The following is a 72,089-nucleotide window of genomic DNA, read 5'->3' as shown; positions in this document are numbered from 1 at the left end:
AATGAAAGATCTAGGGGATGTTGCATACATACTCGGTATTAGGATCTATAGAGATAGTTCCAAAAGGCTCATTGGTTTGAGTCAAAGTACATACATTGACAAAATCTTAAAAAGTTTTTCAATGGATAACTCAAAACGAGGAATTATTCCCATGCTGCCTAGTACCGTTCTTCCTAAGGCTGACAACCCTAGTACTGAATATGGGATCAAAAGAATGAAACGCATACCGTATGCTGCAACAATAGGTTCAATTATGTATGCTTTGACATGTACAAGACCAGATGTAGCTTATGTTATTAGTATAACTAGTAGGTATCAAGCTAATCCTGGCAAAAAACATTGGTTGGCTATTAAGAACATACTTAAGTACTTAAGAAGAACTAAAGATATGTTTTTGGTCTATGGAGGAGTTGAAGAAGAACTCACTGTAAGATGTTACACTGACGTTGTTTTCAACATTGATCGAGATAACTCATGATCATAGTTGGAATATGTGTTCAGACTTAATGGAGGAGAAACTTCCTGGAAGAGTTCAAAGCAAGAAGTGGTTGCACTCTCTACAACAGAATCAGAGTACATAGTTGCATGTGAAGCGGCTCAAGAAGTTGATTGGATGAAGAACTTCATCGGTGGTCTAGATGTTGTTCCAAGCATCAAAAATTTCATTGAGATGATTTGTGACAACACTGGTGTCATCGCTATCATAAGAGACCTGATGGTTGCCAACAAGACTAGACACATTCAACGAAAATTCAATTTCATTCGTCAGGAATTAGAATTCGGAAATGTACGAATTGAAAAGATTCATACAGATGATAATCTAGCAGATCCATTCATAAAGGTTCTACCTCAAAGCAAGTTTGAGAGTCATGCAAAAGGAATCGGTCTACGATTAGCTAATGATTTGATTTAAATCTATACTTGACTAATATTTGGAATTCAGAACTATGTAGCAATGATATGTAGTCTCCTCTGAATATGAGGCATCACTTTTGTGTTGAATATTATTGTGTTCTGTATTAGCATGTTATTCAATTATTGAATAATGTAATTATTCAAAAATTATCCATAGTTAGTTACTGTTGCGGGAGCAACTCTGAATTAAGACTAATATGAATTGACTTGGTTGATTTCAAGAGGTGAAATAATAAGGTGTTGCATCCAAATTCATATGTACTTGTTTGAGAACAACTATTGCAAATAACCCGTATCAAGAGTCACTTCATGGATTGATATCATAAGTGAATCTTGATTACAGGTAAATATCTTTATGTCTTTCGACCTGAGATTCATATTGGAGAATTCAAGTATGGGGATTGTTATACTTTGACATGATTAAACGTTGTTCATAACCGTGCAGTTATAAAAGCCTTCATTGGGTAGAGCATGAACTATATGAGAGTATGTATGTAGTCAAGATGGCATTTGTTCCTCTTACGTGTTGTGTGACAACCCGATATTTCAACTCTTTGTAATGGCCGAATAGGTCAAGTATTGTAACCATTTTTGAGTTAATCAAAATAAACGTTGATAATAAAATGTCCAAAAAGTTTCTATTTAACTACCTACTATGTTTTATATCATTAAACCGGGATCGTACGTAAAAAGAATGCCCAAACCCGACTTCGTATATTGAAATTAAGATTTTTCCAATTTTTGGCTTAGCATCAGACAACTAAAAACTCGAATCGGAGATCGAGCGACTTTTGGCCAGAATAAACGAGAATCGAAGGTCTCGACAATGGTAATTCAGCGGTAAAAAGTCTGGCAAAAACCGACGTCAGATAAAGAAGTTATGAAATTTTAAAGAAATTCCTTAATCACGTCATTTTAATAAATAAATAATAAAAATAATTTTGGAATTTGCCGACGGAATCTAAACGAAAGTTGTAGAGCGTAGTCTCACCTTCGCGGGGATATAAAGAACGTCGAAAACAGAGTTCGTATGAAGAAGATATGAATTTTTGAAGTTTATTAAACAAATTATATATTTATTTAATTATAAATTCTTGGTATTATCCGAAGGAGTCAGCACCTAGGGCCGAAGTACGCGCCGTGTAACCTCGTACGCCTCGCGTACTCAAGGCCAAGGCCTCGGATCGTCCACGTCCCGGTCTATTTGAAGCTAGCCTGTCCCATCCGAAGTCCGACGCAGTCGAGGACTCGGTCATGCGTGATGTACGCGTACGCCCCGCGTACAGAGGCGGTTCCAGCCTCCTATAAATAGGATGCGAGGGTTCCCGGAAAATTTGCTCATTCTCTCTCACTTTTCTTGCGTTTTACATCGTTTTCCATGCCCGCACTACCCCGAAGCCCTGGTCATTTTGTGCAAGTCCCGAAGGTCGATTTTACTCCCGAGATTCCCGAGAAAAATCCGTTTCCCGAGACGAAACTCTGCCCGGTTTTCCATCTCGCTATCTTCAAACTTTCAAGTGAGTTCATACCCCTTAATTAACCCTTTTAATATTCTAAACGCTTTTATATGCTTTCTAGGGGGGAAATACAAGTAAAACACACGACTACTATCGGGTGTTATATATAAAGATTATTATACACTTTTATTAAGTGGAATCATGTGTGATTTATAAACTTTATAGGGAACTCCCGTATACAAAAATATATTACAATAGCATTCTATCTTTAAAAACTATAAATGGTTGTAATGCATGTATAAACTAAACATTTTCTTAGATTTAAAGTATGTTGTGTTTATCTTAGACGCTACAAAAATCTATGCTTTCATAACAAGTGATTCTTTTCTAGATATTCTAAAAACAAACGAGGCACACTTTTAGAAAACTATAATAGGTATAGTTTTATGAAGATATTGCTAACTTTTACATACTAGAAACACGATTTTCGAGAAATCACTTTCATGTACAATAACAAACAAACATTTCAACACGTAAATCTGTTTTTATACTATGGTTCTGTGAGACATTTACTCCGCGTACGTTCGAGTACACATTTCAAGTCCTGTATTATATACCAGAATCCCTTGGAGGGGGAGCATGGTGTTTGTGTATAGATCTATACGGGCTTGACAACCCATGCCCTGACTGTTAGCTACAATCCATCGTTTGGGGTGACAAACGTCATAACATTCCAACGCCTGAAGAACGTTGTGTATAGGCAATCCGAGTCAATAGTATGGTTATAAAGCTCACAGGTGGTATTAAAAATACATTGATTTACGAGGTTTTCAAACATATTGGTTATGTTTACACTTACAAACATTTTGGAAACAAACTTTGGTCTGGAAGGAAGACTACTTTTATACTAGTAGAAAATATAGGATTTTCTAAACACAAACAAACAAGGACAAGATGTTTTGTTTCATACAAACATTGTCATTAAATACTTATGAAACTCACCAGCTTAAATGCTGATCTACTCTTTCAAAATTACTTGTATGTCCCAGGGATTCAGTAACTACAGGTATCATTATGCTTTTGATGAAGAGATGCTGCGGCGCCAGTTTAATCTCATATTTTGACATCATATTTGTAAATGATTTTGAACATGTAACGTTTGACAAATGTAAACTTTCAATTATATATATGATGGTTGTATTGCTTTCTTTACTATGTATTCACTTGTTACGCTACCACATGAAGTCATCCGCCCCCGAACGTTTCCGCCGTTCAGGTTTGGGGGTGTGACATGTTGAGAGTTCGACATCTAAGGTGCCTTGCTTATATGTTGGATGGTAAATGATGATAACGACTTCCGTGTCTCATATCCATCATGATGTCTATAACAAAGAGAATATTGATACATTTACCTTATACTTCAATTGTAGCTAGTGAGCTCCTGGAATTGGATGTTGATTGATGGCACCCTTTCGTGTGTTATTAAGGGCAGTAACCCGTTGCTAGACGTCAACTACTATCATTGTCAGTCTTTAATGAATCTTGTGCAATTGGAGATTGTTGGATCAATATACCCAAGAATCATTATTGGGTGACATTGCTAATGAGTAATTACATATGATCCTAAAGGGTCACACCTTAATCAAGTTGGTACTAATTGAATATTTATTATATGTTTGATATTAATAAATAAATCCAACTCTTGTATTTAATTAAAAAAAAATTTGTTCTATGAAAACAATATTTTAAGAATTAGAAAAATAGTCTTTATATGATAAGGTATCATAAAATAAATCATGTACAAAGTTTTGGATACTTTGGTTAACCATGATTAAATCATAGGCTTACTCTACCATGGTTAAAAGGGTTAGTGAACAATTTTGTCCTCTTTAAGGCTTATGCCCGAAAGTTGTAGAGGAATGAAGGTTGCTTGTCAACCTCCATCATATTGTTCCCCATGCATGACCTTTATAGCCCGTACTTTTTGAATTTTATATTCAAAAGGCCATGCTTGGGTGGGGTTATATATAGAGGGTCTTATACATGAAGAAGTCACAAGCTTTTTGGTCTAAAAACTTCTCCTTTCTTTCTCTCAAAACCGTGAGCATCTAAGAGCTTGGAGCTCTTTCCTCTTTTGAACACATTACTTGCGTTTGGTGTTTACTTTGTGTCTTCTTTTTAGTGCTTAATTATTTAATCACTTAAGGCTTAAAGAACAAAGTTGTACAATAAGAAATTTAGTAATTTTGGTACCTTATTCTTGTTGGTAGGTTACTTGTAGAGAAGATCAAGCTCTTTCTTATTGCCATCTATTTTAACACCCCAAATCCACGAGGGTCCAAAGGCTACAAATGTTGTATTTTCTAAACACCATATGGTTGTTATAACATTATTCTAACCTCTTTAAAAGGATCATTGATGGTTTGTTTTGTTGTCACACTCAGAATTTATAATAAATTTTTTTAAAGCTTTCGTTTCCGGTTTTTGTGAAAAACTATCTTTTTATGCAACAAAATCTCTTCATTAATGTGAAACAAACAATGCCCATATTGATACGTTACATAATTTCTTAGAATACGATTCTTAAAATATGGAAATCAATTACGCTATCATATATAACAAATTTACAATTTTTTAAAAATGATTTATACTTTTATCATAACTATAAAAATATATTGAAATGCTTTTCAAGCTCATTTTTACATAATGTCAAAGAGTATAATAATAATAGCTAAATTTTGGTATTTTTCAACTAGTTATTATGTAATTGTTCAAACTTCGTTTTTCAACAATTTAAGGTAATGTACATTCCTTTTATACCTAAATATGTTGAATATCATTTTTGATTATATATAAATATATTTTTATACATTTCTAATATGCTCAAACTTATATATGACAAATACCACAACCTTTATAAATCATCAAATATATTTGTATCATTATAACAATCTACTTATAATCTCTTGATTTTTCTTAATATTTATATTCATATTTCACACAAGGTATAAGTATAACATCTTTTAGCAATTTAATTTAACTTAATAGATTTATTGGTGTTTATCACATTTTAGATTGCTATTTAACAACTTTTATATAATGCCTTTTTATGTATAAATTTTTTAAAACATCAACACTTCGATAAATATGCATTTAACCTCCCCCAAATATGAAAACTGTAAAAGAGGAGCCATAGAAACTCACCCTAGAAGCGTGAGTTCAATACGTTCGTAGTTGGTTTAATTTTGTGAAACTTCATGTGACAAACAACAAAATAACCATTCTTGAACTTTGAAACACTTCTAGATCTGTTTTGTAATATTTTAAACTAAAGGGACTATTCTTGTAATGATTTAAATCAATAGGAACATTTCTGATCTTTTATAATTTATGGAAGGACTAATTTGGTAATAACTTAAACAAATAGGGTCTGATTTGTTATAGGTTGAACCAATGGGTGCCGATATGGTTAAGCAGAAAAATGAGGGGTTGTCTTCGTCTTCAAAAGATCGGGAAAGGAAACCACAAACGCTAGATTAATTAGTATTACATGTCTCAAGTTTTATTCAAATCTTATAACCCTATTCTCGTATAGTCAAATGGCTGGATTTCACCCGCATGGAGACCCCTACGACCCACAACAAGGCAACAGAGGATGGATTTAAGAGGATCCGGAGGAGGACGAAGAGCCCATTGAGTTGGATGGCGGGGACGACTCTGGGACAGACTCAGAACCAGAAATAGTCAACCCTCCACCGATTAGGAGGAACTTTCAAGGACCAACTCCCGTCTGGCGAAGTCACCTCGTCCAGTGGAGCCAACAACAAAGTATACGCTCTCCCTACGGCATGTGCCGAGATTTCTACGATGTCCGAGGTGGAGGTTCAGCCGATCGGGCACTCCCGGTTATGGTGGGCAAACTCGCCAATCAGTCCTACCAATCGGGGGTTCAAGCAAACCGAATCCGAGAGGTTAACGTGGAAGTACAAATCCACACGGCCGATATCAACCGCTTAGAGATGTTGCAGAACGACATCCATATCCGCGCCGAAGCATTCCAAGCACAAGCGAATGCAGCCTTCGCAGAATTGAGGGAACAACAAGCCGCCCTTGATAGGCGTCTTATAGAGTCGAAGCAATCAGATGTAGAATCAAGCTCCAAGCGCAACACACGTCGCAAGTAGTACTTGTGAAAACCTCAAATTTTGTTATAACTTAGGACCTCGGCTAAAAGTCTTTAAATTTCTCGAACGTTGTATTTGGAGACCCTTATAAGGGTCAAATTTTCATGATCGTTGTATCAACTTTTATATTAATATAAGTGACACTATTATAACTACGTTAAGTATTTCGTTCAAACCTTGAAAAGTCATCAAGAAACCAAATAATTGTTTCATACTTTCAGTCTTACAAATAACTTTCATTTTTTTATGCTATCATTTGTTGTTGAACCATGGCGATTTGGTTCATGAGACATATTCATTTGTCACTTATTCTTATACATATCATCATCTTTTAAACGTATAGTTAATGATGCCGCCACGCAGGAATACAAGACGTAACCCTATCAATGAAACACCGATACCACCACCACCTTCACCTTAACCTCCTTAATTTGATGCTGTCATGTTCCAAGCAGCAGTCACCGCAGCGGTAGCAGCTGCCATGTCACAGCTAAATAACTCGAGTACTAATGACTCGAGAACTGGCACACACCTTTCCAACCATGGCGAGAGTCATGGGCAACCCCGGGAATGCACTTATAAGGACTTTACTAATGCCAAACCGCGTATGTTTTATGGAACTGGTGGTGTGATGGCTCTAAGACAGTGGATTGAAAGGACAGAAGCAGTCTTTGAAATCTGCTCCTGCCCCGAGCACAGCAAGGTCAAATTTGCAACCTTTACACTCATTGATAGAGCTTTGACTTGGTGGAACGACCACGTTAAAGTACTTACTCTAATTATGGCAAACTCCATCAGCTGGGAGAGCCTCAAAGCCATGATGATGAGAGAATACTGCCCACAGGGAGAGATTCAAAGACTCGAACATGAACTCTGGACTCTCGGAATGGTTGGTACCGACATCGCAACATATACCAACAGATTCTGCGAGCTGGCAATCCTTTGCCCAAATATGATTGCTCCTGAGAGCAAGAAAATAGAGAGGTACATATGGGGATTGACGACCCAAATACGATCAAGCGTGTTAGCTTCCAAACCTAACACCTTTGAAAGTGCTAAGGAACTGGCACAATCTCTGATTGACTACGGAGGTCATCAGAACTCAACCGTTTCTGCACCATAACCACAGAGAGGAACCAACAACAACAACAACAACAACAACAACAACAACAACAGGAATAGAGTATGGAATAGAGGGAAGGGTGGGCCTTCCCAAGAATCCGCAAAGAAACAACTGGTTTCGGTGAATGCTGCCACGGTACCTACTACAACTCCTACAAATACCAACCCAATAAAGCCTTATGAAGGTAACCGTCCAAAGTGTACCAAATGCACTTACTACCACCATGGACCTTGTTGGGAAATGCAGTGCGCCAATTGCAACAGAAAGGGACACACAACCCGTTTATGCAAGGAGCCCGCAAGGCCGATCACTCAAGTCCCTAGTGCGGGTATAGGCCAGACTTGCTACGGTTGTGGCGAGGTGGGCCACTACAGGAGGAACTGCCCTAAGGCAGCAGGCACCGGCGGTGTGGGACGAGTTTTGACTATAGGCCACGACGAAGCTATAGCAGACCCAACTGTAGTTGCTGGTACATTCCTCCTCGATAATTCATATGCATGCATATTATTCGATAGTGGAGCGGAGAGAAGCTTCGTGAGTCAAAACTTTATTCACTTACTTAAACCTAAACCTAGCAAACTAGAAAAATCATTCACTGTAGAGATGGCCAACGGAAAAACCGAAAACACTAACTACATATAAAAGGACTGTACGTTAACTTTAGACGGTCATTCTTTCCCAATCAATCTCATGCCGGTTCCTATTAAAAGTTTTGACATCATAGTCGGTATGGATTGGTTAAGTCTTCTTCGCGCCGACATTATGTGTTTTGAAAAAGCAGTTCGCCTTAATCTTCCTAACAACGAAACATTAGTGATTTACAGCGACAAATCAAGTACGAACCTTCGTATCATTTCGTGCATCCATGCTCGAAAGTGTTTACGGAAGGATTGTCGAGCATTCCTAGCGCACATCGTCGATACAAGCCAGGAACTGAAGGACATCAAGAACATTCTAGAAGTACGCGATTTTCCCGATATCTTTCCAGAAGAACTACCAGGATTACCACCACAACGCCAAGTCGAATTCAGAATCGACTTAGTTCCAGGGGCTACCCCAGTAGAGAAATCACCTTATCGTCTAGCACCAGCAGAGATGCAAGAACTTTCCAGTCAACTTAATGAACTCCTGCAAAAAGGATTCATAAGACCAAGTTTCTCACCTTGGGGAGCACCAGTCTTGTTCGTAAAGAAGAAGGATGGATCGTTCCATATGTGCATTGACTACAGAGAGCTGAACAAACTTACTGTCAAGAACCGTTATCCTCTACCCCGCATTGACGATTTGTTTGATCAACTTCAAGGAGCAAACTACTTCTCGAAGATAGATCTACAATCCGGATATCACCAATTACGGGTACTTGAGGGGGATATTCCTAAGACAACTTTTCGAACTCGTTATGGGCACTACGAATTTGTAGTAATGCCATTTGGATTAACCAACGCACCAGCAGTATTTATGGACCTAATGAATAGGGTATGCCGTCCCTACTTAGATCAGTTCGTCATCGTCTTTATCGATGATATACTTATCTACTCCCGAAGTAAGGAAGAGCATAGTCAACACCTACGAAAAGTCTTAGAAACACTGCGATCGGAGAAACTCTATGCGAAGTTCTCTAAATGCGAATTTTGGATTCGAAGGGTCGAATTTTTGGGCCACGTGGTTAGCGAGAAAGGGATACACGTGGACCCCTCCAAAATCAAGGCCATCGAGAACTGGTCGGCACCAAAGACACCTACAGAAATTCATCAATTTCTAGGTCTCGCTGGCTACTATCGCAGATTCATAAAGAACTTCTCTAGCATTGCAAAACCTCTTACTACATTAACCCAGAAAGGTGTGGCCTTTGACTGGGAAGCAAAACAAGAGAAGGCGTTCCAAACACTGAAACAGGCCTTGTGCACCGCACCGATACTATCCCTCCCCGAAGGGATAGAAGACTTCATAGTGTATTGCGATGCGTCAAATCAAGGACTTGGTTGTGTTCTTATGCAGAGAGGGAAAGTTATTGCTTATGCCTCCCGACAGCTTAAGACACACGAAGTGAACTATACGACACACGATCTTGAGTTAGGAGCAGTGGTATTTGCCTTGAAGATCTGGAGGCACTACTTATACGGAACAAAGAGTACTATTTTCACTGATCACAAGAGCCTTCAACACATTTTCGATCAGAAGGAACTCAACATGCGACAACGACGATGGGTTGAGTTACTAAATGACTACGAATGCGAAATTCGTTATCATCCTGGCAAGGCCAACGTCGTAGCTGACGCCCTCAGTCGAAAGGAATACACTAGTCGGAGGGTCAGATCTCTGACTATGACTATCCATTCCCACTTATCCACACAAATTAAAGAGGCACAAATGGAAGCTTTGCGACCTGAAAATGTGGCGGGTGAATCCCTGCGGGGAATGGAAAAGAATCTAGAAGTCAAGGGTGGCGGAGCATATTATCTTATGGACCGAATCTGGACGCCAAGACATGGCGAGTTCAGAGACGTAGTAATGACTGAAGCACACAACACGAGGTATTCTGTTCAGCCGGGTTTAGATAAGATGTATCTGGATCTTAAGAACTTGTACTGGTGGCCTAACATGAAAGCAGAAATTGCTACCTTCGTAAGTAAATGCCTTACTTGCGCTAAGGTTAGGGTCGAGTATCAGAAAACTTCAGGATTACTACAACAACCGGAGATACTAGAATGGAAATGGGAACGGATTACTATGGACTTCATAACCAAGTTTCCTAAGACGACGGGTGGACTCGATACCATATGGGTCATCGTCGATAGGTTGACCAAATCCGTGCATTTCCTACCCATCAAGGAGACTGACAAAATGGAAAAGCTTACAAGAACTTACTTAAGGGAAGTAGTGCGACTGCATGGTGTTTCGATATCCATTATCTCCGACCGAGATAGTAGATTCAATTCAAGATTCTGGCAGTCACTACAAGGTTCCCTGGGGACTAAGCTAGACATGAGTACAGCCTACCACCCACAAACAGACGGGCAGAGTGAGAGAACGATACAGACTTTAGAAGATATGCTGAGAGCCTGTGTGATTGAATTTGGAAAGGCATGGGATATACATTTACCCCTTGTCGAATTTTCATACAACAATAGTTATCATACAAGCATAAAGGCTACTCCGTTCGAAGCCCACTATGGTCGAAAGTGTAGATCCCCTCTGTGTTGGACTGAAGTTGGCGATACCCAGTTAGCTAAAGGAAGAGTTCCTGAAAGCACTCTCACCGGTCCGGAAATCATACGAGAAAAAACAGAGAAGATCGTTCAGATTCGTGAACGATTGAAAGCCTCTAGAGACCGACAGAAAAGCTACGCTGACCAAAGGAGGAAACCTTTGGAATTCCAGGTAGGAGACCACGTTTTATTAAAGGTCTCACCGTGGAAGGGTTTAATATGCTTTGGAAAGCGGGGGAAACTAAATCCAAGATACATAGGGCCTTTCGAGATTCTTGCCAGAATCGGCCCTGTGGCTTACAAGCTTAACCTACCGCGTGAACTTAGTAACATACATCCAACCTTCCACGTCTCAAACTTGAAAAAGTATCTGTCCGATGAGACTCTTGTTATTCCACTCGACGAAATCGAGATCAACGAGAGTCTCAACTTTGTGGAAGAACCAGTAGAAATCATGGACCGAGAGGTCAAACAAACAAAACAAAGTCGCATACCCATCGTGAAGGTTTGCTGGAACGCCAAGTGGGGACCTGAATTCACATGGGAACGCGAAGATCAGATGAAACAAAAGTACCCTCATCTCTTTCATGTTCACTAGTGTCCTTACTACTTAAAATTTCGGGACGAAATTCCCTCTAACGGGGGGATGATGTGACAACCCGATATTTCAACTCTTTGTAATGGCCTAATAGGTCAAGTATTGTAACCATTTTTGAGTTAATCAAAATAAACGTTGATAATAAAATGTCCAAAAAGTTTCTATTTAACTACCTACTATGTTTTATATCATTAAACCGGGATCGTACGTAAAAAGAATGCTTAAACCCGACTTCGTATATTGAAATTAAGATTTTTCCAATTTTTGGCTTAGCATCAGACAACTAAAAACTCGAATCGGAGATCGAGCGACTTTTGGCCGAAATAAACGAGAATCGAAGGTCTCGACAATGGTAATTCAGCGGTAAAAAGTCTGGCAAAAACCGACGTCAGATAAAGAAGTTATGAATTTTTAAAGAAATTCCTTAATCACGTCATTTTAATAAATAAATAATAAAAATAATTTCGGAATTTGCTGACGGAATCTAAACGAAAGTTGTAGAGCGTAGTCTCACCTTCACGGGGATATAAAGAACGTCGAAAACGGAGTTCGTATGAAGAAGATATGAATTTTTGAAGTTTATTAAACAAATTATATATTTATTTAATTATAAATTCTTGGTATTATCCGAAGGAGTCAGCACCTAGGGCCGAAGTACGCGCCGCGTAACCTCGTACGCCTCGCGTACTCAAGGCCAAGGCCTCGGATCGTCCACGAACCGGTCTATGCGAAGCTAGCCTGTCCCATCCGAAGTCCAAGGCAGTCGAGGACTCGGTCATGCGTGATGTACGCGTACGCCCCGCGTACGGAGGCGGTTCCAGCCTCCTATAAATAGGATGCGAGGGTTCCCGGAAAATTTGCTCATTCTCTCTCACTTTTCTTGCGTTTTACCTCATTTTCCATGCCCGCACTACCCCGAAGCCCTGGTCATTTTGTGCAAGTCCCGAAGGTCGATTTTACTCCCGAGATTCCCGAGAAAAATCCGTTTCCTGAGATGAAACTCTGCCCGATTTTCCATCTCGCTATCTTCAAACTTTCAAGTGAGTTCATACCCCTTAATTAACCCTTTTAATATTCTAAACGCTTTTATATGCTTTCTAGGGGGGGAAATACAAGTAAAACACACGACTACTATCGGGTGTTATATATAAAGATTATTATACACTTTTATTAAGTGGAATCATGTGTGATTTATAAACTTTATAGGGAACTCCCGTATACAAAAATATATTACAATAGCATTCTATCTTTAAAAACTATAAATGGTTGTAATGCATGTATAAACTAAACATTTTCTTAGATTTAAAGTATGTTGTGTTTATCTTAGACGCTACAAAAATCTATGCTTTCATAACAAGTGATTCTTTTCTAGATATTCTAAAAACAAACGAGGCACACTTTTAGAAAACTATAATAGGTATAGTTTTATGAAGATATTGCTAACTTTTACATACTAGAAACACGATTTTCGAGAAATCACTTTCATGTACAATAACAAACAAACATTTCAACACGTAAATCTGTTTTTATACTACGGTTCTGTGAGACATTTACTCCGCGTACGTTCGAGTACACATTTCAAGTCATGTATTATATACCAGAATCCCTTGGAGGGGGAGCATGGTGTTTGTGTATAGATCTATACGGGCTTGACAACCCGCGCCCTGACTGTTAGCTACAGTCCACCGTTTGGGGTGACAAATAGGGGTGTGCAAAAAAACCGCCAAACCGAAAAACCAAGTCGATCCGGTCAATCCGAAACCGAAAAAAACCGAAACCGGGAAAAACCGAAACCGAAAAAACCGGGTACCTACGGGTCGGTTTCGGTTTGGATATTTCAATATCCGCGGATACCCGAACTGAACCGTCATATATATATATATATATATATATATATATATATATATATATATATTAAGATCCTTTAAGAACATTATTTATTTTACATGAGAATTTAGGAACGATTATACACCCTTCAATCACTAAACAATATGCACAAACCGAGAAATTAGAATTGGTTAAACCGAGAAATTATAATATACTACATTTTTCATGCATAAATTGAAAATTTACAATTGGTTATATTTATATATTTGATTGAAATTTGAACATTCAATAACTTAGAATTGGTTATACTATATTTTTCATGCGACAACGGAGAATTTAGAATTTGTTATATTTTGATTGTAATTTGAACATCCAAGAACTGACATAAATGTTTTGAGGCCACATGTAAAAAAGCAACAAATAATAAATATTGAATATCATTATATCAAAGAATTTATATTAGTTTGCACCATTGTGTCTATGTAAATTCAAAACTTATGATTGGTTTTATAATTTTAAACGTATTTATTATTTATAATTAAAGAATTGATTTTATTTTCAAAAAAAGAATTGTTGAAATGGAGTTTGTAGTTTTGATTGATTCTTATTTTTTATATTTAACGGATACCCGTGAACCGAACCGTGGTTACCCGCCTTTATACGGTTTGGTTCGGTTCGGTTTTTTTAGCAATTCGGTTCGGTTACGGTTAGTGCTAGCAAGGTACCCGCCCCGTTCCCACGGTTCACAATTTTATTATTATCCGATCCGAACCGCCCTGTAAACACCCCTAGTGATAAACGTCATAACATTCCAACGCCTGAAGAACGTTGTGTATAGGCAATCCGAGTCAATAGTATGGTTATAAAGCTCACAGGTGGTATTAAAAATACATTGATTTACGAGGTTTTCAAACATATTGGTTACGTTTACACTTACAAACATTTTGGAAACAAACTTTGGTCTGGAAGGAAGACTACTTTTATACTAATAGAAAATACAGGATTTTCTAAACACAAACAAACAAAGACAAGATATTTTGTTTCATACAAACATTTTCATTAAATACTTATGAAACTCACCAGCTTAAATGCTGATCTACTCTTTCAAAATTACTTGTATGTCCCAGGGATTCAGTAACTACAGGTATCATTATGCTTTTGATGAAGAGATGCTGCGGCGCCAGTTTAATCTCATATTTTGACATCATATTTGTAAATGATTTTGAACATGTAACGTTTGACAAATGTAAACTTTCAATTATATATATGATGGTTGTATTGCTTTCTTTACTATGTATTCACTTGTTACGCTACCACATGAAGTCATCCGCCCCCGAACGTTTCCGCCGTTCAGGTTTAGGGGTGTGACATGTTGAGAGTTCGACATCTAAGGTGCCTTGCTTATAAGTTGGATGGTAAATGATGATGATGACGTTCCGTGTCTCATATCCAACATGATGTCCATAACAAAGAGAATATTGATACATTTACCTTATACTTCAATTGTAGCTAGTGAGCTCCTGGAATTGGATGTTGATTGATGGCACCCCTTCGTGTGTTACTAAGGGCAGTAACCCGTTGCTAGACGTCAACTACTATCATTGTCAGTCTTTAATGAATATTGTGCAATTGGAGATTGTTGGATCAATATACCCAAGAATCATTATTGGGTGACATTGCTAATGAGTAATTACATATGATCCTAAAGGGTCACACCTTAATCAAATTGGTACTAATTGAATATTTATTATATGTTTGATATTAATAAATAAATCCAACTCTTGTATTTAATTAAAAAAAATTTGTTCTATGAAAACAATATTTTAAGAATTAGAAAAATAGTCTTTATATGATAAGGTATCATAAAATAAATCATGTACAAAGTTTTGGATACTTTGGTTAACCATGATTAAATCATAGGCTTACTCTACCATGGTTAAAAGGGTTAGTGAACAATTTTGTCCTCTTTAAGGCTTATGCCCGAAAGTTGTAGAGGAATGAAGGTTGCTTGTCAACCTCCATCATATTGTTCCCCATGCATGACCTTTATAGCCCGTACTTTTGAATTTTATATTCAAAAGGTCATGCTTGGGTGGGGTTATAAATAGAGGGTCTTATACATGAAGAAGTCACAAGCTTTTTGGTCTAAAAACTTCTCCTTTCTTTCTCTCAAAACCGTGAGCATCTAAGAGCTTGGAGCTCTTTCCTCTTTTGAACACATTACTTGCGTTTGGTGTTTACTTTGTGTCTTCTTTTTAGTGCTTAATTATTTAATCACTTAAGGCTTAAAGAACAAAGTTGTACAATAAGAAATTTAGTAATTTTGGTACCTTATTCTTGTTGGTAGGTTACTTGTAGAGAAGATCATGCTCTTTCTTATTGGCATCTATTTTAACACCCCAAATCCAAGAGGGTCCAAAGGCTACAAATGTTGTATTTTCTAAACACTATATGATTGTTATATCATTATTCTAACCTCTTTAAAAGGATTATTGATGGTTTGTTTTGTTGTCACACTCAAAATTTATAAGAAATTTTTTTAAAGCTTTCGTTTCCGGTTTTTGTGAAAAACTATCTTTTTATGCAACAAAATCTCTTCATTAATGTGAAACAAACAATGCCCATATTGATACGTTACATAATTTCTTAGAATACGATTCTTAAAATATGGAAATCAATTACGCTATCATATATAACAAATTTACAATTTTTTAAAAATGATTTATACTTTTATCATAACTATAAAAATATATTGAAATGCTTTTCAAGCTCATTTTTACATAATGTCAAAGAGTATAATAATAATAGCTAAATTTTGGTATTTTTCAACTAGTTATTATGTAATTGTTCAAACTTCGTTTTTCAACAATTTAAGGTAATGTACATTCCTTTTATACCTAAATATGTTGAATATCATTTTTGATTATATATAAATATATTTTTATACATTTCTAATATGCTCAAACTTATATATGACAAATACCACAACCTTTATAAATCATCAAATATATTTGTATCATTATAACAATCTACTTATAATCTCTTGATTTTTCTTAATATTTATATTCATATTTCACACAAGGTATAAGTATAACATCTTTTAGCAATTTAATTTAACTTAATAGATTTATTGGTGTTTATCACATTTTAGATTGCTATTTAACAACTTTTATATAATGCCTTTTTATGTATAAATTTTTTAAAACATCAACACTTCGATAAATATGCATTTAACCTCCCCCAAATATGAAAACTGTAAAAGAGGAGCCATAGAAACTCACCCTAGAAGCGTGAGTTCAATGCGTTCGTAGTTGGTTTAATTTTGTGAAACTTCATGTGACAAACAACAAAATAACCATTCTTGAACTTTGAAACACTTCTAGATCTGTTTTGTAATATTTTAAACTAAAGGGACTATTCTTGTAATGATTTAAATCAATAGGAACATTTCTGATCTTTTATAATTTATGGAAGGACTGATTTGGTAATAACTTAAACAGATAGGGTTTGATTTGTTATAGGTTGAACCAATGGGGGCCGATATGGTTAAGCAGAAAAATGAGAGGTTGTCTTCGTCTTCAACAGATCAGGAAAGGAAACCACAAACGGAGACAACAAACGAAGTGGTCTGGTGAACGATTAACAAATCGTGAGGAGGGGATGAGAAGTCAATCTAGAACGACCCTGTGTGGGTTTAATCTTCATCACATATGGCAACAAATCAGATGGAAGAAACACATCAGCAACAGTGAATATTTAGGGGATGTCTTGGCAGCTTTGATCGACATGAAAAAGAGGAACATCGGAAGCAGGAAATAGCTAAGGCGACAGTTGTGCATGTCGCTGTCGTCTGTGGTGGTGAGGGAAGCTACTCCAACAACTTCCTCATTGTTTCTTCTTTTCTATCAAGGCAATAAATGCGAACGGAGGAGGTAGCTGCAGTCGCATATCAAGGGGGTGTTTTTGGTTGATCTCATCATTGTTCACAGGTGGAAGAGGAAAGGAGAGGCGGTTGCTCTTGATGCTCGCCGTAAAAAGCATCACCTCTGGTGGCAGTGTATTGCTGATAACTCACAAAAAAAGGGGAGGAGAATGGAAGTAGACCATCATGTGGGGTATTTGGCAGCTACCCTCGATGGATTGACAAAGAAAACAAGAGAGATGCGAGGTTAAAGAGAGACGATAGTGAGGGAAAAGATTATTTGTTTTCGTTTTAGTTTTCTTACATTATTGAAGTCATTATTTACTTTTTGGGAATATATTGGGCAACAATTAAATGAAATGTACTTCTGTTTTTTTATCATATTTTTCGATTTCTATGTCAATAAATCATGACATCTATAAATTTTGATTGTCTCTGTCCTGGTCATTCCAAAAATGCAGACGAAACTCGGTTCAAATATACGAAACTCTATAAAATGGCGTTTAAAGTTTCGTGATTAATAATATCAGATTTACAAATCTGATTTATGTCAAGAGTAAATTTTTTTTAAAAATAAAATAAAATAATAGACCATAGTTTAAAAAAGTGCTCAAAAGCAAATTAGGATGTTCAAAGAAATTTTTTTTCGAAAATATTCTTGACGGATCTTGTATTGAAAAAATGTAGTTAAAATAGAAGGTACCTATCCTGACGACACCTATGTCGACGACGTTTTTAACCTATCATGACGATTCAGTCTCGACAACCTGTTATCGGTATACCATATGCCGACGATCTGTCGTAGGATCAGAAATTATCGTCGGCACAAGAGGTTAATGGTGTAGTGTGGATCTATATATTGCAATGGAATATATAAAGTTCCTAATGTGTATTTTCATAATAGTTAACAAATATGAAAGAATAACATCACACATATCACACATATCATCATTGGTGTTTCATTACTATAATTAATCGGTGAGAATTTTAAAAATAAACATATATTATATTTGTTACTTATGTTGTATTCGATATATTAGTGGCAAAACTAATTTATGTTATATTTGATATATTAGTGGAAAAACTAGCTCTCAATTGAAAATTGGTTTAGCTAATTAATAATATATATTCTTTATCATGATATGATAAACTAGGTGGTGTATAACTGAACTGAATGGCTAGCTAATAAAGTGATATGTTTTATTTATTTATTTATTTATTTATTATTATTATTATTATTATTATTATTATTATTATTATTTTTTGTAAAAGTTAGATGATATCGGATGACAGGTAATGTTATATTGTATAAAACATTTTCAAGATTTGAATAAGATTAAGAAAAAAAAAGATGAAACTAATACATTATTTTGGTGTTTTTTCTTTAAAAATTCGAATCGCTGAAACAATAGCTTATTTTTTGTTAAATTATAAGTAAACTAGTATGCTTAATTATATATAATTCAGTTTGGATTAACAATTTTAGAAATTTCTATCCAAATATTTTTTAAACCTAATTTATTGTTGGGTTTTCTATTGGGTTTTTTAACCCATGAGGAAAGCCCACTTATTTGGCCATATATATATATATATATATATATATATATATATATATATATATATATATATATATATATATATATATATATATATATGTGTGTGTGTGTGTTATACATGCCCTAATTCCAAAAGACACACAAAAAAATTTCAGCCACCAAGAGCAATAGTGAGAGCAAAAGAGAGAAATCAAGGGTTTCTTTAATTCCCGTTTTTCTGGACACACCTTTAGTGTTACTTCGTTTTCCGGAGATCCAACGGTCCGTTTTCTTTCATTTTTGGACAGAAGCTTCCCAACATCGAGGCTTTCAGATCCAGCGGTTGAATTATCGAGATCCGCTCCAGAGAATCGGCAATCGTCGCTTCTGTTTGCTGCTGGAAATCAGGAACGTTTTTTTTGGTGATCTTCTTCTTTTCTCCATGTTATTTGATTTCATATGTTTGGTGTGATTTAGTTCCAAGTATATGATGATTATTGTATGCCTCTAGTACATCTAGAAAAGATTTTGTATTGCTCAAATATTGGTGATAGTGGATTTGATGTGACATCCCCAAAATCTCGGTCAGAAAAGATCGATTTTGGGGATGTCACAGTTGGTATCAGAGCATTAGTTTAAGCGAACTAGGAATTTTTAGGATTTCTAGACTTAAACTTAGAATGCTAAGTGAAATTTTGAGATGTGTGTCTGTTATATTTTAGACACGAGCACTAGTTTATTTTAGGAAAGTTGCCTAAAATGCTTTATGTGCTAAATGTTATATGTTGTCATATATGATATTATTTGTTCGGATCTATGGTCTGTTGCCGACCGGATCTAGAAACCTTATGTGTGTAGGATTCTAAGCGTACATCTACGATATTAGAACTAGCATGCAAACGTTTCGGAGTGATAAGGATGATTTGAATATCTATCGTGAATGAGGATCTAATTTCACCTTATTGGGTGTGTAGATAAAAAATGGTGAGAACAAGAAGTGGAGTTGAAAATGCTGATGAAAACAGGAATCAACCACCAGTGATTGAACAAAGACCCGTCGTAGCAGCAACACCTGAGCCAATAACCATGGCTGGTGTGCAAATGATGATTCAAACGATGTTGGATCGTCAGATGGATGAAACTAGACAGTTGCTTCAACAGAATCGTGAAGAACTATCAATTCGTGTGGAAGAGCCTGAATTAAATGAAGGGCACTCGGAAGGTGGAAACTTCAGTGGATCAGTTGGTCAAGCCAACCCACCGATAGTTAGACGAGACAACCATGATGGCAGGAATGATGGAATGGGATGCAAGTACAAGGACTTTCTAACTTGCAAACCATCGACCTTCAATGGAAAGGAGGATCCGATAGGAGTGATGGATTGGATCTCTGAAATGGAGTTAGCCTTCATGACTTGTGGCTGCAGAGGCAAGTTGCAGACTATCTATGCAGTGCGTTAATTCTGAGGTGGAGCCGTTCGTTGGTGGAATACTCTAGGGAAGACTTTGAGCCCACATGAGACACTGCAATTGTCATGGGCAGAGTTCTTGGTGCAGTTCAAGCGGAAGTTCTGCTCGGCTCAAAATCTATTGGAGCTAGAGAACAAGTTTCTGACACTAACGAAAGGCAACATGTCAGTTGATGAATACACCAATAACTTCACCAATAAGATGGAGTTTGCCTTGCATATCGTTCCAGACGAGCTGACAAAGGTGGACCGGTATGCGAAGGGACTCCCATGGGAATACGAGGTGCAAGTACGTCACCCACATACTTTATAGGAAGCTATCTGGGCTGCCAAGTCTGTTGAGAACATGATAAAGGGGAGAACCACCAACAAGGTTAAGGTTGGTGAGAAGAGGAAGTTTGAGGGAACATCTGGTTCCGGTAAGAAAAGCAAATTTTTGAAATCTGATTCGAAAAAGTTTGATGGGGGAAAAAGAGGCGAAGCGAAGTGGTGTGATAAGTGTAAGAAAAAGCACTTTGGGAAATGTAGCGAGGATGTGACCTACTACAAGTGTGGGAAGGTTGGACATTTTGCCAATGAATGTCCGAACAACAAAAGGATGTGTTTTGGTTGTAATGAAGAAGGGCACATTTTGAAAGACTGTCCGAAGAAGAAGGAGGCAACTAAGCCCAACATTCCACCAAAGCCAAAGGCGAGAGCATTCCAGATGACAATGGAAGCTGCTAAAGATAAAGCTGATGTCGCTTCAGGTACCTTTCTCGTTAACAAATTGCCTGCCCAAATTTTATTTGATTCTGGAGCCAACTACTCCTTTATATTGCATGAATTTGGTAGAAAACTAGCTCTGCCTGTTGATAGACTAGATAATGCTTTATTAGTCGAAGTTGCTAGTGGCAAGTTTGTACCTGTTAACCATCGTATGAAAAACATCTTAATCGACCTTAATGGGAATAAGTTTCAAGAAGAATTATTACCTATCGAACTTAACGGTTTCGACATTGTGTTGGGAATGGATTGGCTCAACGCCAATGATGCCGAAATTTTATGCAAGAAGAAGATAGTTAAAGTAAACCCGCCTGGAAAAGATTCGTTTATGGTGTATGGGGACAAACGTCGAGTGAATTATGGAATCATTTCCCTAATGAAAGCCAGAAAGTGTTTGACCAAGGGATGTACATCATATTTAGCATTCGTGATTGATGCTAAGAAGGAGAAGAAGGTGATGCAGAGTATTCCTGTGGTGTGTGATTATCCGGAAGTATTTCCCGAAGATCTTCCTGGATTACCACCTGATAGACAAGTAGAGTTCAGAATAGACTTGTTACCATGAACAACGCCAATTGCAAAAGCACCTTATCGATTAGCACCGACGGAGATGAAGGAGCTAATGATGCAACTTCAGGAGTTATTGGACAAAGGTTTCATTAGACCTAATTCATCACCCTGGGGAGCTCCGGTGTTATTCGTGAAGAAGAAAGATGGAAGTATGAGAATGTGCATTGATTACAGAGAGCTGAACAAGGCAACAATAAAGAATAGATATCCGTTGCCAAGGATTGATGAACTGTTTGATCAATTGCAAGGTTCGAGCTATTTATCGAAGATCGATCTAAGGTCAGGATATCATCAGCTAAAAGTAAGAGAGCAAGATATCGAGAAGACCGCATTCAGAACTAGATATGGACACTACGAGTTCTTGGTTATGTCGTTTGGACTAACCAATGCTCCAGCAACATTCATGGATTTAATGAACAGAGTTTGTAATCCGTTCCTTGATAAATCTGTGATAGTGTTCATAGATGACATTCTGATTTACTCGAAAAGCCAGGAGGAGCATGGCAGACACTTGAGAGAAGTGTTAGAAGTCTTGAAGAAGGAGAAGCTATATGCTACGTTCTCCAAATGTGATTTTTGGATTCGTGAAGTCCAATTCTTGGGTCACGTAGTCAACCAAGAATGGATAATGGTTGATCTAGCAAAGATTGAAGCTGTAATGAAGTGGGAACAACCGAAAAGTCCCATAGAGATCCGAAGCTTTTTAGGATTAGCCGGATATTACCGAAGGTTCATCCAAGGTTTTTCTTCGATCGCTAGTCCGTTGACAGCTTTGACCCACAAAGGAGCTACTTATTCTTGGAATGATAAGCATAAAGAAGCATTCGAGAAGCTAAAGAAGAAGCTATGCGAGGCACCGATACTTTCTCTACCCGATGGAGTTGAAGACTTCGCTGTTTATAGCGATGCGTCTGGTGTTGGATTGGGTTGTGTTTTAACCCAAAGAGAAAAGGTGATATCATATGCGTCTCGACAACTGAAAGAGCATGAAAAGAACTACCCGACTCATGATTTGGAGTTGGCAGCGGTAGTTTTCGCTCTAAAAATATGGAGGTATTACCTCTATGGCACGAAGTGCAAACTTTTCACTGATCATAAGAGTCTCCAATATCTCTTCAATCAGAAAGAGTTAAATATGAGGCAACGACGCTGGCTGGAATTACTCAAGGACTACGACTGTGAGATACTTTACCATCCCGGTAAGGCTAATGTTGTTGCTGATGCTCTCAGTCGGAAAGTCAATCTTGAAAGGAAAAGGCCAAGAGCGTTGAGAATTGAAGTTGTCTCGACTATTTTAGAAAGTATAAAGAAAGCTCAAAGCGAAGCTTCTGAGAAGAATGACCGGAAGGAGGAACGTTTGGGCAAAATGTTGGTGTTTGGTACAAACGGTCATGGATTGAAGGTGTTCCAAGATCAGATTTGGATACCTAAGACAGGAGGAGTCAGAGATCTTCTGATGGAAGAAGCTCACAAGACCATGTACTCGATTCATCCTGGTAGCACTAAAATGTATAGGGACCTAAAACCCTACTACTGGTGGCCGACGATGAAGCTTGATGTTGCAAAGTATGTGGCCGAGTGTGTGACTTGTGCGAGAGTTAAAACATAATATCAGAAACCGTATGGGAGTTTAGAACCTTTACCTGTGCCTATGGGTAAGTGGGAAGACATTGCTTTGGATTTTGTCACTAAACTGCCCAGAACAAAGAATGGTCACGACATGATTTGGGTGGTCGTTGAAGATATGCTGAGAGCATGTACCTTGGAATTCCTAGGTAATTGGGATGAACAATTACCATTGGTAGAATTTTCCTATAACAATAGTTTTCACTCGAGCATTAAGATGGCGCCTTACCAAGCTTTGTATAGACAAAAGTGTCGTACGCCGTCTTGTTGGCTTGAGGCTGGGGAAAAGCATTTTATGGGACCGGAGATGGTTCATCAAACTGTTGAAAAGTTGAAAATAATTAGGGAAAGAATGTTAGCAGCTCAAGATCATCAAAAGAGTTATGCTGACAAAAAGCGAAGACCGATGACTTTTGAAGTTGGGGATTCGGTTTTGCTTAAAGTCTCGCCGTGGAAGGGACTTATAAGATTTGGTAAAAGGGGAAAGTTGAGTCCAAGGTTTATTGGACCGTTTAAAGTTCTTCAGAGGATTGGGAACCAAGCTTACAAGCTCGAACTACCAGAAGAACTGAATGGAATTCATAACACTTTTCATGTGTGTTATTTACGGAAGTTCACGAGGGAAGTTCCCGACATGATTCCACTTTCGGAGTTGAGAATCGATGAGAACAAAAGGTTGATTGAAGAACCAGAGGAAATTGTTGACCGAAAGACTAAGAAGTTGCGACGCAAGATGGTCGAGTTAGTGCTTGTCCGATGGAAACACACGAATGGGCCAAATCTCACCTGGGAGACAGAGAGTGACATGATGGGTCGCTATCCGCATTTGTTTGTTGAGGTGTGATTCCGGGGACGGAATCATCCTAAAGCGGGGAGAATTGTAACGCCTGTGTTTCTGGGCTTGCCATTTTTAGCAATGTAATAGTCTAGGTTAAGCTTTGTAACCCGTTTTGAAATAATAGAAGTGTATTATTTGAGTATTATGTGTTTTGTGCTTAATTGCTTAATTATGTGGTTTGATTAATTAAGAATAAAAATAAGCGTCAAAATTTAAGTGTAAAATAAACTCGATATCTTTAGATAATGTTGTAGTAGTTGAAACAAGGTTTCCGAAGATATAAAGAATGCCGAAATCCGAGTTATAACGAAGAAGTTATGACCTGTCGAAGTTTCGCGACAGAACCGGCACGACACAGCGCAACGTAAAAAGTGAATTTACGTTAGAGCGATATTTAGCCGAAAAAATCTAAATGAGAATCGAACATCTCATTAATTGTAGTAAAACGATAAAAAGTTAGGCGAGAACGGGCGTCAAACGCAGAAGTTATGAATTTATAACGAAAGTTTCTGTCCCGGCCTATTAAAAATAAATAATAAAAAATAAATTCAAAATTAGCCGACAAAGTCTAAACGAAAGTTGTAGAGCGTAGTCTCACCTTCGCGTGGATATAAAGAACATCGAAAACGGAGTTCGTATGAAGAATATATGAATTTCCGAAGTTTATTAAATAATTTGTATTTAAATTTAATTGAAAAATCCGGTATTATCCGAGGACGAGTCATCGGACTCATCCGAAGAACGCCCCGCGTACACCGAGGATGTCGACACTCGCATCAAGTGGCTTCGGATGACGAACGCAGTGACGATTTCGGACCTGTACGCCCCGCGTACAGGCGTACGCCCTGCGTACTCCTAGGCTCCAGCCTCCTATAAATAGGATGCGAGGGCAGCCGGCTTCTTTGCTATTTTTCTCCATTCTCTCTCCCGTTTTGCATCGTTTTGCATGTCAGAAATACCCCGAAGCCCTGGTAATATTCCCGAGTCCCGAAGCAAGTCCCGAGATCCCGAAGATCCCAAGAAGTGCGGTTTCTGAGCCAAAGCTCTGCCCGCGAGAAGTTCGATTTTTGTAGAGATCTTCCATATCTGCTGAGGATTACTACTTTTGCAAGTCGTAGTGCTATCCGATCATCTTCCGATCAAGTGAGTGTATATTACCTTTCATAAATGCAATAATAATACAATTATGGTTTGAGTGTATTAAGTATATTGTTGTTTATATGTGTGAGTGTATACTACCTTTCATAAACGCAATAATAATACAAGTATGGTTTGAGTGTATTAAGTATATTGTTGTTTATATGTGTGAGTGTGTTGTTACTTTCTCCTAACGTATAATTATGGAGTATTTTATACGAGATACATGTTATGTGTATATTTTGTTGTTGTGTGTGTGAATGTATATTCACTTTCTTCTATCTTACAGATCTGATTATTACTATATGAAATATGTGTTATGTGTGTGTGTCTCGTCTGTTATATGGAAAATGTATTGATCAAGTATGCTATACAGGTTTTGAAAATATGTATAAAAATGTATGTTTTTATCTACTAATATGTTGGGTAGAACATGGGTAGATAGTTGGTGTGTAATAAACAGATGAGAGGCCTCGTTGTTGTTTTGATCCAGTCATCTAGCGGAATTTAGATGATGACCACGGACTTTTCTAGTCAGTCTAGTGGAACGCTAGCAGGCTCATAACCTGTAGGTGTTAATGAACTAGGGTGTTCATTCGCTGTATTCCATCCCCCTCATGGTTGCCTTATTTGACTTATATTGCTGAGGAACCCCCGCAGCATGTGTTGTCACACCGATGAAAATATTCTTAGATTAGGTCCCTGGTGTTAGTTATTTTAGGAACATAAAGTGAGAATAACGGGAATGGGTAACTGGGTTATTGTTGGTTGATAATAATTAATTTAATTATTTATTGTGGGTTGAAAACCCTATATGCTCACCAGGCTCCCAAGCCTGACCCACTCAGTTTTATTTGTATTAGAGGAAGTGGCGCAAGGGTGTAAGATGGATGAACCATCAAGTTGTTTTGTTTACAAGTCTGTATATGTATGTATTTGTTGAATGACTTGTAATGTTATCGTTTATGCTTATTGATCTGTATCGGAACATGACACCCCGAGTTTTGATTATATAATGAAAAATACATTTCTTTTATGAAATGCTTTGGTAAACATTGTTTTATCATGTTTTGTTTTTGGGAACAAATTCCGCAACTCTTTCAAATCAAAAGGATTTACTCTGAAATTATTTTAAAAGCATAAATGAAAATCGGTCTTTTCTGGCTGAGATTTTGGGGATGTCACATTGAAGTGGCTCTAGTAGTCCCATGGTTTTACTCTCTTTTCTTGAGAGGTTTCCACGCTAAAATTCCGGTGTCCCGTATTGATTGATTACTTACTGTTTTTAGCTGATTATATTGATCATATAACTTGCATTGGGGATGATTTGTTGCAAGTGAAATTATCCTATTTTTTTGCATCCTAAAAGGTTCATTCAAGACGGGAATAGTTTAGTCAAACGAAGTATTATTCTGCATTGTTATTTACCATTGTGGCTGTGTTTTTCCCATCAGATTGGTATCAGAGCTTGGTTCTTGTTATTAGGTTACTTGTTTGAACAATGGAAGCTAATACAAATAGGATTGTAAATTTGAATAGTTCTAATAATCAAGTTTGGAGAGGCAAGATGGAAGACGTTCTTTATGTGAAGGATTATTATATGTCTGTGTTTAATACTGAAAAACCGGATGATAAGATAAATGCAGAGTGGAAGATTTTGCATAGAAAAGTTTGTGGGTATATTTAACAATGGGTTGATGATAATGTTTTGAACCATATTAGCGCGAAAACTCATGCTCGTACTTTGTGGAACAAGCTTGAGCAGTTGTATGCTCGGAAGACCAGGAACAATAACTTGTTCCTGATTAAACAGTTGATTGGCTTGAAGTACAATGATGGAAATCCTATTAGTGATCATTTGAATTCTTTCCAGGGAATTATTAATCAGCTTGCAGGAATGGGTATCAAGTTTGAAGATGAATTACAAGGTTTATGGCTCCTTGGCACTTTACCAGATTCTTGAGAAATTTTTAGGACATCCTTGTCCAACTCTGCACCAAATGGTATTATCACCATGAAATTGGCTAAAGGCGGTGTTTTAAATGAAGAGATGAGAAGAAAGTCGCAAGGTTCCTCTTCACATTCAGATGTCTTGGTCACAGAAAGAAGGGGTAGAAGTCAAAGTAGAGGTCTGAATAACAAAGGGAAGCATCGCAGTAAATCTAAAGGAAAGTTTGTTGACTATGAGTGCAATCATTATGGTAGAAAAGGGCACACAATACGATTCTGCAGACAGTTGAAAAGGGAGAACAAGAAGGCAAATTACAACAATCAAAAGAACAACCACAAGAAAAATGATGGTGGTAATGATACTGTTGAAGTTAACACTGCTACCGAAGAGTTCTTTTTTGTTGTGATTATGATATGGTCAATCTTGCACATGATGATTTGAGTTGGGTTGTTGACAGTGGTGCTACTTGTCATGTGACATCACAAAGGGATTTTTACACATCTTACACTCCTGGTGATTTTGGGAATGTTAAGATGGGTAATAATGGGTTATCAAAGATTGTTGGAGTCGGAGATATTTGTTTGAATTTTGAGACTGGGATGGAGTTGGTTTTACACAATGTAAAACATGTTCCAGATATTAGACTTAGTTTGATCTCTATTGGCTTACTTGATGATGACGGTTACCATAGTACCTTTGGTAGTGGCATTTGGAAACTCACTCATGGTTCTTTGATTGTGGCAAGAGGTGAAAGAAGCTCAAAGTTATACATGACACATCCAAAGATCTCCAAAGAATCAATCCATGCATCGATACATTGTGACATGACCGATTTGTGGCATAAGAGACTTGGTCACATGAGTGAAAAGGGGATGTCTTTGTTGTTGAAGAAAAATGTGTTGACCGGTGTGCATGATGTGAATTTAAAGAGATGTTCTCATTGTCTGGCAGGTAAGCAAAATAGAGTTTCCTTTAAGAGTTATCCTCCTTCCAGGAAGGAGAATATACTTGATATGGTATATTCCGATGTATGTGGTCCCATGAAGACTAGGAAACTTGGGGGTTGCTTGTATTTTGTCACATTCATCGATGACTACTCAAGGAAGGTATGGGTTTATACTTTGAAGACTAAAGATCAAGTATTGGATGTGTTTAAGCAGTTTCATGCCTTGGTTGAGAGACAAAATAGGAAGAAATTGAAGTGTGTTCGGACAGATAATGGCGGTGAATACATTGGTCCTTTTGATGCTTATTGTGGAGAGCAAGGTATTCTGCACCAAAAGACTCCTCCAAAGACACCACAGTTGAACGATTTAGCAGAACGGATGAATAGAACATTGGGTGAAAGAGTTAGATGTTTGCTTTCACATGCAAGATTACCTGATTCTTTTTTTTGGAGAAGCTTTGAATACAACGGTACATGTTATTAATCTTACTGCTTGTGTTCCTTTGTCTTTTGATGTTCTAGATAGGGTTTGGAGTGGAAAAGATGTTTCGTATCATCATTTACGGGTCTTTGGATGCAAGGATTTTGTGCATATTCCCAAAGATGAAAGATCAAAGCTTGAAGTGAAGACCAAGCCATGTATATTCCTTGGTTATGGCCAAGATGAATTCGGTTACAGGTTATATGATTCAGTTCTGAAGAAACTCGTAAGAAGTCGTGATGTTGTATTTGTTGAAGATCAGAGTTTAAAAGATATTGAGAAGACAAAGATAGTTCCTCAATCTAATGATGATCATGTTGATTTGGATCCAGCTCCCCCTCAACATTTTGAGCCAATTAATGAAGATGTTCAGAATGATGAACAACATGGTACTGATGACAATGATGTTCCAGAGCAGTCAGGGTTGGATGAGGATTTTCATCCAGAGTTACCAGTACCTGATATACCACCATTTGTCCCACTTAGGCGGTCTACGAGAGATCATCATCCTTCCATCCGTTATTCCGCTGATGAGTATATTTTAGTCACTGATGGGGGAGAACCTGATTGTTATGCAGAAGCTATGGAAGATGAGCATAAAAGAGAGTGGGTTGAAGCTATGCAAGATGAGATGAATTCCTTGTATGAAAACAATACCTTTGAGTTGGTGAAGTTGCCTAAAGGCAAGAGAGCTTTGAAGAACAAGTGGGTCTATAAAGTGAAGACTGAAGAGCATACCTCACAGCCTAGGTACAAGGCTAGATTGGTGGTCAAAGGGTTCAGTCAAAGAAAAGGTATTGATTTTGATGAGATTTTCTCTCCGGTCGTGAAGATGGGTTCCATTCGGGTGATTCTTGGTTTGGCTGCTAGCCTTGATCTTGAGGTTGAGCAAATGGATGTCAAGACAACTTTCCTTCATGGTGACTTGGACAAGGAAATATATATGGAGCAACCTGAAGGTTTTCAGGTTAAAGGCAAAGAAGACTATGTGTGTAGGCTTCAGAAAAGTCTTTATGGGTTGAAGCAAGCACCAAGACAGTGGTACAAGAAATTTGAGTCAGTCATGGGTGAGCAAGGCTACCATAAGACCACTTTCAGATCACTATGTTTTCTTCAAGAGGTTTGGTGATGATGATTTCATCATTTTGTTGCTTTATGTTGATGATATGTTCATTGTTGGCAAGAATGCGTAGAGAATTGTTCAGCTGAAGAAACAATTGAGCAAGTCTTTTGCTATGAAAGACTTGGGGCCAACAAAACAGATTCTTGGCATTCGGATTAATAGAGATAGAGTTTCAAAGAAGTTGCATGTGTCACAAGAGCAATACATTAAGAAGGTGCTTTGCAGATTCAACATGGATAAAGCTAAAGTGGTTATTTCGCCTCTAACTACCAACTTTAAGCTGACTGATAGAGTTTGCCCTTCTACTAAGAAGGAGATTGAAGAGATGGATAAAGTTCCATATGCTTCAGCCGTTGGGATTTTGATGTATGCCATGGTCTGTACAAGGCCAGATATTACCCATGTAGTTGGTGTTATTAGTTGTTTTCTGTCAAATCCTGGAAAGAAGCATTGGGAAGCAGTTAAGTGGATTTTCAGATATCTACGTGGTACTTCCAAATTGGTTATAACATTTGGAAATTAAGCACCTATGCTTGTTGGTTATACAGATTCTGATATGGCAGGAAATAAGGACAACATGAAATCCACTTCTGGATATTTGATGACTTTTGCAGGGGGAATGTGTCATGGCAGTCACGACTGCAAAAGTGTGTTGCCTTGTCCACCACTGAGGCTGAGTATATGGCAGCAACAGAAGCATGCAAAAAGTTATTGTGGCTAAAAAGATTTATGCAAGAGCTTGGATTTATACAAAAACGCTACGTGGTTCTTTGTGATAATCAAAGTGCCATTCACCTTGCTAAGAATTCTATGTTTCACAAAATAACAAAGCATATCGATGTGAGGAATCATTGGATTAGATATGCACTTGAAGACAAATTGTTTGAACTTGAAAAAGTTCATACTGATGATAATGGTTCCGATATGTTGACTAAAGCTTTAGCAAGGGAGAAGTTGAAGATATGTTGCTCGATCGCCGGGATGGCGAACTCTTCCTCATAGGTCAAAAAGGGGGAGATTTGTTGGGTTTTCTATTGGGTTTTTTAGCCCATGAGGAAAGCCGACTTATTTGGCCCATGTATATATATGTGTTACATGCCCTATTTCCAAAAGACACACAAAAAATTCTCAGCCACCAAGAGTAATAGTGAGAGCAAAAGAGAGAGATCAAGGGTTTCTTTAATTCCCGTTTTTTTCTGGACACACCTTTAGTGTTCCTTCGTTTTCCGGAGATCCAACGGTCCGCTTTCTTTCCTTTTTGGACAGCAGCTTCCCAACATCGAGGCTTTCAGATCCAGCGGTTTAATTATCGAGATCAGCTCCAGAGACTCGGCAATCGTTGCTTCTATTTGCTGCTGGAAATCATGAACGTTTTTTTGGTGATCTTCTTTTCTCCTTGTTATTTGATTCCATATGGTTGATGTGATTTAGTTCCAAGTATATGATGATTATTGTATGCCTCTAGTATATCTAGAGAAGATTTTGTATTTCTCAAATATTGGTGATAATGGATTTGAAGCGACTCTAGTAATCCCGTGGTTTTACTCTCTTTTCTTGAGAGGTTTCCACGCTAAAATTTCGGTGTCCCGTATTGATTGATTACTTACTGTTTTTAGTTGATTATATAACTTGCATTATTGCTGATTTGTTGCAAGTGAAATTATCCTATTTGTTTGCATCCTAAAAGGTTCATTCAAGACGGGAATAGTTTAGTCAACCGAAGTATTATTCCGCATTGTTATTTACCGTTGTGGCTGTGTTTTCCCCATCATTTATTAGGTCGGTGTGACAACTCATTCTTTGTCTAGGAACTATGTTTTCTCCTCTCATTTCCCAAAAATAAAATATAGAGTTTATTTTGATAGGTATAGCGAAACAAAGTGGTTCATCCTCGAATGCATTTGCAACAATAATTTCTTTTTTAAGCTTTGATTTGTTAGCTAGAAATAATTATGTTTGAGCATAAAGAAAACTTAACAATGTATGTTATAATTAAATCATAAAAAGGTTGACATAGATTGTTCATTATTTTTGCATTTTGAGGATATTGTATTTCAAAATTCGAAATTATTGTTGAAGTCGTCTTAGATTCGTATGCATTAAAAACTTGTGTATGGGATGGAAGTTTTCCTCACTTTTGGTGGGCCATACCCCTCTTTCTCTCACTCACTTTTCCCTCACCTAAGGCTAAACGGTATCGAGTAATCACAACTACGCGTGGGGCTTACGTGGCAAGGCCACCTACGAGTGAACACCGTCCCAGGCGCGCGTAGGTGCCTTGTGGCGTAGTGGGGATCACGGACGAAGACGCTTGATTCAATTGGTGGATAATTTTTTTTGCCCGTTTCTTTCTTTTGACCGTTACCAACTTAAAAAAAAATTCAAACAACACGTTATACACATATATAAATACATACACAACATATAAACAAACACATTTCCATTCACATCACAAACATATTTCTATTCTCTCTATCAAGCACACTTTCAAACATAGATATGAATAATTTTGCGGGTTCGATTGCTTCTTCTTCATCCGATGATGATAGGTCTGATGAAGATGACTTGGTGTTGCACACGTTGTTGTCTGCGGCACACAATAGGGTGCAACAAAGAGGCGAAAGTACAAATACCGAGAAGAGGCGTATAATTTCGATAGTTCGAGATCGTATGACGGCCCACGAGCTTTTGGTATGTGATTACTTTGCCTCTGATAGTTTGTATGACCTATCAAAATTTGAAGACCGGTTTCGTATTAGTAGAAATTTATTTTTACGCATTGCTAGAGATTTGGAAAACAATTATGAGTTTTTCCAATTGAGATGGGATGCAAGAGGTAAACATGGGTTTAGTACCCTACAAAAATTCATATTGGCCCTTATACAATTGGCATACGGCATAGCAGCAGATGCTTCAGATGAGTATCTGAAAATGTCTGAGAGGACTGTACAAGAATGTGCTTATCTTTTTTGTGAGTATGTCATAGAGCTTTATGGTGACATATATTTGCGGCATCCAACTAGAAACGATGTCGAACAATTGTATGCCGCACATGAAGCTAAACATGGCTTACCAGGATTGCTTGACAGCATTAATTGTACACATTGGAGTGGGCAAATTGTCCCAATGCATGGCGAGGTCAATTCACACGAGATGGTCATGGCGTCCCAACTATTATACTAGAGGTCATTGCATCACATGGCCTATGGATTTGACATGCATTCTTTGGTATGGCGGGGTCAAACAACGACCTGAATGTGCTTGGAGCCTCTCCGATATTTAATGATATTTTGCAGGGTAAAGCACCAAACATGCCATTTGTTGTGAATGAACATCAATATAATTACGGGTATTTCCTTGGTGATGAGATATATCCAGAGTACGCTATGTTTGTCAAGTCGTTTTCATTTCCAGCCGATGAAAAACGACAATTGTTCAAGTTAGCGCAAGAATCGGGAAGAAAGGATGTGGAACGGGCGTTTGGGGTCCTCAAACAAAAGTGGCACATTATCAAACACCCGGCACAGTCATGGGATAGAGCGAAATTGATGAAGGTGTTGACTGCTTGTGTTGTTTACATAACATGATAATTGAAGAAGAGGGTAGGGCTATTTGTATGTATAATCCGGAACGTATTCTTAACCCACCTGCAGTAATACAAGTCGGCAGCCCTGCATACTTCACACGACTTTTGGAAATACAAAATAGTGAAACACATCACAATTTACGTTATGATTTGACTGAGCATATATGACAAAGACAATTCCAGCAACACGGTGACAATGACGACGAGTAATATTATATATATATATATATATATATATATATATATATATATATATATATATATATATATATATATATATATATTGTAATTTAGGTTTTAAATTATTATGTTTTTTTAAGTAATGTAGATTTTAAATTTATGTTTTTTAAATTAATGTAAAATATTTTTAATTAATATTTATGTTTTTAATTTTGTTTAATAATTATTTTTTGAATTATTCTAATGTAAAAAAAATAGAAAAAGAAAAAGAAAAAAAATGATGTAGAGTGGTGACCATTTCCAATAGATAGTAGGTTGGTGGTGGGTTTGTAGTGGAGGTGATGTGGCGTTGATGTGACGTCACTTTTTGAGTAGGCTGGATGTGATCATACCCCTTAGCCTAAAAGTCAAGGAATGTGTGGGAAGCCATTCCCTCACTTTTTTTTTTTAAATTAAATAAAATTAATTTTTTTTGTTATGAATTATAATTTTTAAATTAATACTAAACATAAAATTTAATTAAAAATAAAAAACATTTCATTAATAAAACAAAACTTACATTAAAACTAAAATATAAAAAAATAGAAAATAAAAAAAAACACACACACACACAAAGTAAAAATCAAACAAACCAACAACGACCTACAGAAAATATTTTTTTAGAATTTTTTCCCTCTTCTTCATCACGAGCTCGAGAGCCGGTCCCGAGAGACGATCGAAGTTTTCCATAAAAAACTTCATGTCTTCCATTTCTTGTCTCTACGCCCGCTCATTTTTCCTTGTTTCTTCTTTTTCTTTGTCGAAAGCCAAACGTTTGGAGAAATTTAGATTATATCGATCAAACGACGATGTTATCTTCCGCATTTCGTCAATATCCACGCTAAAATCAGATGCACTCAAAGAAGTCCCTTTTCCCTTTCTCTTCGCTTTGTCCCTACCCATTTGGCGTTCAATTTCTTCTAGCTCGAGTTCGTCGTCCTGATTTAAATTTAGACCGACCCGAGCATCGGAGGAGGTTATGTAACCTAAAGCCCGTTTTCGTTCGTTTTGATTGTTGGACTCTAAAAATAAAATCCCGCTCGTATTTTCTCTACCTAGGACTTCGGACCAATAATTTCCAACAATCGTGCCACTTGAATGGTTTTCCGACTTCCTCAAGGTAAAACTGCAATGCTTCTTGAAGTATTTCTTCGTCACCTTGGCTGCTTTTTTGTTGTGTTTTTAGGTTGTTCAACCCGTTAATTTTTGAAACCCCCTTTGCTATTTCTTGAAACTTCAAATTAAGTTGATGTTTCGTACGGTAGTCGTCACATTTTCCTAGCTCCTCTCGAAATTGTTCTAAAATGCGAAACCAAAAATGTTCTCCCGGTTGTGCGTTTCCCTGAATCGAATCTTCAGAAATATCAACCCAAGTTTTGACCAAAACTAGCTCTTTGTGTGGAACCCATGCTGTCGGCTTTTGTCTTCCCGGTTGTGCACCCTCGCACACTTGTTTTTTTTTTCCTTTACGTCTTTGTGGTGGTGGTGTTGGTTGAGTTTCTGGAACCATGTCTTCTTATTCCGCGTCATCCGATTCATCGACAAGTTGGTGGTGGTGTTGGGTTTGGATTTGAGTTTCGGTTTGAGTTTGGGGATGAGGTTGATTTGGCGATTGTTGATCCAGAAACACAACAAAGTTTGAAAACATTTGCGACGGAACATTTGGAACTTGCATCGGGTAATATTGACCAACATTTTGGTATTAGAATTATAGTGGTGATTGAATGGGAGCATCGAGTTGGGGGCGGTAAACTCCTTGCGGGGATGAATCGATAGCAAAAATGTTGCGAGGAAGGATGTTTATACTCGAACCATGACTTTTTTTCCCTTTGATCGGAAGTTAGGATTTGCTTGTCGGGATTCATTTTTTTTGTTGATATAAAGTAGAGAGAATAGAGGATAGTGTGATGCTTTTAAGTTATATGTATGTATTTATAGTAGTGGTAAAAGGATAAAAAAACAAATAAAAACACAAGTAGTCGTTACAGCCCAAAAAAAAATTACATTTTTTCCCGTTATTCAACGGTTGTTTTTCAAAAAAAAAAAAAACGCCGTCCAATCGCAGCAAGAGAGAGAGAGAGAGAGAGAGAGAGAGAGAGGGAGGCTCCCCTCTCCGTTTCCCGCACAACTCCTTCTCGTGTTGACGGTCCAGTGTTCCGCCGGGCAGGAAGCTCCCCGCTTCCGTTCCGTGCGCCCGCTCTGTCTGGCCTTACAAATGTCATATTTAGCCAACTTAATTTCTAAATATCATATTTACCCTTTATATAATTTTTAAATATCATATTTACCTTTCATAAAATTTCAAAATATCATATATATCATTTTGAAACATCAAAATATCATATATGTCATTCTTAAATATCAAAATACTTTTTAGACATCAAAATATCAATGGTAATATCTAAAATATCCTACATCTATAATATAATAATAATCAATAACAACAAACATTAAACAATCAAAATATACATTCTATAGAAAGGGTTGAAGATGTATCTTTTTGTCTGTCAAGATGCAAACATTCTAACAATTTAAAAGTTGACATTCCATTATCATAGACGAAAATATAATATGGTTAAATTTTTTTAATTATTATAATAATTCTAAAGTATAAAAAATGATTATTAAAAAAAAAGATTTTAGCAAATATGATATTTTGAAATTTTATAAAAGATAAATATGATATGAGAAATTAAGCTGGGCACATGAAATATTTACTTCTAAAGTTTTTGGTTTAATATCCTATAAGAAATATATAAGTTTTAATAAGCATGATACAGAGACAAGACCAGTGATTGGCTGGATTAGCGTAAAGCGCGCAGATAAGGACGTAAGTCGCGGTGCCGGACCACAATCATCGTCGGGACGAATCCCCTCTGTTCACCATTATTAAAACAGGTAAGTTTTCTTATAGAATTTTAAAACAAAAAATATGAGTAAATTTTCAGGCATACTATCCAAAAAATATATTCTTGGTAAAAATATCAATAATGAACAAGATAATGATGATAATCAAATAAATTCTATTGAAGAAACCGTTAATAACATAGAACAAAGTTTGAATAATTGGACAATACCTAAAACTAATATTAATACAATATATAAAATAGGAACTTTTGATTACTTTCAAGGTTATTCTATTAAAATGACAGAACAAACTTTGTCTATTGGTCAAAACCAACAAAACTTACATTTGTTATCATCACGATCTATTCTAGAGCATAGAACGAAATATAAATTTTTACATGTCGGTTTAGTCCAAATTGCTATCAAGCCTCTATTTAGAATTGGAATAGATGCCCCTGTTCTCCTTATTTTAAGAGACAGGAGACATAAAGATTTTCAAAATTCTATTTTAGCTATGGCTGAAACAAATATTGCTAACGGACCTATTTATTTCAATTGTTATCCGAATTTCTCTGTAGGATTATTTGATAAAAATATTTTAGATACTTTAGTTTTAACTATAGAAACAAAAAATTTAGAATTTAAGGATGATACAAAGCCTTTAGCAATAATTTATCGTGTTTGTTACAAAACTATGACAACTACACTTGAACCAAAAACACGTTTATCAAATCCTAAAAATGAAACAATTATTTTTGAAGCAAATACTAACCATACCAAAGTTCATACACCAAAAAGATTAAAATGGTTTGATATAACCCAATCATGTAATTGGAACTTACAAAATGTTATTGATCCAAAACCATTAGACTCTTCAAAACAAATCTCAAATATTATTGAATATAATGATGGTTCTGTAGATATAAATTTTTCTTCCTTAAATATTTCATCATCCAGATTATCAACTTCTTTTCCAGAAACAGGCTCTTCAAAATCTTCGTTATTAAAGTCGAGATCTTTAAAACTAAAAACTGTTGACTATACTAATTCTATTCCCAAACCATTATATCAAGATGATCAAAATAGTGAAAATAGTCTTCCTAGTCCTACTAAATCAGATTTTATTGATGAACTTCAGAATTTTAAACAACAATTATGAGTTCTAAAATACAAATTAATTGTTCACAAAATAATAAGCTTTGGGCTAATATGTTAAAAAGACATTGGAAGATAAATTCTAATATATGCAAAACAATTCAACATTTAGAAGAAACTAAAACTTATGAAAATAATAATTTATACAAAATATCTCCATATACTAATAAGTATAATAAACAAATAGAAAAAATTTCTAGGCTAAAGATAAGAATAAAAAAATACGAAAAATCAAGAAGTCATAATTTAGAATCGATAAAGCATATTTCTTCAATCCTAACAAAAACAACCTGTTAAAATGAATTTCTCGAATTTAGAATATCAAGTTGATTTTGATTACTTAAAAAATATTGAGTATTATAAAGATTATAACCGTAAAAAAAGAGCTTGGCACGAAGAAAATTATTCATACTACTTAAGATTTCTCCATTTAGGCCTTTGGGAAGATTATGTCTTATCAAATAAAATCCATTCTCCTTTTTTTCAATGGTTTGAATTAATTTATGCCCCTAAACATAAAATAAATTACCCATTTAAAAATGATTCTATCACTCCCATTTTAGAGAAAAAATATAAAGATATTATTTCTAATAAAGAAATTATTGCTAATTTTCCACCAAAAGGAGAAATTATTATTAACGATATGTTTATTGCAACTCCTTTAGTTCAAGCCCCAAATCCATTAACTACCGAAAAGGGTCTTCAAAAAATTATTTACCAAAATAACTATGCAAATGAAACCTTATCTAGTATTACCGAGCATCTAGTAAAAATTGAAGAAAAAATTTTTAAAGATAAAAACATTAACAAGCAAGATATGGCAAGCACTAGTAATTTAAGTTTTGTTCCTTGCCAAATCGATGGTAATTTTAATCTAGGAAATACAGATTTAATTAACGAATTAGAAAAAAGACTTTCAAAACTTCATATCTCAAACACTAATAATATTAATACTCTTACGAATGAAGAATCTGAAAATAGTGATATTAATAGTGAAACAAATTTTGAAACTCTTGCTCAACAATTTAATACGAATGATGATATTAATCAACTCACTAATGACTTTTCAAATCTTAATAAAATTCATCAATCAAAGCAAAGCACTTTCGGAAAAAATCCAAAACCAACCATAAGAAATTATTGGAATAGACCCTCTCTTCCAGATGTTCAACTTGAAGAACGAAGTTTTCAATTTGACCGTTCTCAATATGATGGTAATTCTGTTTATGAATGGAATATTGATGGCCATTCTGAACATCAAATTATGAATATTGTACAAGAAATGACTATGGCTGCTAATGCTTATAAAGCTCATAATAATACTCAACTCCAAATTGTTAATATTATTACTTCTGGTTTTACTGGCAGTCTTAAAGGCTGGTGGGATTTCTATATTTCACAAGAAGAAAAAGATTATATTTTATCTGCTAAGAAAACTATTATAAAACAAGAAAATAATCAACAAATACAAACATTTGAAGATGATATGGTTAACACTTTAATTTTTGCTATTATCAAAAACTTTGTAGGGGATCCTACTACTTTTCAAGAAAAAACTTCAGAAATTTTAATGAATTTACATTGCAGAAAACTTACTGATTTTAGATGGTATAAAGATAATTATCTTGTTAAAGTTTTTTCAAGACCCGATTGTAAAGAGTCTTATTGGAAAGAACGTTTTATTGCTGGCCTTCCAAAACTCTTTGTGGAAAGAGTTCGACAAAAATTAAGAGAAAATTTTAATAATACCATTCCTTATCAAAATCTAACTTATGGAGATTTAATAAACTATATTAATAAAGAGGGATTAGCAGTTTGTGCTGATCTTAGGTTTAAAGAAAAACTCAAAAAAGATAGAATTAACAGTAAAAATGAATTGGGAAATTTTTGCCAACAATATGGTTATCAGCCCTTGAATGGTCCGTCTACTTCAAAATCTAAAGTTTTTAAGAAAAGATCTTCAAAATATTTTAGGAAAAAGAAATATAATCTTCCAGAAAATTATAAAAAGGGTAAAGATTACGCTTCGAAAGCCAAAAAACCCTATAGACAAAATTATAAAAAATCTAAAAGAAAATCAAAAGATATTATTATTTGTCATAAATGTGGGCGTAATGGTCATACAGCAAATAATTGTTATGCTAAGACGAAAATAAATGAGTTAAATGTCTCTGAAGACTTGAAAGAACAAATAAGAAAAATTATTTTAAATACTGATTCAGATTCCGATGAAAGTATTTCTGACTTTCAAACAAATGATTTAAATATTCTCGAAAATACTACTTCAAGTTCTGAAGATTCTGATATTTGCGAATGTATTGGTAAATGTCACTGTAACAATTTAATCAATGTAATCACTAGTGGCTCCATTAATGTTCTTTCGCAAGATGATAAAGATCTTTTAAACTCTCTTGATTCTATAAAAGATAAAAATATCCAAGAATTGCTAATAAAACAGATGCTTAATAAAACTAATAACATAACTCCTGCTAATAATGAAAATTTTAATTTAAAAAGTATATACGAAAGATTTACTGAAGCAAAGCCAATTTCTATGCAAGAACTTCAAGAAGAATTAAAAATAGTAAAACGAGAAATAAAAGAAATAAAAAATAAAATTTTAATTTTAGAAAAAGAAAAACCTTCTACTTTTAAAAACAAAAATATAGAAATTAATAATGAAGAAGAAAATAAAATTGAAAATGTAACTATTGGTAAACTTATAAATAATCAAGTTTCTCAAAAATGGAACACTAAAATTACTTTAGTTAAGGATAATTTTAAAATTAACCTAACTGCTTTAATTGATAGTGGTGCTGATATGAATTGTATTCAAGAAGGAATTTTTCCTACACAATTTTATGAAAAAACTACATCTAGACTTACTGGTGCCGGAGGTACAAAATTAATTGTAAATTATAAAGTTTCTGATGTTCATATTTGTAATGACCAAGATTACTGTTATAAAACTCACCTAATTTTAGTAAAAGATCTATCTTCTCCTTTAATTCTAGGAACACCTTTCATTACAAAACTATATCCTTTTATGGTTCATGATGATGGTATAAGAACCAACGTTTTTGGAAAAGAAATTATATTTAAATTTTGTGAACCTCCTCTATATTCAACAATTAATGTCCTTAATTATAAAACGCAACAAGCCAAATATCTTATTAACGAAATAAATAATGTTCGAATAACTAATCAATTAAGTGATAATAATATTCAAAATAAAATAACCGGATTAAAATTAAAATTTGAAAAAAATGTTTGTTCTAATATTCCTAATGCCTTTTGGAATAGAAAGCAACATATTGTAAAACTACCATATATAAAAATTTTTAATGAAAAGGATATTCCTTCAAAATCTAGAGCCATTCACATGAATAATGAATTAGAAAGTCATTGTAAAAATGAAATTCAAGATTTAATAAATAAAAAACTCATAAGACCTTCTAAGTCACCATGGTCTTGTTCAGCATTTTATGTTATGAATGCTGCAGAATTAGAAAGAGGATCACCAAGATTAGTTATCAATTATAAACCTTTAAACAAAGTTTTAGAATGGATTCGTTATCCTATTCCTAATAAACGAAATTTGCTAAAAAAGCTTTATGATTCAAAAATATTTTCAAAGTTTGATATGAAATCAGGATTTTGGCAAATACAAATTCATGAGGAAGATAAATACAAAACTGGTTTTAATGTTCCCTTTGGGCATTTTGAATGGAATGTAATGCCTTTTGGATTAAAAAATGCTCCTTCTGAATTCCAAAATATTATGAATGATATCATAACTCCTATAAGTAGTTTTGCTATTGCTTATATCGACGATGTCCTAATTTTTTCAAAATCAATTGATCAACATTTTAAACATTTAAATCAATTTCATGATTTAATTTATCAAAATGGTTTAACTGTCTCTGCAACAAAAATGCATTTATTTAAAAATGAAATTCGTTTTTTAGGACATGATATTGTCAAAAACACTATTAGACCTATAACAAGAAGCTTGCAATTTTCTACTAAATTTCCTGATGAAATTAAAGATAAAAAACAACTTCAAAGATTTTTAGGATGCTTAAATTACATCCATGATTTTTTCAAAGATTTAGGGATCATATGTAAACCGCTTTATAATCGATTAAAAGACAATCCTGAACCATGGACTCAAAAACATACAGATATAATTAAATATATAAAACAAAAGGTCCCTACTTTACCATGTTTAAATTTACTTCATCCCGATGCCAAAATCATAGTTGAAACCGATGCTAGTGATATTGGATTCGGAGGAATTTTAAAACAAAAATTTGTTAACTCAACTGAAGAGCAATTAGTTCGATATTACTCTGGTGCATGGAATGATACACAGAAAAATTATTCAACTGTCAAAAAGGAAATTTTAAGCATTGTTTTATGTATTAAGAAATTTGAAGATGATTTATTTATGAAAACTTTTTTATTAAGAATAGATTGTCAATCTGCAAAAAGTATTTTGGAAAAAGATGTAAAAAATATTATTTCCAAGCAAATTTTTGCTCGTTGGCAAGCCCTCTTAGGTAACTTTGATTTCGAAATAGAATTTATAAAAGGAGAAAATAACTCACTTCCTGACTTTCTTTCTCGAGAATTTTTGCAGGGAAAATGAGTTCATCGTCCTCTTCCAAACATGATGACAAGAAGCCAGTCTATCAAAATCTTGTTCCAGCCTCTCAAAAGCTAGTTCCATTTCAAAATCAAAATCGTTTTTCTCCTTTAACACCTACTTCTAAGAATTCACAACTTTATTCTAATATCCTTCAGTCAAAACTTGTTACTCCAAAAGTTGCTTCAACTGACACAATAAGCCCTTTTGCAAAACCTATCTCTCCTCAAACTCAAAAATCTGTTACTCCTAGCCCTTCTACAAAAACTCCTTATGTTCTTAATCCAAATTTCCTAAGAGTTCAAATTCTTGAAGATTTTCAAATCCATAAGTTACACCAAGGTTTTCATATTCTCACCAATCATCTCTTTGGACAAGGAAAAACCTTTTATGTTGATTCATATAAAACCCGAGAATATTATCAAGCTATTTTGCAAGAATCTGGTTCAGTCAATTTTGTTCATCGTTCTAATTCTAAAGAGGGAAACATTGATTTTAGCAAAGCTCATATTATCAAAATCATTTCTCCAGAAAGTTGGTTTCCAAACCTTCACTCTGAAAAACCTCTTATAAGTTATCCTGCTTATCCCAAATTTTCTTACTATGATTATCAAGACGCCTGGACTAAGGCATTCTTTATTCGGAATTATTCACATTCATGGTTTATCTTCTTTGATTTGAACTTCAATTGTGAATATCCAAGATGGTTTATCAATTGGTACAAATATATGGGTATTCTTCCAAATTGTTTACCAAAAGAAATTTACGATGGATATCTCAAATTTAAAGAATTGTTTATTCAACAAATTCCAGAATTTGAATACATGTTACAATTCACTATGATATTTAAAGTTCCATGGATAATGTCTTGGACTTTTCATTATCAAGAAGCAAAGGACACCTCTCCTCCCTGGCTTAATCGCCAATTTCGCTCAAAATGGTGGGATAAAATGAAGATTTCTCAAGCTAGTGAACAAGCAGTAATTAAACATTATCAAGAAATATATATTCAAAAACCAGAAGTCGAAGCCACTTTTATCAACAGTCTTCCCAAAAGCGATGTGGATCTAATTGCAAGAATTAAAGATGCTGCTACCTCTTCTCCTCAAGAACTTCAAAAATTACTTCAAGAAATTCGCCAAACTCCATCAGTTTCTGACGATTCTCCAAAATCTATAAAGAATGATTTATTCGAAGACGCTCAAGACCCTTTTGATGATCCTTATGAAGAATAAGAAATCATTATCCATAAATTTGATGTAATATTTTAAATGTAAGATATTTCGTTTTTTCTATTATCAAAATTTCGTTTTTCAAGTACGAATACATGTATACTATGTAGGTATTCATGTATTTATGTATAAACAAATTTTATCAAAATTATTATCAAATCTATAATCAATGATGATATGAAGACAAAAAACTTTAGAAGATGCTCTATAATGGCTTGCTTTATCAAAAGAAGATGAATGACAACCACTTTCAAGGACAACCACTTGCAAATAATTATTGATTGGCCATGGATTCTTACGGAAAAATTTATCACAAGATGATTTCAAGACTTCGAAGACTCCAAGATGATTATAAATAGAGGTTATCACAAGAGAAAAAATTCATTCTCTAAAAAAAATGTTCATCCAATGTCTAAAAAATCTCCAAGAGTCTCTCTTTCTACTAGTAGATGTTCAAAGTCTTTAGATTTTCAAATAATTCTTTCTCCAGAAGTATGTACTGATTGTAATTCAAGCCTAATTCAAGAAGGTATTATCTAAAATATTCTATCGTTGTGTTATTTTTATGATAATTTCATTTCGAGTTATTCTAACTATTAATTCTACAAGATTTGAAATTTTTGTTAAAATAGTACTCGTTTTTAATAATCAAATTAATCAAATTCATGGTTAGATCATTTAATTATGTCTAGCAAAATTTTGATGAATTGTATTCCTAATAGAAATATTCTTTTAAAAATACAGCAAATCCAAGAATCTATTAATAACTCTGAGCAAAATCTTAAAGATTCTTATAAACTTAATAATCAAGGCACAATTTTAAACAATAATCATATTCATGATGTTAGACGATTCATAAGAGCAAGTATTAAAATTCGTTACAAACAGATACGTTATCTAAAAACAAAACTAGTCATTTTCTAATTATATTAAAATGGTATCAGAGCCAAGAAAAGATTTTGGGGTGGTTATGCATGATATATTTACTTCTAAAGTTTTTGGTTTAATATCCTATAAGAAATATATAAGTTTTAATAAGCATGATACAGAGACAAGACCAGTGATTGGCTGGATTAGCGTAAAGCGCGCAGATAAGGACGTAAGTCGCGGTGCCGGACCACAATCATCGTCGGGACGAATCCCCTCTGTTCACCATTATTAAAACAGGTAAGTTTTCTTATAGAATTTTAAAACAAAAAATATGAGTAAATTTTCAGGCATACTATCCAAAAAATATATTCTTGGTAAAAATATCAATAATGAACAAGATAATGATGATAATCAAATAAATTCTATTGAAGAAACCGTTAATAACATAGAACAAAGTTTGAATAATTGGACAATACCTAAAACTAATATTAATACAATATATAAAATAGGAACTTTTGATTACTTTCAAGGTTATTCTATTAAAATGACAGAACAAACTTTGTCTATTGGTCAAAACCAACAAAACTTACATTTGTTATCATCACGATCTATTCTAGAGCATAGAACGAAATATAAATTTTTACATGTCGGTTTAGTCCAAATTGCTATCAAGCCTCTATTTAGAATTGGAATAGATGCCCCTGTTCTCCTTATTTTAAGAGACAGGAGACATAAAGATTTTCAAAATTCTATTTTAGCTATGGCTGAAACAAATATTGCTAACGGACCTATTTATTTCAATTGTTATCCGAATTTCTCTGTAGGATTATTTGATAAAAATATTTTAGATACTCTAGTTTTAACTATAGAAACAAAAAATTTAGAATTTAAGGATGATACAAAGCCTTTAGCAATAATTTATCGTGTTTGTTACAAAACTATGACAACTACACTTGAACCAAAAACACGTTTATCAAATCCTAAAAATGAAACAATTATTTTTGAAGCAAATACTAACCATACCAAAGTTCATACACCAAAAAGATTAAAATGGTCTGATATAACCCAATCATGTAATTGGAACTTACAAAATGTTATTGATCCAAAACCATTAGACTCTTCAAAACAAATCTCAAATATTATTGAATATAATGATGGTTCTGTAGATATAAATTTTTCTTCCTTAAATATTTCATCATCCAGATTATCAACTTCTTTTCCAGAAACAGGCTCTTCAAAATCTTCGTTATTAAAGTCGAGATCTTTAAAACTAAAAACTGTTGACTATACTAATTCTATTCCCAAACCATTATATCAAGATGATCAAAATAGTGAAAATAGTCTTCCTAGTCCTACTAAATCAGATTTTATTGATGAACTTCAGAATTTTAAACAACAATTATGAGTTCTAAAATACAAATTAATTGTTCACAAAATAATAAGCTTTGGGCTAATATGTTAAAAAGACATTGGAAGATAAATTCTAATATATGCAAAACAATTCAACATTTAGAAGAAACTAAAACTTATGAAAATAATAATTTATACAAAATATCTCCATATACTAATAAGTATAATAAACAAATAGAAAAAATTTCTAGGCTAAAGATAGGAATAAAAAAATACGAAAAATCAAGAAGTCATAATTTAGAATCGATAAAGCATATTTCTTCAATCCTAACAAAAACAACCTGTTAAAATGAATTTCTCGAATTTAGAATATCAAGTTGATTTTGATTACTTAAAAAATATTGAGTATTATAAAGATTATAACCGTAAAAAAAGAGCTTGGCACGAAGAAAATTATTCATACTACTTAAGATTTCTCCATTTAGGCCTTTGGGAAGATTATGTCTTATCAAATAAAATCCATTCTCCTTTTTTTCAATGGTTTGAATTAATTTATGCCCCTAAACATAAAATAAATTACCCATTTAAAAATGATTCTATCACTCCCATTTTAGAGAAAAAATATAAAGATATTATTTCTAATAAAGAAATTATTGCTAATTTTCCACCAAAAGGAGAAATTATTATTAACGATATGTTTATTGCAACTCCTTTAGTTCAAGCCCCAAATCCATTAACTACCGAAAAGGGTCTTCAAAAAATTATTTACCAAAATAACTATGCAAATGAAACCTTATCTAGTATTACCGAGCATCTAGTAAAAATTGAAGAAAAAATTTTTAAAGATAAAAACATTAACAAGCAAGATATGGCAAGCACTAGTAATTTAAGTTTTGTTCCTTGCCAAATCGATGGTAATTTTAATCTAGGAAATACAGATTTAATTAACGAATTAGAAAAAAGACTTTCAAAACTTCATATCTCAAACACTAATAATATTAATACTCTTACGAATGAAGAATCTGAAAATAGTGATATTAATAGTGAAACAAATTTTGAAACTCTTGCTCAACAATTTAATACGAATGATGATATTAATCAACTCACTAATGACTTTTCAAATCTTAATAAAATTCATCAATCAAAGCAAAGCACTTTCGGAAAAAATCCAAAACCAACCATAAGAAATTATTGGAATAGACTTAATAATCAAGGCACAATTTATTGAAATTATTGGAATAGACTTAAAATCCAAAACCAACCATAAGAAATTATTGGAATTTTATGGTTGGTTTTGGATTTTTTCCGAAAGTCTATTCCAATAATTTCTTATAGTGAAACAAATTGTGCCTTGATTATTAAGTCTATTCCAATAATTTCTTATGGTTGGTTTTGGATTTTTTCCGAAAGTGCTTTGCTTTGATTGATGAATTTTATTAAGATTTGAAAAGTCATTAGTGAGTTGATTAATATCATCATTCGTATTAAATTGTTGAGCAAGAGTTTCAAAATTTGTTTCACTATTAATATCACTATTTTCAGATTCTTCATTCGTAAGAGTATTAATATTATTAGTGTTTGAGATATGAAGTTTTGAAAGTCTTTTTTCTAATTCGTTAATTAAATCTGTATTTCCTAGATTAAAATTACCATCGATTTGGCAAGGAACAAAACTTAAATTACTAGTGCTTGCCATATCTTGCTTGTTAATGTTTTTATCTTTAAAAAATTTTTCTTCAATTTTTACTAGATGCTCGGTAATACTAGATAAGGTTTCATTTGCATAGTTATTTTGGTAAATAATTTTTTGAAGACCCTTTTCGGTAGTTAATGGATTTGGGGCTTGAACTAAAGGAGTTGCAATAAACATATCGTTAATAATAATTTCTCCTTTTGGTGGAAAATTAGCAATAATTTCTTTATTAGAAATAATATCTTTATATTTTTTCTCTAAAATGGGAGTGATAGAATCAGTTTTAAATGGGTAATTTATTTTATGTTTAGGGGCATAAATTAATTCAAACCATTGAAAAAAAGGAGAATGGATTTTATTTGATAAGACATAATCTTCCCAAAGGCCTAAATGGAGAAATCTTAAGTAGTATGAATAATTTTCTTCGTGCCAAGCTCTTTTTTTACGGTTATAATCTTTATAATACTCAATATTTTTTAAGTAATCAAAATCAACTTGATATTCTAAATTCGAGAAATTCATTTTAACAGGTTGTTTTTGTTAGGATTGAAGAAATATGCTTTATCGATTCTAAATTATGACTTCTTGATTTTTCGTATTTTTTTATTCCTATCTTTAGCCTAGAAATTTTTTCTATTTGTTTATTATACTTATTAGTATATGGAGATATTTTGTATAAATTATTATTTTCATAAGTTTTAGTTTCTTCTAAATGTTGAATTGTTTTGCATATATTAGAATTTATCTTCCAATGTCTTTTTAACATATTAGCCCAAAGCTTATTATTTTGTGAACAATTAATTTGTATTTTAGAACTCATAATTGTTGTTTAAAATTCTGAAGTTCATCAATAAAATCTGATTTAGTAGGACTAGGAAGACTATTTTCACTATTTTGATCATCTTGATATAATGGTTTGGGAATAGAATTAGTATAGTCAACAGTTTTTAGTTTTAAAGATCTCGACTTTAATAACGAAGATTTTGAAGAGCCTGTTTCTGGAAAAGAAGTTGATAATCTGGATGATGAAATATTTAAGGAAGAAAAATTTATATCTACAGAACCATCATTATATTCAATAATATTTGAGATTTGTTTTGAAGAGTCTAATGGTTTTGGATCAATAACATTTTGTAAGTTCCAATTACATGATTGGGTTATATCAGACCATTTTAATCTTTTTGGTGTATGAACTTTGGTATGGTTAGTATTTGCTTCAAAAATAATTGTTTCATTTTTAGGATTTGATAAACGTGTTTTTGGTTCAAGTGTAGTTGTCATAGTTTTGTAACAAACACGATAAATTATTGCTAAAGGCTTTGTATCATCCTTAAATTCTAAATTTTTTGTTTCTATAGTTAAAACTAAAGTATCTAAAATATTTTTATCAAATAATCCTACAGAGAAATTCGGATAACAATTGAAATAAATAGGTCCGTTAGCAATATTTGTTTCAGCCATAGCTAAAATAGAATTTTGAAAATCTTTATGTCTCCTGTCTCTTAAAATAAGGAGAACAGGGGCATCTATTCCAATTCTAAATAGAGGCTTGATAGCAATTTGGACTAAACCGACATGTAAAAATTTATATTTCGTTCTATGCTCTAGAATAGATCGTGATGATAACAAATGTAAGTTTTGTTGGTTTTGACCAATAGACAAAGTTTGTTCTGTCATTTTAATAGAATAACCTTGAAAGTAATCAAAAGTTCCTATTTTATATATTGTATTAATATTAGTTTTAGGTATTGTCCAATTATTCAAACTTTGTTCTATGTTATTAACGGTTTCTTCAATAGAATTTATTTGATTATCATCATTATCTTGTTCATTATTGATATTTTTACCAAGAATATATTTTTTGGATAGTATGCCTGAAAATTTACTCATATTTTTTGTTTTAAAATTCTATAAGAAAACTTACCTGTTTTAATAATGGTGAACAGAGGGGATTCGTCCCGACGATGATTGTGGTCCGGCACCGCGACTTACGTCCTTATCTGCGCGCTTTACGCTAATCCAGCCAATCACTGGTCTTGTCTCTGTATCATGCTTATTAAAACTTATATATTTCTTATAGGATATTAAACCAAAAACTTTAGAAGTAAATATATCATGCATAACCACCCCAAAATCTTTTCTTGGCTCTGATACCATTTTAATATAATTAGAAAATGACTAGTTTTATATATTTGGAAAGTTTGACGTAGTCCTATATGCTCATTCATATGACCACAAAAATTAAGCAAACTTATACATGTTAAACGCGCGCAGTTACATGTAACTGATAGAAAATAGTTGGACATTAATTACCCAAACAACATCATGATATATATTTCCCCCAAAAAAAAGCAATAACCCTTGTCCGGTTACCCTTTTTAAAAAACAACCACATGGAATAAAAACATGTAGATGTAAGATGTTGATAGTCGATGTCATTTAGCAATTAAGAGACGACTTGGGTAGACTTAGTTTAAAAAAATGCCGTGTGCGTTTGAGGCTTCCCGACAAACTTCCAAAATCCTAACCCCAAAAAAAAGCTATCCGTCAACATGGCAGGGCAGATCTTGCATGTTAAAAGCCTTTCATTGTCTCTCTTTCACTCTGTGTGTACGTACGTCTCTCTCTCTCTCTCTCTGTGTGTGTGTGTGTGTACGTACGTACGTATATTGACCATGGCTGAACCGAGCTATAGCTGTGCACCAGTTTCTGTGATAGGGTCTCAGTTCATGGCACCATTTCAACTCGATGTTATAGTTGATACAACTTTACGTGGAAACATTGTGATCACTGATATGAACCATAAAATCCTGCTCAAAGTGAAACCATGCGACACATCCTTTCGTCATCAAAGAGTGCTTGTTGACGCTGATGACAAACCCATCGCAATGATCCGTGAAAAGGTGACTTTAAGTTCAATTTTTAATATATATTTTATTTTTTAATTTTCCTCTTTTGGGGTCAAAATATTTGATGCTAAATCTTCCAGTTGATGACTCTACACGGTCGATGGAGTGTATTCAGGGGTGAAAGTGAAAGTAATTCGGATATAATATTTAGCGCAAAAATACATAACTTGATCCAGTTTAAGACTGGTGTTGATGTATTCTTGGAAAACAAAACCAGTTGTGCCGATGTTTGTGATTTTAAGATGAAAGGAAGTTGGTCGAACAGAAACTGCACTATTTTTGTGGGAGGTACTTCTACACCAATAGCCCAGGTAATTCATATTATCTCATACCTTTTAGTTGGTTTCTAGTAGATTTCCTTCCATGCTTTGTGTAATTGTGTATAACTGAAAAGATTCCGTAAGTACTTCATATCATGAACTTATAAGCTCAAGCTGAAACTAATAAATGGACTGTTTCTTGTAGATGTCTAAAATGCAATCATCGAAGAATATGAAGTGGGTTGAGGGCAAATTCATGGTGACCATTTATCCCAAGGTGGATTATGCGTTTGTGGTCACACTTATAGCGATTGTTGAGGCTATGAAAATGATAAAATCTGACAAAAAAAAACACCTTTTGAAGCAACTAGTTGGTACAAATTTGAGCGGCATTCTCACTTCCTAAATTAAGTCCTTGATGGATCAATGGGTTTATAGATTATCTTTTCACATCCTCATAAATATTATTATAGTTTTTATAACTGTCCAGAAGTATCAAACATTGTAACATAAATATGTAGCAACAGTCTAGATGTTTATACATGTGTAACCTGTTGTGTAATAAAATTGATTTGTATTAAGAGTTTTTGGTAAAAATATTATAGTTTTGAGAATGATTGATGGAAATGGGGCAGTTTTTCTTTCCTTGGTAGAAATGAGTATTTTACAGAAATTAGCTTTTTGATTGGGTCCCAATTAAGTTGACCTTGGTCGTTTACTTTTAGAATTAAGTAAACATGTTACATTTTTAGTCCTTTAACGAATATCATTATTTTTTGTTATTTTTTGTAGAGCTTTTATTATTAAAAACTTAAGTTTTGACCCTTTTTATACATTATATGTAAATTAGATTATTAAAAGTTCTAATTAATATTTTGAATAACTTATACTCTTAATATATAACTTATTGAATAAATTTCAATATTTAATATATTACATTTGCTTGCTAGGTTTTTATTATAATTAATAAATATATAAACATTTTTGTTATTTTATATTATTATTATTTTTTAAAACTCTAAAATATTGTTCATGCTAACATATTTGCAAAAGCTTGTTAAAATTCATTGCGGTTGTTCATGGAAACTCAAAGAAAACAAATGATTGAATTATTTAATCTATTCTTATTTTAGTATTATAATTTCTCTTCTGTTCATAATATCATATCTACAAAAAGTTTGTTAAAAGTCTTTGGGTGGATGATCACAATTGATTTGGATCATGTATTGGAAATAATAACATAATTTTAAACTCTTTACCTATTTCCTCATACATCTTGCATTTAATTGAAAAAATGTTGTTATCCAGTAAAACATATACAATTAGATATTAAAAACATTCTGAATGTTGATGTTTCTTACCGAAAGATATGACATGGAAGGAGAAAAGCCATAAAGATTATTTATATCACATGACATAGTAATTTTGATGAGTTGCCCAAGTATATTACAACTTTGCAAGCTTCAAATCCTAATACAGTTGTGAAGTGGTTTCATAAGACAAATAACTCCTCATAGGTTGCTACATTCAAGTATGTTTTTTGGGCTTTTGGACATGCTATTGATGCATTTCGTCTATGTCAACCTGTTATTTCTGTTGATGGTTTTCATTTGAAGGGTTCATATAAGGGGAAATTGATTGTTGCAGTCACAAAAGATGCTAAAAATAATATATTACTTGTTGCATATGCTATTGTCACTACAAGAATAAACAACTATAGGGACGGAACATACAGGGACGACAAAAGTTGTCACTATAGATGACCCTATAGGGACGAGATATTGTTGCTATAGGGTTGACCAAATATTTTTGACTTTAAAAGCTAAAGTGACGACAAATCGCCTCCACTGTTAAGGCGGGGATGAAAAAAATGTTGGCATGATTCTAAAAACCTATAGGGACGACATATTTTCCCAAAAAGAAATTAAATTATATATATATATATATATATATATATATATATATATATATATATATATATATATATATAATCAGAAATTGGGGGTGATGTCGTTTTTCTTGAGGGTATAGGGATGGCAAGACGTTCCTATAGGGTTGTATGCTCTCTGAAATTGGAAGAAATATCCCTTTCTCACTAATTGATCGATGCTACTCTTTCGGCTCTTGCACTCTCAGGCGGTGATTTGCTTCTCGTCAGCCACCACAGCGACAACCAGGTAACCGTCGACATCTACAGTAACCACCATCTTCGCTACAACATTGGTTCGATGATTCCTTTCTCTCTTTTTCGGTCATAGGTTATCTTTTTGCCGACCACCTCAGAGAATACTAGTTTCACCGTCAGCCTGCACTCCTTTGCTTCCGGTGACCTCTTGATTCCTTCTACTGCTTTCGTCGACCTCATTCCCCTGAAATTGTAGTTCTCTCTCCAACTCCCATTTTCTTCAACAAATTTGTCTTTGGATTTTGTGACGTATAATTGTGTGATTTTGTTAATATTTAGTCTGAATATGTTTGAAACTTTATGGAAGTGTATGAATCTGTTTAGGGTATGTTTAAGGTTACTGATTTGTGATGTGAACACTTGGTTTTGTATGATTTTGTTAAAAAAATAATGCTTGAGATTTTTGGAACAAATGTATGAAAGACTCATCGGGTTATCATTGGTACATACATATATCAATGAAAAGATCTTGTTTGTATGGCTTTGTGTTGATATATATATATATATATATATATATATATATATATATATATATATATATATATATATATATATATAAATTGAAATGTATTGAAATGATGCCTGATCATATGTATTATCTTTCAGTTTATAAGTGTTGCTCATGGAAACCGTAAAGTTACAAAGTTCACATTGGAAATGCTAGTAGTTTACACAAATGTATATTTTTCATCAAACAATTTTGATTTTTGATATTAAATTACTTATTTGAAGTTATTGTTGTGTATATCTCTTAATGAGGTTACATTAGTTGACCAAGGTTGGATTGCTTGGGGAGAAGCTATCAATTTACATAGGTCAAGTGATGTATCATTGAGCTAGTACTTGTTTCTTTGTACTCTAACCTTAATGGGGTTACCCTTAATCCTATTTCCATGAAGAAAAAAAATATGTTATGCATTTTTTTTACTAACTGTGTTGTTGATTTGTACGTCCCATATGACATTTGACTCGCCTAGTGGAAACAAGTTGATTGAACTAAACCTTGTTTCAATGGGGAAAGGTGAAGTTTCTATCAATGGCCAAAGTATTGGAAGATATTTGGTCTTGTTTAAGCCCCCTACTGGCTCTCCCTCACATATATGGTTCAAAACCTGCATTTATCAATGTCTATTTGATTATATTTTTTATAGCTATCAATTGTGATTTGTGACATTGGCTTTATGTTTGACACATACAAGTACCCCGATATTTCCTTGTTGAGGGAACCTATTGGTTTTGTTCGAGGAAGAAAATGGAAACCCGCTTAACTTTTCATGAGATATTGTTTCGATTATCAACTCGAGTCTGCTTTGTATGAACATCTAAAAGATTTCAAATTATGTTGTTTGTTTTTAGTAAACCGATCGTGTAATATATTTTAAAACTTTGGATTGTAGATATTTGAAATGTTTTATATTTAATTTTATTGTTTTTTGTTTTATTATATATAAAACTTTTATTGTAAATAAAAATCCTAGGAAATTAAACTAATCATAGGGGCATGGCTAAAATCTGCAAAATCTGTGCAGAACCTAAAGAGACGACTTATCGTCTCTATGGGGATATGTATGGCGACAATAAGTCATCGCAATATGTTTACCTATGGTGACTACAAGTCGTTGCTATAGGGTTGGCTATGGCAATGACAATAAAATCTAAAGTGACAGACCTATGACAACGCGGTCTATAAGGACGGCATCTCGTCTCCAGGGTCTATAACGATGACCTTGCACCCTATGGTGATGAGTTTTTTTTCGTCCCCATAGGTCTTTAATCTTGTAGTGGCATGTCAATGAAAAGTCATCACAGAGTTGGTGTTGGTTCTTTTACCAACTTAGATATTTTGTTGCACAAGATATATACAATTATGTATGATTTCAGATAGGCACAAAGGAATAATCCATGCAATGGAAAACCTTAAAGAATGGAAAGAGCAATTAGCATACCATCGCTTCTGTCTTTGAAACATTAGAAGTAATTTCATGAAAAGGTAAAAGAAGTTCAATCATAAAAATTATGTTGGGCTATTGGGAGCACCACACAGAAATGAAATTTGATAAACATATGGTAGAAGTAAAAAACAAAACACAAACTTGAAGCTTGACAATATTTAAAACAAATCAAATAAAGTCAACGATGTATTTTATATGATGAAAACTATAGATGGGGTATCTTGATAATAAATATATCTAAGAGTATGAACAACGCATTGTGGGGAGCAAGACATCTACTTATTAGGGTGTGTATTGACCTTTTATTAAACAAAACTGTGAACATTATAGAAAACATGGTAATGTTGCAATGGATTGCAATATACCTCTACGATTACACATGTGGCTTCTATTTTGTAACTGACACACTCGTACATAAAGCCATAATTTAACCGAGTTTGACCACAATGAAGGTATCTATAGATTTTTTACAAAGTTACGGATAAATGGCACTAGAGGAAATATACATACCGTTCATTATTTTCAACAAACATGCACATGTGGAAAATGGAAAATGGAAAGATTCCTATGTTCTCATCCTCTTTCAGGTTGTCGATATGGAGGGGATGACTCTATTTCTATTGGGAATAATGTGTACACTGCAACAACGTACAAACATTAGTATAGTTCGACTTTCAATTGCAGTCAAATTAGACGATTCAAGCAGATTACTCGACAGTCTCTGTTCATCAAGGTCGGAGGCGTTTAAATAGTTTCGTAATGAGATGGACATTTGTCACCCCAACGAACCTCACAGATGTAGACTATGCCCCCAACCTCTTCATAATCAAAGAAATTATTCAAAATTTCAACTAAGATACATTACAATGTGAAATATGTACTTTTATTAATTTATGTTTAAATGTGTGCTTACTTGATATTGTTGTTAATGCTTATTTAGTATTGTAATGTCATATATAAATGCTTTTATAGTTTCGTAACAATTTAATATATTTAATATTGATGTTTATTTGAAGGTGTTGAATAGATTTATTTAAAAATGTAATTTCCTAAAAATAATACATGAAGCGTAGACATATTTTTGAATAAAATAATTAATGTATAATCTATGATAAGGTTAAAAAATAGACCTTTTAATAATAAAAGCTATACAAAAAATAATGATATAAGTTGAAGGGTGAAAAATGTAAATTTTGAATGTTTGTTTAATTTTAAGAGCTATAATAGTGAGTTCAGTGAGTTCACCGGGAGATAGTGAGTTCAATTGGAGGGTTGAATGAGGTGTCAAGTCTAGTCGTAATTTAGTGGATGAAACTCTACCATAGTGAGATGTCACCTTGACATTCAATGAATTTGAAGTTCAATGGTCATTGAACTCTTCAATGGGAAAAAAGAAAGTTTTTTAATCTTAAATACATATTATAAATTAGCTTTTGTAACTTTCTATTGAACTTTATAGAGTTCAATGCATTGTAAATTTTTTTTTTTTGAGTTGTATGGAATGTAGAAAAATAACATAACAATCCATTAAATTTTATGAAGTTCAATGTAATGTGGTCACCCTAAGGATGTAAACCGGTGGACCCAAGCAAAAAGACCATTTGTACAAAGGAAAATTGCCCTGTTTCTTCAATCATTTTCAAAACTACCATATTTTTACCAAAAACTAAAATCATATTTGTAGTAATTATTTTTATTGTTTTAAGTCCCTACCCTCCACTTTGTTTTACTCTTTTTTTTATACTTTTTTTTAAATAAAATGAGTGGATGTACTTTTCTTAAACAGAAAATATAAATTGTACATTCGCAAAATATCCAACCGAATCTTGTTGGATGACTTCCCATTCCCAAAATTCGTAATAGAAACTAGAATGTAACAAAAAAAAAAGTAATAATTTAAAAGCCTTTTACTCATTGTCTTTGCATGTGTACTTATATCGATGATGGCACAACCGAGTTATTCACCTTTGTCTTGGCCAGTTTCTGTGATAAGGTCTCAGTTCAGGGAACCATACCAATTCAATATAATAGTTGATAGTAATTTATATAGAAACATTGTGATCACTAATATGAACCATAAAATCTTGATCAAAGTGAAACCATGCGACACATCCTTTCATTATCAGATAATTCTACTTGATGTTGATGACAACCCATCGTTATGATCCGTAAAAAGGTGACTTTAAGTTCAATTTTAATAGTTTTTTCTTTAGGTATAAAAATTTCATGTTAAATTTAACATTTAAGTGAACTAATATATCTTCGAGTTAATGACTAGACACTATCGATCGAATGTATTCATGTGTGATAGTAAAAGCAAATCAAATATAATATTTAACACAAAAAAACTCCTCACTTGATCCAGATGTAGACCTGAGTTCATGTGTTCTTGGAAAACAAAACCAGTAGTAACCATGTCTGTGATTTTAAGATCAAAGGAAGCTAGTACAACAGAAACTGCACAACTTTTGTAGGAGATACTTCAACACCAAAAGCCCAAGTAATTCTCATACCTTCTAGTTGTTAGATTTCTATGTTTTCAGTTATGTGCGTGTAACCGAAAAGATTCCATAAGCTCATGAAATTAAAGCTCAAGCTGAAACTAATTAATTAATGGCCTTATTCTTGTAGATGCCTGCAATTCAATCATCCGAGAAAGAAAGTTTGTTGAGGGAAAATGCATGATGACCATTTGTGCGAATGTGGATTACGCGTTGGTGGTTACACTAAGTGGCAATTCCAAAATTAAGGGTCCATTTATATAAAAAGTATAAACCTAACCAGGGTTCATATATATATATATATATATATATATATATATATATATATATATATATATATATATATATATATATATATATATATATAGAACTAGGTTCAAATGTTTTTAGCAACTATTGTGTGCATGAATGCACCAATAGGAAATTAGGAAAATATAAATCATTAAATAAATAATTTAAGGGTATTATAGTAATCTTTGCATAGTTAATTATGGTAGATCAACAACAATTCCTTATATCACGCAACAAGCAAAGATAAATATAGAAAATTAGCCCTAAATCGATTTCACCACTTCCCATCATCCCTGTAGATCGATTAAAAACAAAATTGAAGAGGACACCTTCAAAGGACGGTAATACCATTTTTCTTCTTCTTCTCTCTTCCACAACTGTCTCTTCCAGATCGAATCTCCCCCCTGCAATCTAGGGTTCCACAAATCTCCTTAAGCTCTTCCGATTACATTTGTTGAACCTCTCTTCACGATCTACCCATGTCTGAGACATTATTTACATTTCAAAGTACATAAACCCTTTTCCCCTTTTCAATATTTGCAAAGATTTGATTCAATCTTACCCCTGTTTTAGCAATACTTGGTGTCCGATTTGATTTTTTCTTCTATCGTTTTTAGGTTTTGTACCGATCATGACGATTGTTGATTCGGGTGCCCTAATGGAAGAGCGAAGGATTGTTAAGGAGTTAACAGATAAGGCCGAGTTATGTTTGAAAGAGGGAAACTTATATTATGTCGTCTCCAACAGGTAATCTAATGTATATCTTTGTTAATTTATATTATGTCGTCACCATTTCTCTCTGTCTTCTCTAAGTTAACTTATCTAATGAATTCGATTAGTATGTTAGTGTGTTTGGCTGTACTTTATCTTATTGCATGTAAGGTGTTTGTGAAAATGTCTAAAAGAGAACTTGATATAATATATACAATTTGTTTGATCGGTGGGTTTGGATGTACATTATCTCATGATTGATTTTGTATATGATTGATTTTAGGTGAATTTGATTAGTGTGTAAGTGTGTTTAGTGTGTTTGGTTGTACTTTATCTTATTACATGCTAGGTTTATTCTAGCAGAATGTATTCTGCTACTTGTATTTCACTTGACAATATCTGATGTGTATATACATGCTTGTATGTGTTCACTTAGGAAATACGTTCCTTATTCATTTTTTTATTACGTGATGCATCTTTAGTGGTAATACAGAAATGCAATATAAAATAGCAAATTCAAAAGGTTTTTAAAATGATGCCATGACTACCTTATGCTTGAAGATCTTTTCATGCTTAGAATATTTTTGATGTGTTTCGAACACCTTCCAGGTTGGTGATAATGTTTATATAACTAAAATAGAAAAGATGATGATAAAAACATTGATATTTCATCCTAACTTGTGAGAAATACTCGATTTGCTCCTAGACCTTCACATATAAATATACTCATCTAGGTAATTTTATTTATTTTATTATTTTATGCTGCAACTTGATTATAGATGATAAGTTTTCATGGTTTCATTACATATACTAATGAAAAGAAACTATTATACAATGTATTATAACAAAATACTAATTTTTTTAGGAAAATCAAATACACAATATAGTAGATTCTGTAAGAATACATTATGCTTTGTATAGTGTATTATGTTAGAGTAAACTTAGTTAAAATGATAATTACACTTTAGGTTTAATGATTCTTTAAGAGTTTTTGTTAAAAATTTTATAATATTTTTTGGTTACACAATAGTAATGGGTAATTGTATGATGCTATAAATGGTAATTGCATATATATTCTATCAGAATTAAATGGCAACTAAAAATTATATTTAATGATTCTTTTAGAATCTTTGTTTACCTTTTAATCTTTCTTTCTTTTTTTTTTTCTTTTTTTGTAATAGATATTTCTCTTGGATTGCCTATTATTCTGCCAGAATAAAATCTATGTTTTTTGCCAGAATATATTCTATGTATCCTATCGTATTATATGTATTCTACCAGAATATATAAAGTGATAGTTAATTGCAAGTAACATGTTTTTAACCATTATTAGTTTTTGTTTTATTTGTGATAGGAATGGCTGGAAGAATACGTTGAAGACCTAATAGGAATAACTTGAAGAGTGAATAAAGTTTGATCACACTCATAATTTTAGAATGTTGTTAAATTTTTAAAGAATTTTATTCATTTTTGTTGATATTCTTTTAGAATATGTATAATTATATTAAAATGTATAAGACTTTTAATCTGTAAGAATATGTATGAATTTTGTATTTAAGTTCGGATGTATAAGAATATATTAGAATGTTGTTATTTTTCAACATTGGATTCAATAATATTGTTATTCTTCAATAATATTCTAATAGAATAAATTTGTGAAAGAACATCATTCTAACAAAAAAAATTTCTGACAGAATAAAAATCGGTTATGTATACAAATTACGTTAGAATTAAAATTGAATTAATTAACAAAATTCAGATTTTTAAATTAGGAGAATTAATTATCCCTAAAAATCCGAAATTTTCCTATTATAAATGTAGTTAATTGTCCAAAATACCCTTTTGCTAGAATTTGTGTGATTATATAGTACATGTTATCCCATTGTAATATCATACAACCTCAAATCATGTCTATTGATTAATTTCATCCGCTGGTCCAGATCTGTGCATTCTGGCACACAATAGTTAGTAAAAACAAAATAACCTAACCCTATATATATATATATATATATATATATATATATATAGGGTTAGGATTAAATGTGAATGATAAATATAGTGTGAATGTATGACTGAATGGGAACCGTTGGATTAGAAAATCAAGTGATTAAAAATGGAGCCTGATTTTAATAATCTACTATTTTAATTTTTTTAATAAAACGGCTGGTAATAATGCTATTAGGGTTAATATAGTCATTCTGGGTATATTTTATAAATGGAAGTCGACATGTTACATGCGTACAACCCAATATTTCGTTCGGTAGGTTAGTATCATTCCATGTATGTAGGGGGAAAATTTACCCAAAACAAATCAATTATCCAATATAAAAGATTTCATATCCTAAATTCTAAAAATATTGTAGGCCTATAAGAAGAAGCGGCATAAGATCTACAATCAAAGTAAAGAAGCGGCTTCGATCTCAAGAATTGAAGAATGAGAAGGGGATCAAGCGCACAATTACAAGAGAATTTCATATTGAAGTTCTCAAACACCACATCTGTGCCACTGACGCTTGAAGATGACGATGGTGATTTTGTCAATCCACAACAAGCAAGGTTTTTTTTTTTTTTTTTTAATCTTTTGCAATTTATTCTTTTATAATAAGGTTTAGCATCCGGTATTTTGTAAGAATGCACACGTATTCTATGAGAATCATGTATGAATTTAAGTTTATAACAATTTAGGGTTTTGAGTGAAGTTATGTTTCTTGCATTTTTTTTTTATTTTTTTTTTATTTATTTTTTTTTTGCGATTTATTCTTCAAGAATAAGGTTTAGCATTATACATTCTGTAAGAATGCACACGTCTTCTCTAATAATCTTGTATTAGTTTTAGTTTATAACAAGTTTGATTTTGTTACAATAGTAAGCGGATTTTAAGTTTGTTGTTGTTGCTAGTAACAGTAGTAGCTCTTCAAATAAAAATTATGCTTGTACATTTAATTTTCTATGAATAAATGGTTATTTTTACAATGCTTTTGTTTGTTTAGATGAACCAGTTTATTACAATTGGATTGTAGATTGGTTTTGGTTATACAGGGTTAACGTTAGAGTAAAGTTGGGTTAGAAAATGGTTGTGCTTGACCCGTATGTACAGGAAAATGGTTATTACAATGGTTTTGGTTGTTAGATTAATTGTGTAAAAGAAAGTAAACAAATTTTTAAGAATGATGTGGGGTAGTAAATGGAACTAAACAATTCTTTGAGAATAACATGAAAAAGTACACAAGAAGACATAAACTGTTTGAGAATACAGTAGGTTACTAGAATGATTTAGTTTATAGTATTCTAAAAGAATGTAAACAAATGTAAGAGATTATATTGGGCAGTAAATGGAAGTAAACAATTATTTGAGAATAATGTATAAAAAAATACACAAGAAGACACCAAATTTCTTGAGAATACAGTAGGCTACCAGAATGGTTTAGTTTATACTATTCTAAAAGAATTGTAAAGGTTCAATTTACTTAATACTCATTTTGTAACTTGTTTTCGTTGACAGAAGGTGTTGTAATAGAACAACCTCTCCAAGTTGAACTAGAAGTTGATGAAGAATTACCAATGGTATAAATAATTATAATAGAACAATACATATTTTGATTATTTCATTCTTAAAGTATATAATTTTTTTAGAAGTAAAATTCTCAAGTAATACATCTCATCAGTCTTAAAGAACATGTCTTTGTTTTTTATGGTTTTCCTATTCCTCTATTTTTAATACATGTAACATTCTTGAACAATAAATCATCTTCTTTATATCCTTTCATTCTTGAAAAATATGCTGGTTTGAGTTTTTCATTATTAAAAAATATCATTATCATACCTCGGTTTCACTGTTCATTCATAAAGAATATGAAAACCTCTATTTAATTTATCACTGACCAATGGGCAATGACAACTCTCCTAAATTATAACCAAATGAGAAATCAAACCAAATCATATAGCAAATTATAAAACAGGCGATGAAAGTTACACATTGTTCCAAGCATGATGCATGTTGACCTGCAACAAAAGAAACTCAATTTTAAGACATAAAGATAGAAAAGAAAAATCAATCTTGATTGTTCGACATGTAACATTGTCATATTGTCATACCTAGCTTTTCATTATAGGAAAATAGAAAATAAAAATAAAAATAAAAATAAAAACTGAAGATTGTCAAACTAATCAACGTAAAATGCTTCAACCAATGACCTACTTTTTCAAAATAAAGACATTTGACTTGAAAATATAGTTAGATAGTAATATGGAGTAAAAAAATCACAAATTATACATCAAATATTGATATATAAATATCTAAGGACTATTAAAGCAATTGATGTCATGATGTTCATGGTGTGGGTGTATCTTGGTGGCAGAGGTTTTTGGTGATAATATCAACGAAGAATTGTTGGGGATTAAAAATGTCAGTTATTTAGAGTTTGAATTGTATTCCATAATTACAAATCTCTAATTCTAATGATAATTAATTAAATTAACAAAATTACTATGTTACCCCTATAAAATGATTGGACCATATTTAGTCATACGTTCACACAATAATTGAAGGTTATATATATATATATATATATATATATATATATATATATATATATATATATATATATATATATATATATATATATATATATATATATAACAAAGTAGTTTGAAAGTTTACTGATGCTTGGGTTTTTTAAACAAATTGTTTTTCAATAGATGCCGAGGAGGGATGTTTGATAAAAATATAAAATTTTGAAGGTTTTTTTTGGTAATAAATGAGATGGGACCTACCTCCAAGTGGGGTCCATGCACTCCAGTAAAATGGGCTTCCTCCGCTATCGGTTGCATTTAAGGCTTCTTGGTATGGGTTCTCTACTACATGGAGGATACTATGTGGCACATCCTTAACGTTGTTAAGGGATTTGAAACACCACCACATGCCACGTTATGCCACACCCCCGACCACTCACAGAAAGGCCAAGGTACGCGACATAAATTAGTGGTCATAGTTATTGAACATACATTGAACAGTATAAAAATAATCTTCTAGTATAACCAAAAATAGAAATTTCATTGGTGGTGGCTATTGCTAAGTCACTACACACATTTAGCAATATGACATCTACAAAGGTATGCTATGATTATTAATATGTAAACTCTTCTGACCTGTTAATAAACTAGCCGTCTACCCGCGCAAAGCGGCGGTGACGAACAGTTTTTTTCGGCAATATGTTTTTTTTAACAAAAAATTTATGTTCCAAAAAAAGAAATACATATCCAAGAGAATATAATCCAACTTTTGTATTAGTTTTGATATATATATTTACAGGAACAATATCTTAGGCCAAAGGTATTATTATGGTTACCAAAAAATGATTTTTACTAACAATGATCATATTTGTATAACTTAGTAATCACTTTGATTTTTTTTTTTAAATAATAGAAATAGACCAAACGAACATAGTAATAAATAGTCAAAAATAATAATGAGAGCAACAAATACGAAATATCTTGTAAGACCTATTGGTGTGGTATTTTTACATTATCTTGAAAAGAAATAAGAAAAGATAATGTAATAAAATTAAAATAAAAACATCAGTTTCCAATTAATTATGTCAAGGGTCTTGGTCCTTAAGTTATACGAACATCCATTTCCATATAAAAACATCCATTTCCAAATAAAACCCCTTGTATTAACTTATTTTTTAAATGTCTTTACCCATCATGCAATGGTATTGAATATTGATATTGAATATATACCTCATCTTTTAATACATATGCTTCAGGATTTCTGCCACTTCCTGGAGTCCAAGCATGAGTTTTCTGTAACAATTACATATTACTAAACAGGGGTAAATTCGTAAATACATTAATATTAAAAAATTTTACCTTCACATTGCCTTTTTGCCTTGGCATCATATGAAGACAAAAAGTTAAGACGTTGAATGTCTTTGGGAAAATACTCAGCTCTCCCATGTTGCTTTTTCTTGTTATAAAAAAAAATTAGAAGAAAAGAAAATTCAAAATTTCAAAAGGAAACAAAATTTGCACACCTGGAAACCCAACAATACCAACTACATCTCCACATTTCACACCGGAATGAAACTTGGAAAATTCAGCTTCATCCAAATTAGATCTCCTTCAAAAACAAAGATAAGATTTTATAGTTAAATAAAACGACAAAAACAAAAGTAATCTGCATTTTGAGGGAAATATTAAATTTAATTTGTGTCACCTTGCATCAGCCATAACTTGCACTTTTGTATCTTTGATGCCATGAAGATCATAAAAGAAGAGCTTTGCTGCAGAAGCTCGTTTGCTCATATACAGGCACTACTTCCAATGCGTTGTTAGCTGATTGATGAAATGTCATGCTGCGACAAGAATAACTTGTAATCTGGCATCTCAGTACTCTGTTAGGGTTAAGATTACTACAAGAAAAGAAGCCTTTAATGGCATAAACATCCCAACAGTTTTGCTATAAGTGCTCTCAGGGGAATTTAATCAAACACTTGGTGGCAAAAAATAAAACACCAACTTAGTGATCAATAATCGACATACCCAACATGAAGGGATGACAAATTAAGTCAAATGCCATAAATCCTGCTTAGAGGTTAGCGTTGCTTTGGTTTGCTTAATCTACTCGAATAAGGAGCTTAAACCAGTGGTGGAATCATCTGAAGTTGCTGCTACTTAACCACCGATGTAGCCTGTTCCAGAGTAAATTCAGTAGCTTTATAGACAGTGAGATTGGATGCTAGAAAAGACAACTCTCATATATCTATCACATCCACCAGACGTTTCTGTTCAGAGATAAACACGGAGAAGGTTGAAGAGCCCACAGCCAAAACCTTAAATCAACGATTAAGAGACAAATAAGAGAGAAAACTAAGTGTAAACTTTAATTTCCATAAGGTAAAGTACCAGGGAGAAGGGAACAGGTGGTGGCTGCTCGATGGTTGTGAATGTTGACCTGTCTTCCATGGATGTTGGTGACGACATTGTAGGAGTGGCGACAGTGTAACATTGATGGTGGTCACAGAGGAGTAGGGTAGTGTGTGGTGATGAACGACGACATCAAGGATGGTTCTAGTGAAGGAAGTTGAATCGAACAATGACTATTGGAGGTAATGGTGATGACATCGAAAAAAGATGCAGACCTAAAAGGTGGACACTACCGCGTTTTTTGGTTATAGGGTTTCAAGAGAGAAAGTAAGGCTGTGTAGAGCTTCAAATGAGGCAAAGCTGATAATTTTAGGCTTTTGTATCTAGGGTTAGAAGAAAAACATGGAATTCATTTGTGTTATCCAACTTGTACCTCTTAATCTTAAGAAGACGAAGGTTGGGGGAGGCGACATCAATTATGCTGAAGATTTCCATTAGGGTTTGTTTGTTGGTGGAAGAAAGAGAAACGGTGGTGGTGTGCCCGACGTAACTGATGGATCCGGTGGTCATGAGTAGTGAGTGGTCTTAGGGTTTTTTAGGAGAAGAAGAACGGATATAGGGGAAGGGGGCATGAACTGAAAAGATTTTTTCCCGGATCTTAGCTTTTTTTACGACTCATCGTTTGGACTAAGGAACTGGGTCAAAACCTAATGCATTCGTTAATTGTACTTCCTTTTTCATGTTTTGTACTACTTAAAAAATATTATTATTTTATAGATGATCACTTGTACTAATAGCTTAATGATTTGAACGTCTTAAAAAATATTATTATTTTATTCAATCTATTTATAGAAATAATTAGATTTCTTTTATAAGGTAGTATAGATATGAGAATACATGTATTAAGATATGTCAAAAAAAATTGTTGGTGAGTTCTATAGGTTTTGAATCAAAGTACTTTTATAACAAAAAAATGTTTAATAAATTTATTTGGTTGACCAGCTTTTATAAATCCGTAATTTTCTATAAAAAGTACATAAATAGTTGAGTATTAAAAGTGAATTTGAACTCATTTAGAAATACTGTTTGTTTAAATTCTAAAGTATAAAATTTGACAAATATATAAGTAAATCGAACTTATATCAAAATTTACAGTTACCATGACGAAAATGTTTTTTATATAAGGATTTTGAATACCAATTTATATAGGATAAAGACATGTCACACTTTGTGAAAACATAAAGTAGCAAACTTTACTCTTGAAATCTTGTACAAGCAATTGTATAAATTATATGTAAAACTCATAAGTATCGAGTTTTTAAAATTTGTAAAATCGTGTCGTAGTATTAATTAAGTGTTTTCTTAGTTTAAGAACTGAAACTTAACTAGTGGGGCAAACTCCTCCTGCATAAACATTGTGTTTTTGTACAAAAACAAAGGGGTTTATTTAAATAACTTAGACAGGAGGTCTTGGTATAGGTGGATGCCTCTTAGACAGGAGGTCTTGGGTTCAATCCCAGATATAGGTGAATTACTAACTTGGTGAATTTAACATCTAACAACTAACTGGTCGTTCAAAATTAAATAACTTATTAAATGTAAGTTAATAAACATTGACCAATCATGTCATTCTATTAATTAAGTGTTATATGATTTAATTTTCAGTATTGACACTTCTCGTTTTGAGTCACAAACTATCCCTATACATACAGTTTCTTTTAACTAGTATAAGTGAGCAAAACACCCGTATAAACTCAATATTGATTCTATATGGTAAAAAAACAAATATGGGTTCTATATTGAGCTCATAACCTAACTGCGGCTCATAGCCTCTGCACCAACACTAAAAATGGGAATGCTAAAAGTTCCACACAAATGCTTTATCAACGTCGTGGAGTAAATAGTGAAGAAACGTAAACACCTGTTTTCATCTCGTCAGACGATGGTTGTAGCTAGCAACTATTGGAAAGATGTCTACCAATATAGATCAATACCGTCAATCTATATTTGACATTCCATGTTCCATACTGATTAATGAATACAAAAACTTGATGTGCACGAAAGTACCCACTAATTTTAATATTTATAACCTAACAAACTTAACTAACTATGCACTTATAGGTAGTGTACCTAGTCAGATTACAGTATAGCTTAGGTAAGTTGGGTGTCGATTACAGGGAACGGTGTCACTATTTACTATTAAATTAATCTAATTATTAACAAGCTAAAAGGGTTTTTATCTAATTTTGCAAGTTTAGATGAACTTAATTCTTTAACGATAACTTAATCAATAAATACAATACTTCTATTAGTTCGAATCCACTTTCACTCAATGGTTATACATTGGCTATAACTATTACTGTTGGTGACCAATTAAGATAATATTAGTAGTTTAGTTCTAACTCTACTAATTATTAATCAATTCATGTAAATCTATTTATGTTCATACAATAGTTAACACATAATCAATTATTAAGTAATATTGGAGCCATGAAAGATTGATTAATCAAAACACAGTTATAGTCATAATATAAGTTCTCTAATACAACTTAATTTAATTATTCAATTACTATTCTAAGATTGGTTTGATCTTAGCTCCAATAACTAGTGTTCACTATATTATTAGGTATTCAGGTTCATGCAACATTGTGTTCACTAACTACATAGAACAAGGATTCAAAGCAATTAAATAACTAATTCAAGCATGCTAGGTAAAATCAATCAACACAAGCATATCACCACCAATTAAAGTTAAATCTAATGCATTAATACCATGAGTTCCAGCTTCATCTAGCTAATAGAAACAGCGAGATTTAGCTGGACATATTAACAGCTAAACAAACGAATGTTATAATCTAAAACATATTAAAGTGTACCAAACTATGAATCTATTTATGTACTTCTACTTCCTTGGTGTTGAAACCAGCTTCCAGGTATTTTTTTTCCTCTGATTTTTCGTCTTTCGGAACCCCTCTCAGCCACCAAAAGTTTTTTAATTCGTAATGGTTAAGGATATATATAGTTGCTGATTTTAATAATTCACGTCGTGAATAATAAGATATTCACGTCGTGAGTTCCAGATAACCGTGCCCGTCAAGGATTCCTTCACCCGCGTACATATCTTCTAGAACATAGACTCACGTCGTGAATATTAAGATATTCACGTTGTGAATTCGCTTTTCCCTGATTTTCTTGTCCTTTAATCTTTTAACTCCCAAGGTTTCTTCCTTTGATGTTTTTAGCCCCTTTTCTTCAAAATGTCTTCTTTTTGGCTGCAAATAACATTTAAACTCATAAGTACCATTATTCTAAACAAATTACCATTTTATATATAAAAATGTACTTAAATATTGCCTAAAAATAGGTATAAATATGGCAATATCAAAATACCCCACACTTGGACTGTGCTTACCCTCAAGCAAATTTAAACTTAACCCTTTATTACTAACATTACATAGAGCAATCCGATTCCAGCTCAGCCATTATGCCAAGACCTCAATGCATGCATTTGTGTCTAAAATTTTCCTAAAGTACCCCCCTATACTTTAAATACTCACAATCTTCATAAACACTTGCCCACTTCTTCCGAATAATGCTCATTTTATGCATCCCTCCGAATCCATCCGTAGAAAACCTCCTAACATCTAGGTATTTTTGGTTGAGCAACCAAAGCATACATAATCTAGACAATTACAATTTATGATACCACTATGGAGCTCTTTTGAATTTTTTACTTTCTTGATAATTTGATCTTTGATTTCTTTGAATCCATACCTTGTTGTTGTTGCTGTTTTTTTTTTTTTTTTTTTTTTTTTTTTTTTTTTTTGTATCTTCAACTTTTGAATTTCTTGGAATTTTGGTTTTTGTTCTTCATGCTTTGACTTTGATGCTCCAAAAATTCTTCAAACTTTTCTTGTAATTCTCTCTCTTTTTTTTAACATGTAACTCACTTTTTTCACTCAAATCCTACATGCTTAAGCAGGGGCGCTCAAATTGAACATTTATTGGTTAAAGATAATAATTTTCCTGGATACATTTTTGGTACACGATGCTAAACATATTGCATCCTTCAAACTAAGCGAGGTTGTGTTTTTGTTCCATGATTTCACTAAAATAAGGGAGGCCACAAATGTACTATAATGTGTGTTGGCTCAACTAAACATTTGATCTCTTATTGGATCATCCCATGCAACACTAGCAACTATAGTTCAAATTATTAATACTAGATTTAATTATTAAAAGTTTCAAAATTTACCATTATCTAGCAATTTTACTTTTTCTACCCCCTACCCCACACTTATTTCATACAATGCCCTCATTGTATGCCTAAATATAAAAATTAAGAAAAGAGAGAAAAAGGAAGAGACTCCCCTAGGATAGTGGTGTGATCATCTCCAAAAGTGTGAAAAACGTGCATCTTGAATATGGACTCTGAGAAATAGAAACTTTGATCTTGAACTCGCGAGATAAGGAATGTACCGGCAAAAACATGAAATCGAGCATTCAATCTTCTAAAAATGTGGTGGAAATCTTCAAAATAGAACGAACAATGTGGGAAAGCATACAACACATTGTATAGTAGTGAAAATGAGCCAAAATAATCTCCAGAATAATGACAAGAAGACTGGTATCAACCCATGGAATAATAATATGTCAAGGGCCTTGAACTTGTGAAGAACACCAATTCACGATGTGAAATAAGAAATGTCACGACGTGAAGCTGCAAGCACACGTATTCTGGGAACCCTTGAGAACTAACTCACGATGTGAGTAACAATAGTTCACGTCGTGAAAACTGAGCAGACTGACAAACATTTAACCAAATCTTCTTTTAATGTGCACAATTCAACCCAATGTCTTAATGTATTAGGACTCTTCGAAATTCACTAGTTTTTGACTCTTTCGTTGATTATCCACTCTCTTGACTCACCCCACACTTATTTTAAAATATGGGTCTCAACTCTCGACTCTAAACACTCCCGGCTAAAGACGTACGCACTTATATCTCGATATCCTTTCTAGGCGCTCCTAGCAGTTTCTGAGAAATAACAACCAAAGAAAAATAAAAGTAACATAATATCTTAATAGTTCTTACAATCCCAACAAAAGAACACAATAAAAATAAACCAAAACAAAACAAAATAAAAACAAAAACTCAATCATCCTCCTCCTCATCGTTCGCTCCGCTCGTACCCTCTCCTTACCTCCACGTCCACCATACTCCGTCCATCTCGGGCAAATCGGGTAATGATACCCCAAATGAGGTGGCTGCTCCACTCCAAGGTGTCGGACAACATTCTCCATAGTTCCTCTGATCCAACTGACACTCAAAGATAACTGGTCAAAATAACCAGCCATGTCACTCCCAAAAGGTGTTCCCACCATAGATGCGGATCGATGTATTGGCTGCCCGCGTTCTCCCCGTCCACTCACGTTCCTGTGCCTACGCCTTGGTTGTGGTTCAGGTTGGTCGGCCAGCTTATCATCATCATCATCATCACCCTCACCATCTGAAGGTATTATGCCCCAATGCAACCCAAAGTTTTTGACAACCCACATAGTCTCCAAATACCCCATGCCAAACTCATGCTCATCCACACACGTCATAGAACGAGTAATATCAAAAACAACCAAATGATACGAGCGGGCCAAACGCATAAGAAAGTGCCCTCCACAAATGGGGCTCCTAGGGCGCGAACTAGCTGCAGACCCAGCCAAAAAACGTGCCAGAAAATAAGGAATGTTGCAACACACACCAGGCTGTAAGATACACCATAAGAAGAATAAATTCTGTTTTGTCACTTTATCTCTATGCCTCCTATGATTGATGGAAAATGTGATGAACCGGTGGAGTAAGCGATGGATCGGGGACCGAATATTGCTCTCAGGAGACACTCCAGAATTAAACATTCTGGACGCAATATTATGCCAGAAAGAATACCTAGTGACACCCTCCGCATATCCTCTAGCAGCTGCATTAAAAAAAATACCAAATTCGGGAGTCGTTGCCTCTTGTCGATCACATAGTCCAACTCTCCAAGCAAATTCAACGAGGCTGCACTCCCAGTACTCACCCCCCAAACGGAATACCAAAGCTTGTGGCCAATGTGGGTCTTGACCAGTTTCCTGAAATGTCACTGTTGAGAAAAACTCAACACAAAATTCCTTATATACCCGCTCTTGGACCCGGAGCAGGTTACGCCATCCAGGACAAGTGAACGAATACCTATTTCCAATAAATATTTGTGTCACAAATGGGCCCAGCCGATCTATGAGACCTACTTCCCTCAACCGTGTCCAATTAATTGTTGGAGCAATTGCAATTTCTCTGTTGTAGAGCCACCATAATTTGTTGTTCCATCGGGTCAAGATGTCTCGGGACATTGTTGCGAGAAAATTGTAAAACGGATGCAAACCCGCAACTCCAACTGGAATCTCTCTTCTAGGAGCCATTTCTGCAAAAACAGTAGCAAACATATCCAAAAGAAACAATCCAACAAATTAGACATAATGGAAACACAGAAAACTGCTCAGCCTAGGATTCACGTCGTGAATCCTTTAAGATTCACGTCGTGAGTTCGTAACATCAGCAAGTAGAATCGTAACAATCAGGGGCAAATTTGGTCACAATATTAATGGGTTTTTCTCCTATACCACTTCCAAGCACAAAGCATAAACATTCAAAGGCTATTACGGAACTTTAAAGAAGTAAATTCGACATTTCATCCAATTAACAAACCCTAATCCTAAGTTCAATTATTAAAGAGGAATTAAGCTTAACAATTAAGAATTATTATCTTTGATGGAAGTATTACGTAAGCACCAAGAAAAATAGAGGAGTTGTCGGTCAAAATCGAAGCAATGGGGGCCAAGGGGGGACCAGATCTCGTTTTCACTTCGTCAGGAATAAACAAAGGGAGGGTCAACTGATTTCTAGGGCTTTATTTTGTGGTCTCGTGTTTTCAAAAATTCACGTCGTGAATCCTGAAGAATTCACGTCGTGAGTTTAGTCTGGGCTAAATTTTGGGCCATGCACTCACGGATTGGTCGTGGGCCACTTATAAAATGGCTAACCTATATCATTGACTTATTATCCGGTTTATTCTTGATTCACGTCGTGAATTCTGAAGAAGTCAC

General features: G+C 33.8%; 2 protein-coding genes across 2 annotated transcripts; both read left to right on the top strand.

Moving 5' to 3' along the window:
- Positions 1–32,175: 32,175 nt before the first annotated feature.
- On the top strand, positions 32,176–33,263 carry LOC145007223 (uncharacterized). The gene is made up of 2 exons (XM_078966196.1): positions 32,176–32,814; positions 32,973–33,263. Exons 1-2 carry the CDS (start codon positions 32,176–32,178, stop codon positions 33,261–33,263), a joined length of 930 nt encoding a protein of 309 aa, XP_078822322.1.
- Positions 33,264–49,845: 16,582 nt separating this feature from the next.
- On the top strand, positions 49,846–51,026 carry LOC145005690 (protein LURP-one-related 10-like). The gene is made up of 3 exons (XM_078964806.1): positions 49,846–50,179; positions 50,266–50,496; positions 50,651–51,026. The coding sequence occupies exons 1-3, from the start codon at positions 49,952–49,954 to the stop codon at positions 50,849–50,851; spliced, it is 660 nt and encodes a 219-aa protein (XP_078820932.1). The 5' UTR covers positions 49,846–49,951; the 3' UTR covers positions 50,852–51,026.
- Positions 51,027–72,089: the final 21,063 nt, after the last annotated feature.

Source organism: Lactuca saligna, chromosome 7, assembly GCF_052625555.1.
Source record: "Lactuca saligna cultivar CGN05327 chromosome 7, ASM5262555v1, whole genome shotgun sequence".
Lineage (NCBI taxonomy): Eukaryota > Viridiplantae > Streptophyta > Magnoliopsida > Asterales > Asteraceae > Lactuca > Lactuca saligna.
Note: the sequence above shows the minus strand (reverse complement) of the source record. Positions and strands in the feature narration are given on the sequence as shown.

Bases quoted from the DNA above. Each gene is read 5' to 3' on its own strand.
- LOC145007223 (XM_078966196.1), top strand. From the start codon at position 32,176: ATGAATAATTTTGCGGGTTCGATTGCTTCTTCTTCATCCGATGATGAT. The intron at 32,815-32,972 runs GTCAATTCACAC...GATATTTTGCAG, and splicing joins TTGTCCCAATGCATGGCGAG to GGTAAAGCACCAAACATGCC.
- LOC145005690 (XM_078964806.1), top strand. From the start codon at position 49,952: ATGGCTGAACCGAGCTATAGCTGTGCACCAGTTTCTGTGATAGGGTCT. The intron at 50,180-50,265 runs GTGACTTTAAGT...TAAATCTTCCAG, and splicing joins TCGCAATGATCCGTGAAAAG to TTGATGACTCTACACGGTCG. The intron at 50,497-50,650 runs GTAATTCATATT...TGTTTCTTGTAG, and splicing joins CTTCTACACCAATAGCCCAG to ATGTCTAAAATGCAATCATC.